We start from the raw sequence: 68769 nt of genomic DNA on the forward strand, positions 1-68769 counted from the left end.
TGACATCCCTGTCAACCGACTACTAAAGAACCTGGCGATGTGGGTGGCGGCGGAGTCCAAATCTTCGACGCGTTCCCAGCTGGTTACCTCCGTAGGGAGATTCTTCCGTTTGACAAGGAATTCATGAATCGTCTGTACGGGTCTTCCTATCTTCCTAACCCTGTCTGCTAAGATCTCCTCTATTTCTTTGTTGTCTCTTTGTTTTAGATCGATGCTCGGTCTTGTGATTACATTTCGCTGGTCGTCGTCTGGGTCAGGGTGATAAGGCTTCAAGTTGCTCACATGAATTACTGGGTGGATTTTCATCCATGTGGGTAGTGCAACTCTATAGGAGGTAGCCCCGATATTTTTTAGGACTTCAACCGGGTCTTCATATTTTCGAACTAGTCGCTGGTCCTTTCGGTTCAAAAATCTGATCTGTTCTGGTCTCAACTTGATGAGAACTTGATCTCCGGCTCGGAATTGAAGGGGGCGACGCTTCTTGTCCGCCCACTTCTTCATATGCTTGGAAGCTTTCTCTAAATATGTCTGGGCTATATCTGTTGTCTGATTCCATTCGCTTGTGAAGTTTTGAGCTTGAGGGTTTTTTCCTGCATAAGGATGATCAATAATATGTGGTAAGGCCAGTTGTCATCCACTTACAATTTCGAAGGGGCTCTTCCCCGTAGACGAGCTCGTTTGACAATTGAAACAGAATTGGGCCACATCTAACAGTTGTATCCAGTTCTTCTGGCGAGCGTCGATGAAGTGACGTAAGTATTCTTCGAGCAAGCAGTTAAACCGTTCTGTCTGTCCATCAGTTTGGGGATGGTAGCTCGAAGAGATGTTTAAAGTCGTTCCCAGAAGGCGAATAGTTCGGTCCAAAATGTGCCAATGAACCTACAATCCCTATCGCTGATGATGCTCGATGGAATGCCCCATAACTTGACAACGTGTTTGAAAAATAATTGGGCTGTTAGTTCAGCCGAGCATAATTTGGGAGTGGGAACAAATGTCGCATATTTCGAGAACCGATCTACGATAACGAAGATGGCGTCATATTCTCCAACTTTTGGGAGGTGTGTTATGAAGTCCAGAGACACACTTTCCCAAGGTATTGTTGGCACAGGTAGAGGTTCCAAGAGTCCCGATACTTTGGCTTTCTCAACTTTGTCCTGTTGGTAGAGAGGCACGTCTTGGTGTATTGCATGATATCGTCCCGCATATTCGGCAAGAAGTACCCCTTTTTTATTAGGGCATATGTTCTTTGCCACCCAGGGTGTCCTGCCTATAAGGTATCATGACATTCCTGAATGAGCTTTTTCCTCAGTTCTCCAGTTCTTGGGACGTATAATCTGTTTCCTTTAGTCATTAGAAGGTCTCTCTCGACCCAAAACTGTCGTGTCTTCCCAGCTTTAGCTAGTTCGACGACGGCTTTGGCCGATGGGTCTTTGTGTAAATGTTCTTTGATGATGTCCCGCATCGATCCATCGATCTTACTTGAATGGATATGGGCTAACATGCACAGGGCCGCATGTTCGCCCTTCCGACTCAGTGCATCGGCTGCTTGATTACTCTTCCCTGCCTTGTGTTCGAATTTGAAGTCGAATTCTGCCAATGACTCTTGCCACCGGGCTTGTTTTGCCGTCAATTTTGGTTGATCAAAGAAGTGGCAGATGGCATTGTTATCCGTCTTCACTATGAACTGTGATCCCAAGCGATACTGTCTTCAGACTTGTAGGCAATGGACTACAGCCAACATTTCTTTTTGGAGACAGTGTATCTCCGCTCGGCATCATTGAGCTTTTGACTTTCATAAGCGATGGGGTGGTCTTCTTGAATAAGAACATCGCCTAGGGCAAAGTCAGAAGCATCTATTTCTATTTCAAATGGCTTTGTAACATCTACTAACCCGAGGACAGGACCCCTCGTCATGATTGCCTTCAGATCTTCAAAGGCCATTTGACATTTATTTGACCACGACCAAGGGTGGTCTTTCATCAAGAGCTCCGTTAAGGGGGCGGCTCGTCGTGAAAATCCTTCGACGAACCGCCTATAGTAGTTTGCTAATCCTAAGAAAGATCGCACATCGGATACGGAAGTAGGGACTTTCCACTCTTGGATAGCTTTTATCTTATCGCTATCCATCCAAATCTGTCCACAACTGATGACATGTCCGAGGAAGTTGATGCATGTCTGTGCGAAGGCACATTTTTCTTTCTTAACGTACAACTGATTCTGCCGCAGCTTGTCAAATACTAGCTTCAAGTGTACCTTGTTTTCCTCCAGGGTTGTGTTGTATACGACTATGTCATCGAAATATACTATGACGAACTGATCCAAGTATTCGTAGAAAACCTGGTTCATTAACGTGCAAACATAGCTGGGGCGTTTGTCAAGCCAAAGGGCATCACCAGGAACTCGAAGGCCCCATATCTTGTCTCGCACATCATCTTGGACTCGTCCCCCTTGGTAATACGTACTTGGTAGTACCCCGATCGTAAGTCCAACTTCGTGAAGTATTTGGCCCCATGAAATTGGTCGAACAAGTCGGATATTATCGGCAGTGGGTACTTGTTGCGTATCGTCACCTTGTTTAAGGCTCTATAATCTATGCACAGGCCCAACGTCCCATCCTTCTTTTTCTAAAATAGTACGGGGGCTTCGTAAGGTGCTTTTGTCGGGCGGATGAATCCTGCCGTCAACAACTCATCTAGTTATTTCCTCAATTCGGCTAGCTCAGGGGGAGCCATCCGGTATGCGTTCTTCACTGGGGGTTTAACCCCGGGAAGGAGTTCAATTTCATGATTAATGTCTCGACGGGGTGGTAATGTTTGGGATAGGCTCTCTGGCATTATGTCAGCATAACTGTTTAGTACCTCCTTGATTTCGTTTGGGATAGTTTCCTCGGTAGTCACTTTTTCCATCAGTGGTATAGCCATAAATGTAGGTTCCTCTCGTGCGAGCCCTCTTTTCAATTGTATGGCCGAGATCATTCTGAGATTACCTGGCTGCTTGATGCTTGCAGGTATTACTGTGGGATTGCTGTCGGTGATCACCAAGCATTTCGCAAGTGGCATTGGAATAACTTTGTGTTCTAGGAGGAACTCCATCCCAAGTACCACGTCAAAGTCATCCATTCAAACTACGACAAGGTCCAGCTCTCCTATCCAAGTCCCTAATTTGAAGGGGACTCTTTTGGAAATCCCTACAATAGGCAAGGCCTCGGAGTTGATAGCTTTCATTTTTCCAGGGTTCTTTCCTATGGTGAGTCCCAACCTTCGGGCTTCTTGATCGGCGATGAAGTTGTGAGTCACTCCTGAGTCTATCAAAGTGCTCTTGCTCGGTCGAGAGTTTATTTTCGCATCTACAAACATGAGCCCTTTCTCTATTATCTCTTTCGGTTCGACCTTCCGTTGAAGGGCTGACAGGAATTTGAGCGAGCCCATTCGGGGGTTGTCTTGATCTTCCTTCTTATCTAGCATAGTCTTGACTCTTGTGTCGTTGCTCTCTAGGATGGACACTTGGAGTGTAGTGAGAGAGGCCCGATGAGGACAGTAGGACACTTTGTGGGGGCCTTTACACAATATGCATTGTATAGGTATGGTCGGGTGGTTCCTTTGAGGGTAAGGTCCTTGAGATGTCCCCGCTTGGTTGTTTTGAGGAGGTCTATCTGTCCACCCGCTTGGTCTATCGTTACCTCCGTTTGGCCTGTTGGGGCTTCCATTTCGGTGACATAGCGGTTTATATGTTTTGCCCCCAGTGTTTAAGGCCTGTGTTGTTTTTCTTTGGTAACTCGCCTCGTTCCCATAGTCTAGGAGTCTCTCGGTGCTAGCAATTGCGGTAGCTAGGTCTTGGACCTTTTTCTCGTGTATTTTTGTTTTGGCCCACGGTTGTAACCCATTTATAAAGAAGAACACCTTGTTCTTCTCTGATGTGCCCCTAATATCTAGCATCTGGGTCAAAAATTGTCTGACATAGTTCTTTATGCTTCCAGTTTGCTTTAGGGGGCTATTAGTTTTTCCATTCCTAGATGGTCTACGTTTTCAGGGAGGAATTGGTCCCTCAACTCTCTCTTGAGGTCTTCCCACAAGTCTATGGTGTACAATCCATTCTCGATGTCTTGTACCTTCAAACGCCACCAAAGTTTGGCGTCGTCTATGAGATACATCGAAGCTACTGTCACCTTCATGTCGTCGGTACAAGCCGGTGTGGCTTTGAAGTACTGTTCGACATCAAAGATGAAGTTCTCCAACTCTTTGGCATCCCGGTTCCCTTTGAAAGGTCTAGGTTCGAGAAACTTCAGTTTGTTGGATCCTGTATTAGTTTGCCCAGCCGAGACGTTCTTCACGGCTTTCATGGTAACCTCGATTCGGGTGCTCATGGCGAACAATTTTCTTGCATGTCATGGATCGTTGTTCTGAATTCGTCAGCTAATCCATTGAACAAACTCATCATTGTATTTTATAGCAGGTCGAACTCTTCGCAACGTCCCTCCTTGTGTGCGACAGAGCTATCGGGGCTACCAGACGATCTTGGGCTACTCGTAGGAGCAACATTTTCTTCGAGTGAGGTCACTCGAAACATCAGTTCTGCGATTGGCAACCCATTTAGGCGGTTACCCATTGCGTCGATCTCTATGACTTTTTCACTCAATTCTTTCACTCGTGCTTCCAAGAAGCGGATGGTGTCAGGGACTTCTTTGAGGAACAACATTTCCTCCTCTATTAAGGTAAGTCGGTCGGCTTGTGCTTTAGGTGTCAACTTTGTCATTGACATGTTCTCGGTCTTTGCTATTTCACGGAGCTTACAAAGCTCTGGTACCACTTGTCACAATCGCACTTTTAATGGCAGCAGACTTGCGATTGTGCGACACTCACTTTCTAATGACAAGTAAGATAAGCCAATTCGTTCTTGCGTCGCCTATGGCCAAGCGACATATGCTCGAGCCTCTGGCCTCAGTTTTAAGAGAAGGTTTTAGAAAGCGAGGGTAGAGAGAGATTTTCAAAAGAGAGATTTTTGAAAGAGACGTTATATAAGCAAGCAAGAGAGAAATAACAACGGCTTACAGTATATAACCTTGGGTAGGGAGAAGTTGACAACTAGTCGTATCCCCCTATAGTACATTCTGAGGCATTTCATGTTTGATAGGCCTAGACATGATATTTCTGAAACGTCATACTTCCTAGAAATATAAAAGTAAAACACTAGAATATGAAAAGACATAAGGGGTTGGACTTGTCATGGGCAACACGCCTTGGACACGCGGTACCATCCTGTTCATCAGCAAGGGAGGCGAAGCACCGCAAGCTGACCGACGTCTACTTCATCCTGAGGCTCAAGGCTAACCTTGTGAGCCTGGGTCAACTCGATCAGGCCGGCTACTCACGCAAGTTCGGCGCAAGTCAAACCGTCTTTACATCCTGAAATAGAAGATAGAGCAACCTGTCAGCCTCTTAGCCAAGACCGAAGAGGTATCTTGGAGGTGGAGGTAGAGGTAATCAATGATGGCGTAACTGCTCCTCTAGTGAGCGTCTAACCCGAGGAAGAGCTCCAGCTGGGCGGAGCAAAGGCACCAGCTGGGGAGCCAATTCAACTGAAGGAGGAGCGAGTGTTCGCTTAGATCGGCGAGAGGTACGAGCAACATGAGCACCGACGATGGGTCCAAGACATAGGGCAACAAACCATATGACTAGAGAGCTAGATCTGCGTTCTCTGAGCTCGACTCGGGAATTTACGGGACGGTGAAATTCAGTGCAGCTCTGTCGTTGAGATCGAAGGGCACGACACCATCTTGTTCATCAGCAAGGGAGGCGAGCACCGCAAGCTGACCGACGTCTACTTCATCCCGAGAATCAAGGCTAACCTTGTGAGCCTAGGTCAACTCGATGAGACCCGCTGCTTCATTTCCATCGACGACGTCTGCTCACGCAAGTTCGGCGCATATCAAACCATCTTTACATCTTGGAATTGGAGATAGAGCAACCTGTCAGTCTCTCGGCCAAGACCGAAGAGGTATCTTGGAGGTGGCACGCAAGGTATGGGCACTTAAACTTTCCTGGTACGGGCACTTAAACTTTCTTAGTACGGGCACTTAAACTTTTCTGCTCTAGAAAAACTACAGAAGAAGGAGATGGTGCACGGTTTGCTGGCAATCAAAGGCATGAACAAGCCGTGCGACGAGTGCCTCATCGGCAAATAGAGGTGCACCTCCTTTCTATCTCGGACATCCTACCGTGCCGATGAGCCGTTGGAGCTTGTACACAGCGATATTTGTGGGCCCATCAAGCTGGCGACCCTAGGCGGTAAGACCCTCATCCTCCTGTTGGTCGATGACAAAAGCCGCTTCATGTGGCTGATCCTGCTACAAGCGAAAAGTGAGGCAGCAGAGGCGGTTAAGCGCATTCAAGCGCAAGCGGAGGCCGAATGCGGGAAGAAGATGCGAGTGTTGCGCATAGATTGAGGCGGAGAATTCGCCTCAACAAGTTTCGGTAAGTACTGTGATGAGTTTGGTATACAACGGCAACTAACGGCGTCCTACTCCCCCCAGCAGAACGGAGTGGTGGAACGCCAAAATCAGACCATCGTCGGGACAGCAAGGTCTTTGATGATGACGGCCGGGATGCCTTGGAGATTTTAGGGAGAGGCGGTAATGATGGTCGTCTATCTCCTCAATCGGTCACCAACCTGACGCCTCGACGGGAAGACGTCATATGAGGCCTAGTACAACAAAAAGCTAGCGGTACATCATTTTCGAGTGTTTGACTGTGTCGCATACATGAAGGTAGCGCGTCCCCACCTCGCCAAGCTCGATCCTAGGGGCCTGAAGGTCATCTTCATCGGCTATGAATCCAGGAGCAAGACATACAGACTCTATGATCCTGCAGGGGGGCGAGCTCACGTGTCTCGCGACGTCATCTTCGACGAAAGCAACTTCTGGCAATAGAATGATGTGATCGAGGTAGACCAGAACCCAAATCAATTTACGGTAGAGTATCTCATCACCAAGCCAGGAGAAGAAGGAGCGCAGCATCGAGAACTGTCACCAACATCAGCAGCTGCAACTCCTGAACAAGTGGAGTTTGCAACACCACGGACTGCGGATTCAACGCTGGATGTCGATCACGATGATGATCTGGTGGCCAGGTATCGGAGGATGGACGACCTAGTGGGAGGAGGTGAACCACCTGGACTGGCGACGCGCGAGCTCGAAGAAGTGACCGAACTGCATGCTATTAGTGCAGATGAACCGAACACCTTCGCCAAAGCAGAAAGGAACCCATGCTGTTTGAAGGCAATGCAGGAGGAGATGACATCTATCACCGAGAACCAAACGTAGAGTTTGGAGGATATGCCGCCGGGACACCGAGCCATAGGGCTCAAATGGGTCTTCAAACTGAAGCGCATCGAAAAGGAAGAAGTTGTGAAGCACAAGGCCCGTCTGGTGGCGAAGGGCTACATCCAGAAGCAAGGAGTGGACTTTGAAGAGGTATTTGCGCCGGTGACAAGGTTAGAATTTGTCCGCCTTCTGCTGGTAATCGCGGCACATTGCTCTTGGGAGGTCCACCACATGGACGTGAAGTCCGCTTTCCTTAACGGAGAGCTGAAGGAGACCATCGACGTCCAACAACCACCTGGCTTCCTAGACAACGACAACCCGGGTAAGATATTGCGCCTGCACAAGACACTCTACGGGCTTCGGCAAGCACCACGAGCTTGGAACGCGAAGCTCGATAGTATCCTACTGTCACTGAAGTTCAAGTGTTGTGCCTCTGAGCATGGCATGTACACGCATGACCACGGCGAGCAGCGACTGATTTTGGGAGTGTACGTCGACGACCTCATAATAACTGGAGGCGACATGGAAGTCCTCGGAAGGTTCAAGAGGGAGATGTCAAAGAACTTCAAGATGAGCGATCTCGGCATACTCAGCTACTACCTTGGCATCGAAGTGCAACAGAGTACTACCGGCATCACCATCTGCCAAAATGCGTACGCGAAGAAGCTGCTGGACACAATTGAGCTTGCGGACAGTAACCCTACAAGGATGCCGATGGAGGCTCGGCTCCAACTAAAGAAGGCTGGCACTACGACTACAGTCGACGCCACCAATTACCACAGCATTGTCGGGAGCCTGCACTATCTGGTAAACACACGCCCTGACCTTACTTACTCAGTTGGATATGTGAGTAGATTTATGGAAGCACCTCGAGAGAAGCATCTTGTGGCTGCCAAGCGCATCCTGCGTTATGTGGCATGGGTGTGAGATACAGCGCAGCGCAGCGCAGGAAAAGGAAAGACGAAGCTTGAGCTGGTCGGCTACAGTGATAGTGACATAGCCGGTGACGTTGATGATCGTAAGAGCACCAGCGGGATGATCTACTTCCTCTCAGGCGGCGCGATCTGCTGGCAATCAACAAAACAAAAGGTAGTTGCTTTGTCTTCCTGCGAAGCAGAATACATCGCCGCTTCGACGGCGGCAACACAGGGGGTTTGGCTTGCGCGATTAATGGAAGAACTCATCGAAAGAGAAAGTGATCCACCAATGCTATACGTGGACAACAAAGCTACGATTTCCTTGATCAAAAATCTAGTTCTGCACAACCGGAGCAAACACATAGAAATCAGATTCCACTACATGTGAGAATGTGCAGATCGAGGGCTCATCAAGATTGCCGAACAGAGGAACAGCTTGAAGACATTTTCACCAAGTCCCTGGTGCGGATAAAATTTGAGGATATACCACAGCTTAATTGTGTCCAGCAAAGATCGGAGTTCAAATAATAAGGTAGATATACCACAGCTTTTAGGAGGAGATTGTTAAATAAAAACTATGGTTTCCTTAGATTTCGTTAGTTGTTTTTACTTTTTCAAAAATCTGAATTAACGCTCTCGTTGAATGGAAGAGCGTAATTTTTGCTGGCCATTTTGGCCAACTTTGTGCGCAAGTTTTTGCCCACTACTCTCCATTTTTAGGATTAGAGTTTGTTATTTAAAGTATTCAAGGGAAGGAAATCAACTCATCATCGAGTTTTCAACAAATCTCTCTCCTTTTACTTTCAGTTATTTTTCCTTCGAAGAAATTTTCGAAGGCCAGTTTTTTCGTCGACGCTTTCCTCCGAATTGTTAGAGTCAACAAATTCCATAACCAACAAAGAAAAGGGAGAACCAACAAATAAAAGGGATGGTAATTCCATTCGAGAACCAACCAAGAAAAGGGATGATAATTCCATTTGAAAACCAACAAAGATGGAACCAACAAAGAAAATGGATGGGCTAATTCGAGGACCAACAGAGAAAGGGGAGAACCAACAAAGAAAAGAGATGGTAATTCCATAACCAACAAAGATCGAACCAACAAAGATGGAACCAACAAAGAAAAGGGATGGTAATTCCATTCCAAAACCAACCAAGAAAAAGGAGGGTAATTTCATATACTTAAAAAGAAATTTAAAATATATTTAAAAAAAATTAAATAAAAAAACTATAAAAAAAAATTATATTATAAAAGAAACTAAAGAAAATAATGTATTGGGATATTATTTATTTTTTTTTTTTTTAATATACTCAAAAAGAAATTTAAAATTTATTTAAAAAATATAATAAAAAAAAACTAAAAATAATAAAATATTATAAAAAAAAAATTAAACAAAATAATAGTAATAATAATAATAAAAGTATAAGAAATACCATAGAGGTATGAATGAAATAGAAAATTTAAATTAAAAAGTTATAAATAAATTTAATATAGTTTACTTATCCAACTTTCAATGTCACCTATCTATCTATATTAATTATTATAATAGAAACATACAAAAATTTCATTTAAAATCTTTCTTGGATGATAATAAATATTGAAACTAATTAATCAAAGTTATAAATACTATATATATAGAGGTATGATTGAAATAGAAAATTTAAATTAAAAAGTTATAAATAAATTTAATATAGTTTACTTATCCAACTTTCAATGTCACCTACCTATCTATCTATATTAATTATTATAATAAAAACATACAAAAATTTTATTTAAAATCTTTCTTACTTGAATGATAATAAATATTAAAACTAATTCATCGTAAATTTATATCAATTTATATTAATTCATCAAAATTTTAAAAAAAAATTTAAAAAAAAAAACAAAAGAACTTAAACCTCCCTTAAGAATTATAAACTTTCTCTTATATAATTTATTTCTTTTTAAATTTGTCTAACTTACAAAGTATTATATCATATAAATTTATCGACGACATTTGTATTTACTAAGAGTGACTAACTAAATTAAAAAAAAAAAAACTATTTTAGTCTTTTATATGGTGTATATAAATTTTATAGTTTATAAAAAAAATAATGTCAACTCCTCAATTTTTATAGATGACTATTTGTAAATAAATAGTTTAATTGCACTATACCATTTTTTTTAAAACGGAAGTAATAATTAAATATAAGAACTTTCTTTGAATGTAAGTCTATTCCTTATGATGTTGATTCCTCAGTCAAGATTACTAAAATCTTCGAATCTTCCATTAAGATCTCATGGAGTAGGATTTCCTGGAGTTGAACAAGGACATTTTTGAAGCTTCCCTAACATTCGATTGAAAGCACCAAGCTTCAAATTGGTGAGCAATTTTGTTGTATAAAGCTTTGGCCAAAGTCGTCTTACCAATGCCTCCAATCCCATATATCCCCACCATGTAGACACCATTACATGGCTCATCTTGTTTCGAATAATCGGAGTTTGACCTTAAATTTTCTAGTTGAGAATCAATTCCAACCATATAAAGGCGTGCAAGTAAGATTTAATATCGACAATACTTCTTTTACAAGGTCAAAAATTTGCAATCCCATATAAGATTTGATATTTTGCAATTTTCAAGCTCAAAAATTGTGAACTCAACAAAGTGTCAATGATTTCGGGAAGAGCATACTGGATCGTTGGTTGGGTCCCATTTATTGGGTAACATTTCAATTCCGGAACACCCATTAAGACGAAGATGACGAAGATTCAGTAGCAAATAAATGGTACTAGGGAGGGAGATGAGGTTTGTGCAACCTTCAAGGTCTAACACAGCGAGATCACTAAGGTATCCAATTGTTGAAGGTATCTCCTTTGTGGCCGTAAAATCCAAATCCAAAATCCTTAAAGATTTCATGTTTTTGACAATTTTTAGAAACTTTTCGAGCTTAGAACACCTAGATAGTTTTAAATATACAAGGGACTTTAACTCGAGGTAGCTTGAAAGCTTTTCAAGGTTAGTGCATTTTGTAAGCTCTAAGATACGAAGACTATCTAAAGCTAATAGACTCAGAATCACTCTTTTTATGCAATTATTGAGATATAATTTTTTAAGGTTTGACGATGGTGAGAAGTTTGTAAGTTCCTCAAGATTTTTTTTTCTTTCTTTCTTTGAGTATCTAAGCTTCAAAATTTTAAGAGATTTCGACCTGAGATAGCTTGAAAACTTTTTAAGATTCGAACAATGATTAAGGTATAAGGTAACAAGCTTACCAAGAGAAACAATTGACGTAGGAATGGTTCTCAATTTTGTGCAATTGTTAAGATACAATTCTTCAAAGTTTGACGATATTGGAGAGAAGTTACGAATTTTCTCTAATGAATTAGAGTAACTAAGATCAACAAACTTCAACCATCGTCAATCCTAGAAAAGAAAAATCTAATTTAGATAAAATATTATTATAAGAAAATCAATGAAAATTTTTGAATCATAAAAGTAGCAATATAATTATCTTCGATTGTTTCCCCAAATTTTTGATGAGGCTATGTTGCAAATCTAATCCAACAAGATCTTTTGTAATAAAGAAAGATGGAAAAGATTTTTAAGCAAATCCAGGCCATTTAATCCACTTTAAGTTATTCTGTTGATATTCAATATTAGTGAAAAATCTTGCATTTTGAACCATTAGCAATCTTAGGTTTTTCATGTTTCTAAAAGCTAGAGGATCAACATCCAACCTTGTGGGTTTAGGTAACTCCAACTTTATAGCTTTAATTGCATCGGTTCCCTACAAACTCATAGTTTAGTAATTCAACATTACTATCGACTTACTTTGACAAACATACTTGTCCATTCTCCTTGGTCGTATCTAGTACAAAGGAAAGAATCCAAAACAACAAGAGCCAATGAATGACCTTTTACAATAATTTGTAGCACGTTTTGAAACGTCTAGGTATGTACTTGGTGGATGACTTTTCTTAAAAGCGTGTGAACTAAAAAGTTTACGGGCATCATTGTGATTCATTCTTTGAGTCTTTCGTTGAGTCATTGAGTCTTTCGTTACGTGATTTTCGAGGCTTCAAATCTCGAACCGTGACGAAAATAAAACTAAAAGTAAAATTAAATTAAACATTTAGATAATGCAATTTAAAATCAAACAACACCTCGACTAGAACAAATTGAAAGGCAACACAAACAAGTGTTGTTAAAATTTGTTACAAACGGAGAAAGAGTTCGGGATACTGTTTCTAACGAAATATAAAAGACCCGAAGTACACAAACCGGGTCGACACTCATAAACGACCCTCAAGTGACAATGCAGCTCTCGAACGCTCCCCCACCTCGAGCGACAGTTAGCGAAGACCTGAAAAAGAAATCTAAAATGCGGTGAGTAAAAAAGTACTCGGTAAGCAGCCTACTTGTAGGCTGTCATCGCATCCAGTTCCTGGTAGGTTTCCACGGGCTTTTCTTTAGGCTCTAGGAAGTTTGGGCTTAACTCTATAGTTTGGCTGACCTTCTGGTGAGGCTTCCAACGGTGTCGTGGTGTAGTTGGTTATCACGTCAGTCTAACACACTGAAGGTCTCCAGTTCAAGTCTGGGCGACGCCATCTTTGCAATTTTTATTTTTATAATAATAATCTGGATTCATTTTGGACCTCTACGAGAAAGTTTAAGAGCCTTCGAGCTTGGTAAGCCCGGGAACCGTGCCCTCGAACACGCATTGATTCATTTTAGACCTCTACGTGAAAGTTTAAGAGCCTTGGAGCTTATAGGCCCGAGAACCGTGCCCTCGAACACACATTGAGCATGTAATTAATTGTTTGGACTTTTATTCAAGAAATACGTGTACGAATCAACAAGGACTAGGGTGGAATGATTGTGAGCACGTCATATGCTGGATTTAGCCAAGAAATTTATGAACTCAACTTAGTATCAGAGGTCTAGGTTGATTGGTCCAACAGACGGTTTTTGCTAGACGAAGAGTCATTGAGTCTTTCGTTACGTGATTTTCGAGGCTTCAAATCTCGAACCGTGACGAAAATAAAACTAAAAGTAAAATTAAATTAAACATTTAGATAATGCAATTTAAAATCAAACAACACCTCGACTAGAACAAATTGAAAGGCAACACAAACAAGTGTTGTTAAAATTTGTTACAAACGGAGAAAGAGTTCGGGATACTGTTTCTAACGAAATATAAAAGACCCGAAGTACACAAACCGGGTCGACACTCATAAACGACCCTCAAGTGACAATGCAGCTCTCGAACGCTCCCCCACCTCGAGCGACAGTTAGCGAAGACCTGAAAAAGAAATCTAAAATGCGGTGAGTAAAAAAGTACTCGGTAAGCAGCCTACTTGTAGGCTGTCATCGCATCCAGTTCCTGGTAGGTTTCCACGGGCTTTTCTTTAGGCTCTAGGAAGTTTGGGCTTAACTCTATAGTTTGGCTGACCTTCTGGTGAGGCTTCCAACGGTGTCGTGGTGTAGTTGGTTATCACGTCAGTCTAACACACTGAAGGTCTCCAGTTCAAGTCTGGGCGACGCCATCTTTGCAATTTTTATTTTTATAATAATAATCTGGATTCATTTTGGACCTCTACGAGAAAGTTTAAGAGCCTTCGAGCTTGGTAAGCCCGGGAACCGTGCCCTCGAACACGCATTGATTCATTTTAGACCTCTACGTGAAAGTTTAAGAGCCTTGGAGCTTATAGGCCCGAGAACCGTGCCCTCGAACACACATTGAGCATGTAATTAATTGTTTGGACTTTTATTCAAGAAATACGTGTACGAATCAACAAGGACTAGGGTGGAATGATTGTGAGCACGTCATATGCTGGATTTAGCCAAGAAATTTATGAACTCAACTTAGTATCAGAGGTCTAGGTTGATTGGTCCAACAGACGGTTTTTGCTAGACGAAGAGTCATTGAGTCTTTCGTTACGTGATTTTCGAGGCTTCAAATCTCGAACCGTGACGAAAATAAAACTAAAAGTAAAATTAAATTAAACATTTAGATAATGCAATTTAAAATCAAACAACACCTCGACTAGAACAAATTGAAAGGCAACACAAACAAGTGTTGTTAAAATTTGTTACAAACGGAGAAAGAGTTCGGGATACTGTTTCTAACGAAATATAAAAGACCCGAAGTACACAAACCGGGTCGACACTCATAAACGACCCTCAAGTGACAATGCAGCTCTCGAACGCTCCCCCACCTCGAGCGACAGTTAGCGAAGACCTGAAAAAGAAATCTAAAATGCGGTGAGTAAAAAAGTACTCGGTAAGCAGCCTACTTGTAGGCTGTCATCGCATCCAGTTCCTGGTAGGTTTCCACGGGCTTTTCTTTAGGCTCTAGGAAGTTTGGGCTTAACTCTATAGTTTGGCTGACCTTCTGGTGAGGCTTCCAACGGTGTCGTGGTGTAGTTGGTTATCACGTCAGTCTAACACACTGAAGGTCTCCAGTTCAAGTCTGGGCGACGCCATCTTTGCAATTTTTATTTTTATAATAATAATCTGGATTCATTTTGGACCTCTACGAGAAAGTTTAAGAGCCTTCGAGCTTGGTAAGCCCGGGAACCGTGCCCTCGAACACGCATTGATTCATTTTAGACCTCTACGTGAAAGTTTAAGAGCCTTGGAGCTTATAGGCCCGAGAACCGTGCCCTCGAACACACATTGAGCATGTAATTAATTGTTTGGACTTTTATTCAAGAAATACGTGTACGAATCAACAAGGACTAGGGTGGAATGATTGTGAGCACGTCATATGCTGGATTTAGCCAAGAAATTTATGAACTCAACTTAGTATCAGAGGTCTAGGTTGATTGGTCCAACAGACGGTTTTTGCTAGACGAAGAGTCATTGAGTCTTTCGTTACGTGATTTTCGAGGCTTCAAATCTCGAACCGTGACGAAAATAAAACTAAAAGTAAAATTAAATTAAACATTTAGATAATGCAATTTAAAATCAAACAACACCTCGACTAGAACAAATTGAAAGGCAACACAAACAAGTGTTGTTAAAATTTGTTACAAACGGAGAAAGAGTTCGGGATACTGTTTCTAACGAAATATAAAAGACCCGAAGTACACAAACCGGGTCGACACTCATAAACGACCCTCAAGTGACAATGCAGCTCTCGAACGCTCCCCCACCTCGAGCGACAGTTAGCGAAGACCTGAAAAAGAAATCTAAAATGCGGTGAGTAAAAAAGTACTCGGTAAGCAGCCTACTTGTAGGCTGTCATCGCATCCAGTTCCTGGTAGGTTTCCACGGGCTTTTCTTTAGGCTCTAGGAAGTTTGGGCTTAACTCTATAGTTTGGCTGACCTTCTGGTGAGGCTCCAACGGTGTCGTGGTGTAGTTGGTTATCACGTCAGTCTAACACACTGAAGGTCTCCAGTTCAAGTCTGGGCGACGCCATCTTTGCAATTTTTATTTTTATAATAATAATCTGGATTCATTTTGGACCTCTACGAGAAAGTTTAAGAGCCTTCGAGCTTGGTAAGCCCGGGAACCGTGCCCTCGAACACGCATTGATTCATTTTAGACCTCTACGTGAAAGTTTAAGAGCCTTGGAGCTTATAGGCCCGAGAACCGTGCCCTCGAACACACATTGAGCATGTAATTAATTGTTTGGACTTTTATTCAAGAAATACGTGTACGAATCAACAAGGACTAGGGTGGAATGATTGTGAGCACGTCATATGCTGGATTTAGCCAAGAAATTTATGAACTCAACTTAGTATCAGAGGTCTAGGTTGATTGGTCCAACAGACGGTTTTTGCTAGACGAAGAGTCATTGAGTCTTTCGTTACGTGATTTTCGAGGCTTCAAATCTCGAACCGTGACGAAAATAAAACTAAAAGTAAAATTAAATTAAACATTTAGATAATGCAATTTAAAATCAAACAACACCTCGACTAGAACAAATTGAAAGGCAACACAAACAAGTGTTGTTAAAATTTGTTACAAACGGAGAAAGAGTTCGGGATACTGTTTCTAACGAAATATAAAAGACCCGAAGTACACAAACCGGGTCGACACTCATAAACGACCCTCAAGTGACAATGCAGCTCTCGAACGCTCCCCCACCTCGAGCGACAGTTAGCGAAGACCTGAAAAAGAAATCTAAAATGCGGTGAGTAAAAAAGTACTCGGTAAGCAGCCTACTTGTAGGCTGTCATCGCATCCAGTTCCTGGTAGGTTTCCACGGGCTTTTCTTTAGGCTCTAGGAAGTTTGGGCTTAACTCTATAGTTTGGCTGACCTTCTGGTGAGGCTTCCAACGGTGTCGTGGTGTAGTTGGTTATCACGTCAGTCTAACACACTGAAGGTCTCCAGTTCAAGTCTGGGCGACGCCATCTTTGCAATTTTTATTTTTATAATAATAATCTGGATTCATTTTGGACCTCTACGAGAAAGTTTAAGAGCCTTCGAGCTTGGTAAGCCCGGGAACCGTGCCCTCGAACACGCATTGATTCATTTTAGACCTCTACGTGAAAGTTTAAGAGCCTTGGAGCTTATAGGCCCGAGAACCGTGCCCTCGAACACACATTGAGCATGTAATTAATTGTTTGGACTTTTATTCAAGAAATACGTGTACGAATCAACAAGGACTAGGGTGGAATGATTGTGAGCACGTCATATGCTGGATTTAGCCAAGAAATTTATGAACTCAACTTAGTATCAGAGGTCTAGGTTGATTGGTCCAACAGACGGTTTTTGCTAGACGAAGAGTCATTGAGTCTTTCGTTACGTGATTTTCGAGGCTTCAAATCTCGAACCGTGACGAAAATAAAACTAAAAGTAAAATTAAATTAAACGTTTAGATAATGCAATTTAAAATCAAACAACACCTCGACTAGAACAAATTGAAAGGCAACACAAACAAGTGTTGTTAAAATTTGTTACAAACGGAGAAAGAGTTCGGGATACTGTTTCTAACGAAATATAAAAGACCCGAAGTACACAAACCGGGTCGACACTCATAAACGACCCTCAAGTGACAATGCAGCTCTCGAACGCTCCCCCACCTCGAGCGACAGTTAGCGAAGTCCTGAAAAAGAAATCTAAAATGCGGTGAGTAAAAAAGTACTCGGTAAGCAGCCTACTTGTAGAGTGTCATCGCATCCAGTTCCTGGTAGGTTTCCACGGGCTTTTCTTTAGGCTCTAGGAAGTTTGGGCTTAACTCTATAGTTTGGCTGACCTTCTGGTGAGGCTTCCAACGGTGTCGTGGTGTAGTTGGTTATCACGTCAGTCTAACACACTGAAGGTCTCCAGTTCAAGTCTGGGCGACGCCATCTTTGCAATTTTTATTTTTATAATAATAATCTGGATTCATTTTGGACCTCTACGAGAAAGTTTAAGAGCCTTCGAGCTTGGTAAGCCCGGGAACCGTGCCCTCGAACACGCATTGATTCGTTTTAGACCTCTACGTGAAAGTTTAAGAGCCTTGGAGCTTATAGGCCCGAGAACCGTGCCCTCGAACACACATTGAGCATGTAATTAATTGTTTGGACTTTTATTCAAGAAATACGTGTACGAATCAACAAGGACTAGGGTGGAATGATTGTGAGCACGTCATATGCTGGATTTAGCCAAGAAATTTATGAACTCAACTTAGTATCAGAGGTCTAGGTTGATTGGTCCAACAGACGGTTTTTGCTAGACGAAGAGTCATTGAGTCTTTCGTTACGTGATTTTCGAGGCTTCAAATCTCGAACCGTGACGAAAATAAAACTAAAAGTAAAATTAAATTAAACGTTTAGATAATGCAATTTAAAATCAAACAACACCTCGACTAGAACAAATTGAAAGGCAACACAAACAAGTGTTGTTAAAATTTGTTACAAACGGAGAAAGAGTTCGGGATACTGTTTCTAACGAAATATAAAAGACCCGAAGTACACAAACCGGGTCGACACTCATAAACGACCCTCAAGTGACAATGCAGCTCTCGAACGCTCCCCCACCTCGAGCGATAGTTAGCGAAGTCCTGAAAAAGAAATCTAAAATGCGGTGAGTAAAAAAGTACTCGGTAAGCAGCCTACTTGTAGGCTGTCATCGCATCCAGTTCCTGGTAGGTTTCCACGGGCTTTTCTTTAGGCTCTAGGAAGTTTGGGCTTAACTCTATAGTTTGGCTGACCTTCTGGTGAGGCTTCCAACGGTGTCGTGGTGTAGTTGGTTATCACGTCAGTCTAACACACTGAAGGTCTCCAGTTCAAGTCTGGGCGACGCCATCTTTGCAATTTTTATTTTTATAATAATAATCTGGATTCATTTTGGACCTCTACGAGAAAGTTTAAGAGCCTTCGAGCTTGGTAAGCCCGGGAACCGTGCCCTCGAACACGCATTGATTCATTTTAGACCTCTACGTGAAAGTTTAAGAGCCTTGGAGCTTATAGGCCCGAGAACCGTGCCCTCGAACACACATTGAGCATGTAATTAATTGTTTGGACTTTTATTCAAGAAATACGTGTACGAATCAACAAGGACTAGGGTGGAATGATTGTGAGCACGTCATATGCTGGATTTAGCCAAGAAATTTATGAACTCAACTTAGTATCAGAGGTCTAGGTTGATTGGTCCAACAGACGGTTTTTGCTAGACGAAGAGTCATTGAGTCTTTCGTTACGTGATTTTCGAGGCTTCAAATCTCGAACCGTGACGAAAATAAAACTAAAAGTAAAATTAAATTAAACGTTTAGATAATGCAATTTAAAATCAAACAACACCTCGACTAGAACAAATTGAAAGGCAACACAAACAAGTGTTGTTAAAATTTGTTACAAACGGAGAAAGAGTTCGGGATACTGTTTCTAACGAAATATAAAAGACCCGAAGTACACAAACCGGGTCGACACTCATAAACGACCCTCAAGTGACAATGCAGCTCTCGAACGCTCCCCCACCTCGAGCGACAGTTAGCGAAGTCCTGAAAAAGAAATCTAAAATGCGGTGAGTAAAAAAGTACTCGGTAAGCAGCCTACTTGTAGGCTGTCATCGCATCCAGTTCCTGGTAGGTTTCCACGGGCTTTTCTTTAGGCTCTAGGAAGTTTGGGCTTAACTCTATAGTTTGGCTGACCTTCTGGTGAGGCTTCCAACGGTGTCGTGGTGTAGTTGGTTATCACGTCAGTCTAACACACTGAAGGTCTCCAGTTCAAGTCTGGGCGACGCCATCTTTGCAATTTTTATTTTTATAATAATAATCTGGATTCATTTTGGACCTCTACGAGAAAGTTTAAGAGCCTTCGAGCTTGGTAAGCCCGGGAACCGTGCCCTCGAACACGCATTGATTCGTTTTAGACCTCTACGTGAAAGTTTAAGAGCCTTGGAGCTTATAGGCCCGAGAACCGTGCCCTCGAACACACATTGAGCATGTAATTAATTGTTTGGACTTTTATTCAAGAAATACGTGTACGAATCAACAAGGACTAGGGTGGAATGATTGTGAGCACGTCATATGCTGGATTTAGCCAAGAAATTTATGAACTCAACTTAGTATCAGAGGTCTAGGTTGATTGGTCCAACAGACGGTTTTTGCTAGACGAAGAGTCATTGAGTCTTTCGTTACGTGATTTTCGAGGCTTCAAATCTCGAACCGTGACGAAAATAAAACTAAAAGTAAAATTAAATTAAACGTTTAGATAATGCAATTTAAAATCAAACAACACCTCGACTAGAACAAATTGAAAGGCAACACAAACAAGTGTTGTTAAAATTTGTTACAAACGGAGAAAGAGTTCGGGATACTGTTTCTAACGAAATATAAAAGACCCGAAGTACACAAACCGGGTCGACACTCATAAACGACCCTCAAGTGACAATGCAGCTCTCGAACGCTCCCCCACCTCGAGCGATAGTTAGCGAAGTCCTGAAAAAGAAATCTAAAATGCGGTGAGTAAAAAAGTACTCGGTAAGCAGCCTACTTGTAGGCTGTCATCGCATCCAGTTCCTGGTAGGTTTCCACGGGCTTTTCTTTAGGCTCTAGGAAGTTTGGGCTTAACTCTATAGTTTGGCTGACCTTCTGGTGAGGCTCCAACGGTGTCGTGGTGTAGTTGGTTATCACGTCAGTCTAACACACTGAAGGTCTCCAGTTCAAGTCTGGGCGACGCCATCTTTGCAATTTTTATTTTTATAATAATAATCTGGATTCATTTTGGACCTCTACGAGAAAGTTTAAGAGCCTTCGAGCTTGGTAAGCCCGGGAACCGTGCCCTCGAACACGCATTGATTCATTTTAGACCTCTACGTGAAAGTTTAAGAGCCTTGGAGCTTATAGGCCCGAGAACCGTGCCCTCGAACACACATTGAGCATGTAATTAATTGTTTGGACTTTTATTCAAGAAATACGTGTACGAATCAACAAGGACTAGGGTGGAATGATTGTGAGCACGTCATATGCTGGATTTAGCCAAGAAATTTATGAACTCAACTTAGTATCAGAGGTCTAGGTTGATTGGTCCAACAGACGGTTTTTGCTAGACGAAGAGTCATTGAGTCTTTCGTTACGTGATTTTCGAGGCTTCAAATCTCGAACCGTGACGAAAATAAAACTAAAAGTAAAATTAAATTAAACGTTTAGATAATGCAATTTAAAATCAAACAACACCTCGACTAGAACAAATTGAAAGGCAACACAAACAAGTGTTGTTAAAATTTGTTACAAACGGAGAAAGAGTTCGGGATACTGTTTCTAACGAAATATAAAAGACCCGAAGTACACAAACCGGGTCGACACTCATAAACGACCCTCAAGTGACAATGCAGCTCTCGAACGCTCCCCCACCTCGAGCGACAGTTAGCGAAGTCCTGAAAAAGAAATCTAAAATGCGGTGAGTAAAAAAGTACTCGGTAAGCAGCCTACTTGTAGGCTGTCATCGCATCCAGTTCCTGGTAGGTTTCCACGGGCTTTTCTTTAGGCTCTAGGAAGTTTGGGCTTAACTCTATAGTTTGGCTGACCTTCTGGTGAGGCTTCCAACGGTGTCGTGGTGTAGTTGGTTATCACGTCAGTCTAACACACTGAAGGTCTCCAGTTCAAGTCTGGGCGACGCCATCTTTGCAATTTTTATTTTTATAATAATAATCTGGATTCATTTTGGACCTCTACGAGAAAGTTTAAGAGCCTTCGAGCTTGGTAAGCCCGGGAACCGTGCCCTCGAACACGCATTGATTCGTTTTAGACCTCTACTTGAAAGTTTAAGAGCCTTGGAGCTTATAGGCCCGAGAACCGTGCCCTCGAACACACATTGAGCATGTAATTAATTGTTTGGACTTTTATTCAAGAAATACGTGTACGAATCAACAAGGACTAGGGTGGAATGATTGTGAGCACGTCATATGCTGGATTTAGCCAAGAAATTTATGAACTCAACTTAGTATCAGAGGTCTAGGTTGATTGGTCCAACAGACGGTTTTTGCTAGACGAAGAGTCATTGAGTCTTTCGTTACGTGATTTTCGAGGCTTCAAATCTCGAACCGTGACGAAAATAAAACTAAAAGTAAAATTAAATTAAACGTTTAGATAATGCAATTTAAAATCAAACAACACCTCGACTAGAACAAATTGAAAGGCAACACAAACAAGTGTTGTTAAAATTTGTTACAAACGGAGAAAGAGTTCGGGATACTGTTTCTAACGAAATATAAAAGACCCGAAGTACACAAACCGGGTCGACACTCATAAACGACCCTCAAGTGACAATGCAGCTCTCGAACGCTCCCCCACCTCGAGCGACAGTTAGCGAAGTCCTGAAAAAGAAATCTAAAATGCGGTGAGTAAAAAAGTACTCGGTAAGCAGCCTACTTGTAGGCTGTCATCGCATCCAGTTCCTGGTAGGTTTCCACGGGCTTTTCTTTAGGCTCTAGGAAGTTTGGGCTTAACTCTATAGTTTGGCTGACCTTCTGGTGAGGCTTCCAACGGTGTCGTGGTGTAGTTGGTTATCACGTCAGTCTAACACACTGAAGGTCTCCAGTTCAAGTCTGGGCGACGCCATCTTTGCAATTTTTATTTTTATAATAATAATCTGGATTCATTTTGGACCTCTACGAGAAAGTTTAAGAGCCTTCGAGCTTGGTAAGCCCGGGAACCGTGCCCTCGAACACGCATTGATTCGTTTTAGACCTCTACGTGAAAGTTTAAGAGCCTTGGAGCTTATAGGCCCGAGAACCGTGCCCTCGAACACACATTGAGCATGTAATTAATTGTTTGGACTTTTATTCAAGAAATACGTGTACGAATCAACAAGGACTAGGGTGGAATGATTGTGAGCACGTCATATGCTGGATTTAGCCAAGAAATTTATGAACTCAACTTAGTATCAGAGGTCTAGGTTGATTGGTCCAACAGACGGTTTTTGCTAGACGAAGAGTCATTGAGTCTTTCGTTACGTGATTTTCGAGGCTTCAAATCTCGAACCGTGACGAAAATAAAACTAAAAGTAAAATTAAATTAAACGTTTAGATAATGCAATTTAAAATCAAACAACACCTCGACTAGAACAAATTGAAAGGCAACACAAACAAGTGTTGTTAAAATTTGTTACAAACGGAGAAAGAGTTCGGGATACTGTTTCTAACGAAATATAAAAGACCCGAAGTACACAAACCGGGTCGACACTCATAAACGACCCTCAAGTGACAATGCAGCTCTCGAACGCTCCCCCACCTCGAGCGACAGTTAGCGAAGACCTGAAAAAGAAATCTAAAATGCGGTGAGTAAAAAAGTACTCGGTAAGCAGCCTACTTGTAGGCTGTCATCGCATCCAGTTCCTGGTAGGTTTCCACGGGCTTTTCTTTAGGCTCTAGGAAGTTTGGGCTTAACTCTATAGTTTGGCTGACCTTCTGGTGAGGCTTCCAACGGTGTCGTGGTGTAGTTGGTTATCACGTCAGTCTAACACACTGAAGGTCTCCAGTTCAAGTCTGGGCGACGCCATCTTTGCAATTTTTATTTTTATAATAATAATCTGGATTCATTTTGGACCTCTACGAGAAAGTTTAAGAGCCTTCGAGCTTGGTAAGCCCGGGAACCGTGCCCTCGAACACGCATTGATTCATTTTAGACCTCTACGTGGAAGTTTAAGAGCCTTGGAGCTTATAGGCCCGAGAACCGTGCCCTCGAACACACATTGAGCATGTAATTAATTGTTTGGACTTTTATTCAAGAAATACGTGTACGAATCAACAAGGACTAGGGTGGAATGATTGTGAGCACGTCATATGCTGGATTTAGCCAAGAAATTTATGAACTCAACTTAGTATCAGAGGTCTAGGTTGATTGGTCCAACAGACGGTTTTTGCTAGACGAAGAGTCATTGAGTCTTTCGTTACGTGATTTTCGAGGCTTCAAATCTCGAACCGTGACGAAAATAAAACTAAAAGTAAAATTAAATTAAACATTTAGATAATGCAATTTAAAATCAAACAACACCTCGACTAGAACAAATTGAAAGGCAACACAAACAAGTGTTGTTAAAATTTGTTACAAACGGAGAAAGAGTTCGGGATACTGTTTCTAACGAAATATAAAAGACCCGAAGTACACAAACCGGGTCGACACTCATAAACGACCCTCAAGTGACAATGCAGCTCTCGAACGCTCCCCCACCTCGAGCGACAGTTAGCGAAGACCTGAAAAAGAAATCTAAAATGCGGTGAGTAAAAAAGTACTCGGTAAGCAGCCTACTTGTAGGCTGTCATCGCATCCAGTTCCTGGTAGGTTTCCACGGGCTTTTCTTTAGGCTCTAGGAAGTTTGGGCTTAACTCTATAGTTTGGCTGACCTTCTGGTGAGGCTTCCAACGGTGTCGTGGTGTAGTTGGTTATCACGTCAGTCTAACACACTGAAGGTCTCCAGTTCAAGTCTGGGCGACGCCATCTTTGCAATTTTTATTTTTATAATAATAATCTGGATTCATTTTGGACCTCTACGAGAAAGTTTAAGAGCCTTCGAGCTTGGTAAGCCCGGGAACCGTGCCCTCGAACACGCATTGATTCATTTTAGACCTCTACGTGGAAGTTTAAGAGCCTTGGAGCTTATAGGCCCGAGAACCGTGCCCTCGAACACACATTGAGCATGTAATTAATTGTTTGGACTTTTATTCAAGAAATACGTGTACGAATCAACAAGGACTAGGGTGGAATGATTGTGAGCACGTCATATGCTGGATTTAGCCAAGAAATTTATGAACTCAACTTAGTATCAGAGGTCTAGGTTGATTGGTCCAACAGACGGTTTTTGCTAGACGAAGAGTCATTGAGTCTTTCGTTACGTGATTTTCGAGGCTTCAAATCTCGAACCGTGACGAAAATAAAACTAAAAGTAAAATTAAATTAAACATTTAGATAATGCAATTTAAAATCAAACAACACCTCGACTAGAACAAATTGAAAGGCAACACAAACAAGTGTTGTTAAAATTTGTTACAAACGGAGAAAGAGTTCGGGATACTGTTTCTAACGAAATATAAAAGACCCGAAGTACACAAACCGGGTCGACACTCATAAACGACCCTCAAGTGACAATGCAGCTCTCGAACGCTCCCCCACCTCGAGCGACAGTTAGCGAAGACCTGAAAAAGAAATCTAAAATGCGGTGAGTAAAAAAGTACTCGGTAAGCAGCCTACTTGTAGGCTGTCATCGCATCCAGTTCCTGGTAGGTTTCCACGGGCTTTTCTTTAGGCTCTAGGAAGTTTGGGCTTAACTCTATAGTTTGGCTGACCTTCTGGTGAGGCTTCCAACGGTGTCGTGGTGTAGTTGGTTATCACGTCAGTCTAACACACTGAAGGTCTCCAGTTCAAGTCTGGGCGACGCCATCTTTGCAATTTTTATTTTTATAATAATAATCTGGATTCATTTTGGACCTCTACGAGAAAGTTTAAGAGCCTTCGAGCTTGGTAAGCCCGGGAACCGTGCCCTCGAACACGCATTGATTCATTTTAGACCTCTACGTGGAAGTTTAAGAGCCTTGGAGCTTATAGGCCCGAGAACCGTGCCCTCGAACACACATTGAGCATGTAATTAATTGTTTGGACTTTTATTCAAGAAATACGTGTACGAATCAACAAGGACTAGGGTGGAATGATTGTGAGCACGTCATATGCTGGATTTAGCCAAGAAATTTATGAACTCAACTTAGTATCAGAGGTCTAGGTTGATTGGTCCAACAGACGGTTTTTGCTAGACGAAGAGTCATTGAGTCTTTCGTTACGTGATTTTCGAGGCTTCAAATCTCGAACCGTGACGAAAATAAAACTAAAAGTAAAATTAAATTAAACATTTAGATAATGCAATTTAAAATCAAACAACACCTCGACTAGAACAAATTGAAAGGCAACACAAACAAGTGTTGTTAAAATTTGTTACAAACGGAGAAAGAGTTCGGGATACTGTTTCTAACGAAATATAAAAGACCCGAAGTACACAAACCGGGTCGACACTCATAAACGACCCTCAAGTGACAATGCAGCTCTCGAACGCTCCCCCACCTCGAGCGACAGTTAGCGAAGACCTGAAAAAGAAATCTAAAATGCGGTGAGTAAAAAAGTACTCGGTAAGCAGCCTACTTGTAGGCTGTCATCGCATCCAGTTCCTGGTAGGTTTCCACGGGCTTTTCTTTAGGCTCTAGGAAGTTTGGGCTTAACTCTATAGTTTGGCTGACCTTCTGGTGAGGCTTCCAACGGTGTCGTGGTGTAGTTGGTTATCACGTCAGTCTAACACACTGAAGGTCTCCAGTTCAAGTCTGGGCGACGCCATCTTTGCAATTTTTATTTTTATAATAATAATCTGGATTCATTTTGGACCTCTACGAGAAAGTTTAAGAGCCTTCGAGCTTGGTAAGCCCGGGAACCGTGCCCTCGAACACGCATTGATTCATTTTAGACCTCTACGTGGAAGTTTAAGAGCCTTGGAGCTTATAGGCCCGAGAACCGTGCCCTCGAACACACATTGAGCATGTAATTAATTGTTTGGACTTTTATTCAAGAAATACGTGTACGAATCAACAAGGACTAGGGTGGAATGATTGTGAGCACGTCATATGCTGGATTTAGCCAAGAAATTTATGAACTCAACTTAGTATCAGAGGTCTAGGTTGATTGGTCCAACAGACGGTTTTTGCTAGACGAAGAGTCATTGAGTCTTTCGTTACGTGATTTTCGAGGCTTCAAATCTCGAACCGTGACGAAAATAAAACTAAAAGTAAAATTAAATTAAACATTTAGATAATGCAATTTAAAATCAAACAACACCTCGACTAGAACAAATTGAAAGGCAACACAAACAAGTGTTGTTAAAATTTGTTACAAACGGAGAAAGAGTTCGGGATACTGTTTCTAACGAAATATAAAAGACCCGAAGTACACAAACCGGGTCGACACTCATAAACGACCCTCAAGTGACAATGCAGCTCTCGAACGCTCCCCCACCTCGAGCGACAGTTAGCGAAGACCTGAAAAAGAAATCTAAAATGCGGTGAGTAAAAAAGTACTCGGTAAGCAGCCTACTTGTAGGCTGTCATCGCATCCAGTTCCTGGTAGGTTTCCACGGGCTTTTCTTTAGGCTCTAGGAAGTTTGGGCTTAACTCTATAGTTTGGCTGACCTTCTGGTGAGGCTTCCAACGGTGTCGTGGTGTAGTTGGTTATCACGTCAGTCTAACACACTGAAGGTCTCCAGTTCAAGTCTGGGCGACGCCATCTTTGCAATTTTTATTTTTATAATAATAATCTGGATTCATTTTGGACCTCTACGAGAAAGTTTAAGAGCCTTCGAGCTTGGTAAGCCCGGGAACCGTGCCCTCGAACACGCATTGATTCATTTTAGACCTCTACGTGGAAGTTTAAGAGCCTTGGAGCTTATAGGCCCGAGAACCGTGCCCTCGAACACACATTGAGCATGTAATTAATTGTTTGGACTTTTATTCAAGAAATACGTGTACGAATCAACAAGGACTAGGGTGGAATGATTGTGAGCACGTCATATGCTGGATTTAGCCAAGAAATTTATGAACTCAACTTAGTATCAGAGGTCTAGGTTGATTGGTCCAACAGACGGTTTTTGCTAGACGAAGAGTCATTGAGTCTTTCGTTACGTGATTTTTGAGGCTTCAAATCTCGAACCGTGACGAAAATAAAACTAAAAGTAAAATTAAATTAAACATTTAGATAATGCAATTTAAAATCAAACAACACCTCGACTAGAACAAATTGAAAGGCAACACAAACAAGTGTTGTTAAAATTTGTTACAAACGGAGAAAGAGTTCGGGATACTGTTTCTAACGAAATATAAAAGACCCGAAGTACACAAACCGGGTCGACACTCATAAACGACCCTCAAGTGACAATGCAGCTCTCGAACGCTCCCCCACCTCGAGCGACAGTTAGCGAAGACCTGAAAAAGAAATCTAAAATGCGGTGAGTAAAAAAGTACTCGGTAAGCAGCCTACTTGTAGGCTGTCATCGCATCCAGTTCCTGGTAGGTTTCCACGGGCTTTTCTTTAGGCTCTAGGAAGTTTGGGCTTAACTCTATAGTTTGGCTGACCTTCTGGTGAGGCTTCCAACGGTGTCGTGGTGTAGTTGGTTATCACGTCAGTCTAACACACTGAAGGTCTCCAGTTCAAGTCTGGGCGACGCCATCTTTGCAATTTTTATTTTTATAATAATAATCTGGATTCATTTTGGACCTCTACGAGAAAGTTTAAGAGCCTTCGAGCTTGGTAAGCCCGGGAACCGTGCCCTCGAACACGCATTGATTCATTTTAGACCTCTACGTGAAAGTTTAAGAGCCTTGGAGCTTATAGGCCCGAGAACCGTGCCCTCGAACACACATTGAGCATGTAATTAATTGTTTGGACTTTTATTCAAGAAATACGTGTACGAATCAACAAGGACTAGGGTGGAATGATTGTGAGCACGTCATATGCTGGATTTAGCCAAGAAATTTATGAACTCAACTTAGTATCAGAGGTCTAGGTTGATTGGTCCAACAGACGGTTTTTGCTAGACGAAGAGTCATTGAGTCTTTCGTTACGTGATTTTCGAGGCTTCAAATCTCGAACCGTGACGAAAATAAAACTAAAAGTAAAATTAAATTAAACATTTAGATAATGCAATTTAAAATCAAACAACACCTCGACTAGAACAAATTGAAAGGCAACACAAACAAGTGTTGTTAAAATTTGTTACAAACGGAGAAAGAGTTCGGGATACTGTTTCTAACGAAATATAAAAGACCCGAAGTACACAAACCGGGTCGACACTCATAAACGACCCTCAAGTGACAATGCAGCTCTCGAACGCTCCCCCACCTCGAGCGACAGTTAGCGAAGACCTGAAAAAGAAATCTAAAATGCGGTGAGTAAAAAAGTACTCGGTAAGCAGCCTACTTGTAGGCTGTCATCGCATCCAGTTCCTGGTAGGTTTCCACGGGCTTTTCTTTAGGCTCTAGGAAGTTTGGGCTTAACTCTATAGTTTGGCTGACCTTCTGGTGAGGCTTCCAACGGTGTCGTGGTGTAGTTGGTTATCACGTCAGTCTAACACACTGAAGGTCTCCAGTTCAAGTCTGGGCGACGCCATCTTTGCAATTTTTATTTTTATAATAATAATCTGGATTCATTTTGGACCTCTACGAGAAAGTTTAAGAGCCTTCGAGCTTGGTAAGCCCGGGAACCGTGCCCTCGAACACGCATTGATTCATTTTAGACCTCTACGTGAAAGTTTAAGAGCCTTGGAGCTTATAGGCCCGAGAACCGTGCCCTCGAACACACATTGAGCATGTAATTAATTGTTTGGACTTTTATTCAAGAAATACGTGTACGAATCAACAAGGACTAGGGTGGAATGATTGTGAGCACGTCATATGCTGGATTTAGCCAAGAAATTTATGAACTCAACTTAGTATCAGAGGTCTAGGTTGATTGGTCCAACAGACGGTTTTTGCTAGACGAAGAGTCATTGAGTCTTTCGTTACGTGATTTTCGAGGCTTCAAATCTCGAACCGTGACGAAAATAAAACTAAAAGTAAAATTAAATTAAACATTTAGATAATGCAATTTAAAATCAAACAACACCTCGACTAGAACAAATTGAAAGGCAACACAAACAAGTGTTGTTAAAATTTGTTACAAACGGAGAAAAAGAGTTCGGGATACTGTTTCTAACGAAATATAAAAGACCCGAAGTACACAAACCGGGTCGACACTCATAAACGACCCTCAAGTGACAATGCAGCTCTCGAACGCTCCCCCACCTCGAGCGACAGTTAGCGAAGACCTGAAAAAGAAATCTAAAATGCGGTGAGTAAAAAAGTACTCGGTAAGCAGCCTACTTGTAGGCTGTCATCGCATCCAGTTCCTGGTAGGTTTCCACGGGCTTTTCTTTAGGCTCTAGGAAGTTTGGGCTTAACTCTATAGTTTGGCTGACCTTCTGGTGAGGCTTCCAACGGTGTCGTGGTGTAGTTGGTTATCACGTCAGTCTAACACACTGAAGGTCTCCAGTTCAAGTCTGGGCGACGCCATCTTTGCAATTTTTATTTTTATAATAATAATCTGGATTCATTTTGGACCTCTACGAGAAAGTTTAAGAGCCTTCGAGCTTGGTAAGCCCGGGAACCGTGCCCTCGAACACGCATTGATTCATTTTAGACCTCTACGTGAAAGTTTAAGAGCCTTGGAGCTTATAGGCCCGAGAACCGTGCCCTCGAACACACATTGAGCATGTAATTAATTGTTTGGACTTTTATTCAAGAAATACGTGTACGAATCAACAAGGACTAGGGTGGAATGATTGTGAGCACGTCATATGCTGGATTTAGCCAAGAAATTTATGAACTCAACTTAGTATCAGAGGTCTAGGTTGATTGGTCCAACAGACGGTTTTTGCTAGACGAAGAGTCATTGAGTCTTTCGTTACGTGATTTTCGAGGCTTCAAATCTCGAACCGTGACGAAAATAAAACTAAAAGTAAAATTAAATTAAACATTTAGATAATGCAATTTAAAATCAAACAACACCTCGACTAGAACAAATTGAAAGGCAACACAAACAAGTGTTGTTAAAATTTGTTACAAACGGAGAAAAAGAGTTCGGGATACTGTTTCTAACGAAATATAAAAGACCCGAAGTACACAAACCGGGTCGACACTCATAAACGACCCTCAAGTGACAATGCAGCTCTCGAACGCTCCCCCACCTCGAGCGACAGTTAGCGAAGACCTGAAAAAGAAATCTAAAATGCGGTGAGTAAAAAAGTACTCGGTAAGCAGCCTACTTGTAGGCTGTCATCGCATCCAGTTCCTGGTAGGTTTCCACGGGCTTTTCTTTAGGCTCTAGGAAGTTTGGGCTTAACTCTATAGTTTGGCTGACCTTCTGGTGAGGCTTCCAACGGTGTCGTGGTGTAGTTGGTTATCACGTCAGTCTAACACACTGAAGGTCTCCAGTTCAAGTCTGGGCGACGCCATCTTTGCAATTTTTATTTTTATAATAATAATCTGGATTCATTTTGGACCTCTACGAGAAAGTTTAAGAGCCTTCGAGCTTGGTAAGCCCGGGAACCGTGCCCTCGAACACGCATTGATTCATTTTAGACCTCTACGTGAAAGTTTAAGAGCCTTGGAGCTTATAGGCCCGAGAACCGTGCCCTCGAACACACATTGAGCATGTAATTAATTGTTTGGACTTTTATTCAAGAAATACGTGTACGAATCAACAAGGACTAGGGTGGAATGATTGTGAGCAAGTCATATGCTGGATTTAGCCAAGAAATTTATGAACTCAACTTAGTATCAGAGGTCTAGGTTGATTGGTCCAACATACGGTTTTTGCTAGACGAAGAGTCATTGAGTCTTTCGTTACGTGATTTTCGAGGCTTCAAATCTCGAACCGTGACGAAAATAAAACTAAAAGTAAAATTAAATTAAACATTTAGATAATGCAATTTAAAATCAAACAACACCTCGACTAGAACAAATTGAAAGGCAACACAAACAAGTGTTGTTAAAATTTGTTACAAACGGAGAAAAAGAGTTCGGGATACTGTTTCTAACGAAATATAAAAGACCCGAAGTACACAAACCGGGTCGACACTCATAAACGACCCTCAAGTGACAATGCAGCTCTCGAACGCTCCCCCACCTCGAGCGACAGTTAGCGAAGACCTGAAAAAGAAATCTAAAATGCGGTGAGTAAAAAAGTACTCGGTAAGCAGCCTACTTGTAGGCTGTCATCGCATCCAGTTCCTGGTAGGTTTCCACGGGCTTTTCTTTAGGCTCTAGGAAGTTTGGGCTTAACTCTATAGTTTGGCTGACCTTCTGGTGAGGCTTCCAACGGTGTCGTGGTGTAGTTGGTTATCACGTCAGTCTAACACACTGAAGGTCTCCAGTTCAAGTCTGGGCGACGCCATCTTTGCAATTTTTATTTTTATAATAATAATCTGGATTCATTTTGGACCTCTACGAGAAAGTTTAAGAGCCTTCGAGCTTGGTAAGCCCGGGAACCGTGCCCTCGAACACGCATTGATTCATTTTAGACCTCTACGTGAAAGTTTAAGAGCCTTGGAGCTTATAGGCCCGAGAACCGTGCCCTCGAACACACATTGAGCATGTAATTAATTGTTTGGACTTTTATTCAAGAAATACGTGTACGAATCAACAAGGACTAGGGTGGAATGATTGTGAGCAAGTCATATGCTGGATTTAGCCAAGAAATTTATGAACTCAACTTAGTATCAGAGGTCTAGGTTGATTGGTCCAACATACGGTTTTTGCTAGACGAAGAGTCATTGAGTCTTTCGTTACGTGATTTTCGAGGCTTCAAATCTCGAACCGTGACGAAAATAAAACTAAAAGTAAAATTAAATTAAACATTTAGATAATGCAATTTAAAATCAAACAACACCTCGACTAGAACAAATTGAAAGGCAACACAAACAAGTGTTGTTAAAATTTGTTACAAACGGAGAAAGAGTTCGGGATACTGTTTCTAACGAAATATAAAAGACCCGAAGTACACAAACCGGGTCGACACTCATAAACGACCCTCAAGTGACAATGCAGCTCTCGAACGCTCCCCCACCTCGAGCGACAGTTAGCGAAGACCTGAAAAAGAAATCTAAAATGCGGTGAGTAAAAAAGTACTCGGTAAGCAGCCTACTTGTAGGCTGTCATCGCATCCAGTTCCTGGTAGGTTTCCACGGGCTTTTCTTTAGGCTCTAGGAAGTTTGGGCTTAACTCTATAGTTTGGCTGACCTTCTGGTGAGGCTTCCAACGGTGTCGTGGTGTAGTTGGTTATCACGTCAGTCTAACACACTGAAGGTCTCCAGTTCAAGTCTGGGCGACGCCATCTTTGCAATTTTTATTTTTATAATAATAATCTGGATTCATTTTGGACCTCTACGAGAAAGTTTAAGAGCCTTCGAGCTTGGTAAGCCCGGGAACCGTGCCCTCGAACACGCATTGATTCATTTTAGACCTCTACGTGAAAGTTTAAGAGCCTTGGAGCTTATAGGCCCGAGAACCGTGCCCTCGAACACACATTGAGCATGTAATTAATTGTTTGGACTTTTATTCAAGAAATACGTGTACGAATCAACAAGGACTAGGGTGGAATGATTGTGAGCACGTCATATGCTGGATTTAGCCAAGAAATTTATGAACTCAACTTAGTATCAGAGGTCTAGGTTGATTGGTCCAACAGACGGTTTTTGCTAGACGAAGAGTCATTGAGTCTTTCGTTACGTGATTTTCGAGGCTTCAAATCTCGAACCGTGACGAAAATAAAACTAAAAGTAAAATTAAATTAAACATTTAGATAATGCAATTTAAAATCAAACAACACCTCGACTAGAACAAATTGAAAGGCAACACAAACAAGTGTTGTTAAAATTTGTTACAAACGGAGAAAGAGTTCGGGATACTGTTTCTAACGAAATATAAAAGACCCGAAGTACACAAACCGGGTCGACACTCATAAACGACCCTCAAGTGACAATGCAGCTCTCGAACGCTCCCCCACCTCGAGCGACAGTTAGCGAAGACCTGAAAAAGAAATCTAAAATGCGGTGAGTAAAAAAGTACTCGGTAAGCAGCCTACTTGTAGGCTGTCATCGCATCCAGTTCCTGGTAGGTTTCCACGGGCTTTTCTTTAGGCTCTAGGAAGTTTGGGCTTAACTCTATAGTTTGGCTGACCTTCTGGTGAGGCTTCCAACGGTGTCGTGGTGTAGTTGGTTATCACGTCAGTCTAACACACTGAAGGTCTCCAGTTCAAGTCTGGGCGACGCCATCTTTGCAATTTTTATTTTTATAATAATAATCTGGATTCATTTTGGACCTCTACGAGAAAGTTTAAGAGCCTTCGAGCTTGGTAAGCCCGGGAACCGTGCCCTCGAACACGCATTGATTCATTTTAGACCTCTACGTGAAAGTTTAAGAGCCTTGGAGCTTATAGGCCCGAGAACCGTGCCCTCGAACACACATTGAGCATGTAATTAATTGTTTGGACTTTTATTCAAGAAATACGTGTACGAATCAACAAGGACTAGGGTGGAATGATTGTGAGCACGTCATATGCTGGATTTAGCCAAGAAATTTATGAACTCAACTTAGTATCAGAGGTCTAGGTTGATTGGTCCAACAGACGGTTTTTGCTAGACGAAGAGTCATTGAGTCTTTCGTTACGTGATTTTCGAGGCTTCAAATCTCGAACCGTGACGAAAATAAAACTAAAAGTAAAATTAAATTAAACATTTAGATAATGCAATTTAAAATCAAACAACACCTCGACTAGAACAAATTGAAAGGCAACACAAACAAGTGTTGTTAAAATTTGTTACAAACGGAGAAAGAGTTCGGGATACTGTTTCTAACGAAATATAAAAGACCCGAAGTACACAAACCGGGTCGACACTCATAAACGACCCTCAAGTGACAATGCAGCTCTCGAACGCTCCCCCACCTCGAGCGACAGTTAGCGAAGACCTGAAAAAGAAATCTAAAATGCGGTGAGTAAAAAAGTACTCGGTAAGCAGCCTACTTGTAGGCTGTCATCGCATCCAGTTCCTGGTAGGTTTCCACGGGCTTTTCTTTAGGCTCTAGGAAGTTTGGGCTTAACTCTATAGTTTGGCTGACCTTCTGGTGAGGCTTCCAACGGTGTCGTGGTGTAGTTGGTTATCACGTCAGTCTAACACACTGAAGGTCTCCAGTTCAAGTCTGGGCGACGCCATCTTTGCAATTTTTATTTTTATAATAATAATCTGGATTCATTTTGGACCTCTACGAGAAAGTTTAAGAGCCTTCGAGCTTGGTAAGCCCGGGAACCGTGCCCTCGAACACGCATTGATTCATTTTAGACCTCTACGTGAAAGTTTAAGAGCCTTGGAGCTTATAGGCCCGAGAACCGTGCCCTCGAACACACATTGAGCATGTAATTAATTGTTTGGACTTTTATTCAAGAAATACGTGTACGAATCAACAAGGACTAGGGTGGAATGATTGTGAGCACGTCATATGCTGGATTTAGCCAAGAAATTTATGAACTCAACTTAGTATCAGAGGTCTAGGTTGATTGGTCCAACAGACGGTTTTTGCTAGACGAAGAGTCATTGAGTCTTTCGTTACGTGATTTTCGAGGCTTCAAATCTCGAACCGTGACGAAAATAAAACTAAAAGTAAAATTAAATTAAACATTTAGATAATGCAATTTAAAATCAAACAACACCTCGACTAGAACAAATTGAAAGGCAACACAAACAAGTGTTGTTAAAATTTGTTACAAACGGAGAAAAAGAGTTCGGGATACTGTTTCTAACGAAATATAAAAGACCCGAAGTACACAAACCGGGTCGACACTCATAAACGACCCTCAAGTGACAATGCAGCTCTCGAACGCTCCCCCACCTCGAGCGACAGTTAGCGAAGACCTGAAAAAGAAATCTAAAATGCGGTGAGTAAAAAAGTACTCGGTAAGCAGCCTACTTGTAGGCTGTCATCGCATCCAGTTCCTGGTAGGTTTCCACGGGCTTTTCTTTAGGCTCTAGGAAGTTTGGGCTTAACTCTATAGTTTGGCTGACCTTCTGGTGAGGCTTCCAACGGTGTCGTGGTGTAGTTGGTTATCACGTCAGTCTAACACACTGAAGGTCTCCAGTTCAAGTCTGGGCGACGCCATCTTTGCAATTTTTATTTTTATAATAATAATCTGGATTCATTTTGGACCTCTACGAGAAAGTTTAAGAGCCTTCGAGCTTGGTAAGCCCGGGAACCGTGCCCTCGAACACGCATTGATTCATTTTAGACCTCTACGTGAAAGTTTAAGAGCCTTGGAGCTTATAGGCCCGAGAACCGTGCCCTCGAACACACATTGAGCATGTAATTAATTGTTTGGACTTTTATTCAAGAAATACGTGTACGAATCAACAAGGACTAGGGTGGAATGATTGTGAGCACGTCATATGCTGGATTTAGCCAAGAAATTTATGAACTCAACTTAGTATCAGAGGTCTAGGTTGATTGGTCCAACAGACGGTTTTTGCTAGACGAAGAGTCATTGAGTCTTTCGTTACGTGATTTTCGAGGCTTCAAATCTCGAACCGTGACGAAAATAAAACTAAAAGTAAAATTAAATTAAACATTTAGATAATGCAATTTAAAATCAAACAACACCTCGACTAGAACAAATTGAAAGGCAACACAAACAAGTGTTGTTAAAATTTGTTACAAACGGAGAAAAAGAGTTCGGGATACTGTTTCTAACGAAATATAAAAGACCCGAAGTACACAAACCGGGTCGACACTCATAAACGACCCTCAAGTGACAATGCAGCTCTCGAACGCTCCCCCACCTCGAGCGACAGTTAGCGAAGACCTGAAAAAGAAATCTAAAATGCGGTGAGTAAAAAAGTACTCGGTAAGCAGCCTACTTGTAGGCTGTCATCGCATCCAGTTCCTGGTAGGTTTCCACGGGCTTTTCTTTAGGCTCTAGGAAGTTTGGGCTTAACTCTATAGTTTGGCTGACCTTCTGGTGAGGCTTCCAACGGTGTCGTGGTGTAGTTGGTTATCACGTCAGTCTAACACACTGAAGGTCTCCAGTTCAAGTCTGGGCGACGCCATCTTTGCAATTTTTATTTTTATAATAATAATCTGGATTCATTTTGGACCTCTACGAGAAAGTTTAAGAGCCTTCGAGCTTGGTAAGCCCGGGAACCGTGCCCTCGAACACGCATTGATTCATTTTAGACCTCTACGTGAAAGTTTAAGAGCCTTGGAGCTTATAGGCCCGAGAACCGTGCCCTCGAACACACATTGAGCATGTAATTAATTGTTTGGACTTTTATTCAAGAAATACGTGTACGAATCAACAAGGACTAGGGTGGAATGATTGTGAGCACGTCATATGCTGGATTTAGCCAAGAAATTTATGAACTCAACTTAGTATCAGAGGTCTAGGTTGATTGGTCCAACAGACGGTTTTTGCTAGACGAAGAGTCATTGAGTCTTTCGTTACGTGATTTCCGAGGCTTCAAATCTCGAACCGTGACGAAAATAAAACTAAAAGTAAAATTAAATTAAACATTTAGATAATGCAATTTAAAATCAAACAACACCTCGTCTAGAACAAATTGAAAGGCAACACAAACAAGTGTTGTTAAAATTTGTTACAAACGGAGAAAGAGTTCGGGATACTGTTTCTAACGAAATATAAAAGACCCGAAGTACACAAACCGGGTCGACACTCATAAACGACCCTCAAGTGACAATGCAGCTCTCGAACGCTCCCCCACCTCGAGCGACAGTTAGCGAAGACCTGAAAAAGAAATCTAAAATGCGGTGAGTAAAAAAGTACTCGGTAAGCAGCCTACTTGTAGGCTGTCATCGCATCCAGTTCCTGGTAGGTTTCCACGGGCTTTTCTTTAGGCTCTAGGAAGTTTGGGCTTAACTCTATAGTTTGGCTGACCTTCTGGTGAGGCTTCCAACGGTGTCGTGGTGTAGTTGGTTATCACGTCAGTCTAACACACTGAAGGTCTCCAGTTCAAGTCTGGGCGACGCCATCTTTGCAATTTTTATTTTTATAATAATAATCTGGATTCATTTTGGACCTCTACGAGAAAGTTTAAGAGCCTTCGAGCTTGGTAAGCCCGGGAACCGTGCCCTCGAACACGCATTGATTCATTTTAGACCTCTACGTGAAAGTTTAAGAGCCTTGGAGCTTATAGGCCCGAGAACCGTGCCCTCGAACACACATTGAGCATGTAATTAATTGTTTGGACTTTTATTCAAGAAATACGTGTACGAATCAACAAGGACTAGGGTGGAATGATTGTGAGCACGTCATATGCTGGATTTAGCCAAGAAATTTATGAACTCAACTTAGTATCAGAGGTCTAGGTTGATTGGTCCAACAGACGGTTTTTGCTAGACGAAGAGTCATTGAGTCTTTCGTTACGTGATTTCCGAGGCTTCAAATCTCGAACCGTGACGAAAATAAAACTAAAAGTAAAATTAAATTAAACATTTAGATAATGCAATTTAAAATCAAACAACACCTCGACTAGAACAAATTGAAAGGCAACACAAACAAGTGTTGTTAAAATTTGTTACAAACGGAGAAAGAGTTCGGGATACTGTTTCTAACGAAATATAAAAGACCCGAAGTACACAAACCGGGTCGACACTCATAAACGACCCTCAAGTGACAATGCAGCTCTCGAACGCTCCCCCACCTCGAGCGACAGTTAGCGAAGACCTGAAAAAGAAATCTAAAATGCGGTGAGTAAAAAAGTACTCGGTAAGCAGCCTACTTGTAGGCTGTCATCGCATCCAGTTCCTGGTAGGTTTCCACGGGCTTTTCTTTAGGCTCTAGGAAGTTTGGGCTTAACTCTATAGTTTGGCTGACCTTCTGGTGAGGCTTCCAACGGTGTCGTGGTGTAGTTGGTTATCACGTCAGTCTAACACACTGAAGGTCTCCAGTTCAAGTCTGGGCGACGCCATCTTTGCAATTTTTATTTTTATAATAATAATCTGGATTCATTTTGGACCTCTACGAGAAAGTTTAAGAGCCTTCGAGCTTGGTAAGCCCGGGAACCGTGCCCTCGAACACGCATTGATTCATTTTAGACCTCTACGTGAAAGTTTAAGAGCCTTGGAGCTTATAGGCCCGAGAACCGTGCCCTCGAACACACATTGAGCATGTAATTAATTGTTTGGACTTTTATTCAAGAAATACGTGTACGAATCAACAAGGACTAGGGTGGAATGATTGTGAGCACGTCATATGCTGGATTTAGCCAAGAAATTTATGAACTCAACTTAGTATCAGAGGTCTAGGTTGATTGGTCCAACAGACGGTTTTTGCTAGACGAAGAGTCATTGAGTCTTTCGTTACGTGATTTTCGAGGCTTCAAATCTCGAACCGTGACGAAAATAAAACTAAAAGTAAAATTAAATTAAACATTTAGATAATGCAATTTAAAATCAAACAACACCTCGACTAGAACAAATTGAAAGGCAACACAAACAAGTGTTGTTAAAATTTGTTACAAACGGAGAAAAAGAGTTCGGGATACTGTTTCTAACGAAATATAAAAGACCCGAAGTACACAAACCGGGTCGACACTCATAAACGACCCTCAAGTGACAATGCAGCTCTCGAACGCTCCCCCACCTCGAGCGACAGTTAGCGAAGACCTGAAAAAGAAATCTAAAATGCGGTGAGTAAAAAAGTACTCGGTAAGCAGCCTACTTGTAGGCTGTCATCGCATCCAGTTCCTGGTAGGTTTCCACGGGCTTTTCTTTAGGCTCTAGGAAGTTTGGGCTTAACTCTATAGTTTGGCTGACCTTCTGGTGAGGCTTCCAACGGTGTCGTGGTGTAGTTGGTTATCACGTCAGTCTAACACACTGAAGGTCTCCAGTTCAAGTCTGGGCGACGCCATCTTTGCAATTTTTATTTTTATAATAATAATCTGGATTCATTTTGGACCTCTACGAGAAAGTTTAAGAGCCTTCGAGCTTGGTAAGCCCGGGAACCGTGCCCTCGAACACGCATTGATTCATTTTAGACCTCTACGTGAAAGTTTAAGAGCCTTGGAGCTTATAGGCCCGAGAACCGTGCCCTCGAACACACATTGAGCATGTAATTAATTGTTTGGACTTTTATTCAAGAAATACGTGTACGAATCAACAAGGACTAGGGTGGAATGATTGTGAGCACGTCATATGCTGGATTTAGCCAAGAAATTTATGAACTCAACTTAGTATCAGAGGTCTAGGTTGATTGGTCCAACATACGGTTTTTGCTAGACGAAGAGTCATTGAGTCTTTCGTTACGTGATTTTCGAGGCTTCAAATCTCGAACCGTGACGAAAATAAAACTAAAAGTAAAATTAAATTAAACATTTAGATAATGCAATTTAAAATCAAACAACACCTCGACTAGAACAAATTGAAAGGCAACACAAACAAGTGTTGTTAAAATTTGTTACAAACGGAGAAAGAGTTCGGGATACTGTTTCTAACGAAATATAAAAGACCCGAAGTACACAAACCGGGTCGACACTCATAAACGACCCTCAAGTGACAATGCAGCTCTCGAACGCTCCCCCACCTCGAGCGACAGTTAGCGAAGACCTGAAAAAGAAATCTAAAATGCGGTGAGTAAAAAAGTACTCGGTAAGCAGCCTACTTGTAGGCTGTCATCGCATCCAGTTCCTGGTAGGTTTCCACGGGCTTTTCTTTAGGCTCTAGGAAGTTTGGGCTTAACTCTATAGTTTGGCTGACCTTCTGGTGAGGCTTCCAACGGTGTCGTGGTGTAGTTGGTTATCACGTCAGTCTAACACACTGAAGGTCTCCAGTTCAAGTCTGGGCGACGCCATCTTTGCAATTTTTATTTTTATAATAATAATCTGGATTCATTTTGGACCTCTACGAGAAAGTTTAAGAGCCTTCGAGCTTGGTAAGCCCGGGAACCGTGCCCTCGAACACGCATTGATTCATTTTAGACCTCTACGTGAAAGTTTAAGAGCCTTGGAGCTTATAGGCCCGAGAACCGTGCCCTCGAACACACATTGAGCATGTAATTAATTGTTTGGACTTTTATTCAAGAAATACGTGTACGAATCAACAAGGACTAGGGTGGAATGATTGTGAGCACGTCATATGCTGGATTTAGCCAAGAAATTTATGAACTCAACTTAGTATCAGAGGTCTAGGTTGATTGGTCCAACAGACGGTTTTTGCTAGACGAAGAGTCATTGAGTCTTTCGTTACGTGATTTTCGAGGCTTCAAATCTCGAACCGTGACGAAAATAAAACTAAAAGTAAAATTAAATTAAACATTTAGATAATGCAATTTAAAATCAAACAACACCTCGACTAGAACAAATTGAAAGGCAACACAAACAAGTGTTGTTAAAATTTGTTACAAACGGAGAAAAAGAGTTCGGGATACTGTTTCTAACGAAATATAAAAGACCCGAAGTACACAAACCGGGTCGACACTCATAAACGACCCTCAAGTGACAATGCAGCTCTCGAACGCTCCCCCACCTCGAGCGACAGTTAGCGAAGACCTGAAAAAGAAATCTAAAATGCGGTGAGTAAAAAAGTACTCGGTAAGCAGCCTACTTGTAGGCTGTCATCGCATCCAGTTCCTGGTAGGTTTCCACGGGCTTTTCTTTAGGCTCTAGGAAGTTTGGGCTTAACTCTATAGTTTGGCTGACCTTCTGGTGAGGCTTCCAACGGTGTCGTGGTGTAGTTGGTTATCACGTCAGTCTAACACACTGAAGGTCTCCAGTTCAAGTCTGGGCGACGCCATCTTTGCAATTTTTATTTTTATAATAATAATCTGGATTCATTTCGGACCTCTACGAGAAAGTTTAAGAGCCTTCGAGCTTGGTAAGCCCGGGAACCGTGCCCTCGAACACGCATTGATTCATTTTAGACCTCTACGTGAAAGTTTAAGAGCCTTGGAGCTTATAGGCCCGAGAACCGTGCCCTCGAACACACATTGAGCATGTAATTAATTGTTTGGACTTTTATTCAAGAAATACGTGTACGAATCAACAAGGACTAGGGTGGAATGATTGTGAGCACGTCATATGCTGGATTTAGCCAAGAAATTTATGAACTCAACTTAGTATCAGAGGTCTAGGTTGATTGGTCCAACAGACGGTTTTTGCTAGACGAAAAGTCATTGAGTCTTTCGTTACGTGATTTTCGAGGCTTCAAATCTCGAACCGTGACGAAAATAAAACTAAAAGTAAAATTAAATTAAACATTTAGATAATGCAATTTAAAATCAAACAACACCTCGACTAGAACAAATTGAAAGGCAACACAAACAAGTGTTGTTAAAATTTGTTACAAACGGAGAAAGAGTTCGGGATACTGTTTCTAACGAAATATAAAAGACCCGAAGTACACAAACCGGGTCGACACTCATAAACGACCCTCAAGTGACAATGCAGCTCTCGAACGCTCCCCCACCTCGAGCGACAGTTAGCGAAGACCTGAAAAAGAAATCTAAAATGCGGTGAGTAAAAAAGTACTCGGTAAGCAGCCTACTTGTAGGCTGTCATCGCATCCAGTTCCTGGTAGGTTTCCACGGGCTTTTCTTTAGGCTCTAGGAAGTTTGGGCTTAACTCTATAGTTTGGCTGACCTTCTGGTGAGGCTTCCAACGGTGTCGTGGTGTAGTTGGTTATCACGTCAGTCTAACACACTGAAGGTCTCCAGTTCAAGTCTGGGCGACGCCATCTTTGCAATTTTTATTTTTATAATAATAATCTGGATTCATTTTGGACCTCTACGAGAAAGTTTAAGAGCCTTCGAGCTTGGTAAGCCCGGGAACCGTGCCCTCGAACACGCATTGATTCATTTTAGACCTCTACGTGAAAGTTTAAGAGCCTTGGAGCTTATAGGCCCGAGAACCGTGCCCTCGAACACACATTGAGCATGTAATTAATTGTTTGGACTTTTATTCAAGAAATACGTGTACGAATCAACAAGGACTAGGGTGGAATGATTGTGAGCACGTCATATGCTGGATTTAGCCAAGAAATTTATGAACTCAACTTAGTATCAGAGGTCTAGGTTGATTGGTCCAACATACGGTTTTTGCTAGACGAAGAGTCATTGAGTCTTTCGTTACGTGATTTTCGAGGCTTCAAATCTCGAACCGTGACGAAAATAAAACTAAAAGTAAAATTAAATTAAACATTTAGATAATGCAATTTAAAATCAAACAACACCTCGACTAGAACAAATTGAAAGGCAACACAAACAAGTGTTGTTAAAATTTGTTACAAACGGAGAAAGAGTTCGGGATACTGTTTCTAACGAAATATAAAAGACCCGAAGTACACAAACCGGGTCGACACTCATAAACGACCCTCAAGTGACAATGCAGCTCTCGAACGCTCCCCCACCTCGAGCGACAGTTAGCGAAGACCTGAAAAAGAAATCTAAAATGCGGTGAGTAAAAAAGTACTCGGTAAGCAGCCTACTTGTAGGCTGTCATCGCATCCAGTTCCTGGTAGGTTTCCACGGGCTTTTCTTTAGGCTCTAGGAAGTTTGGGCTTAACTCTATAGTTTGGCTGACCTTCTGGTGAGGCTTCCAACGGTGTCGTGGTGTAGTTGGTTATCACGTCAGTCTAACACATTGAAGGTCTCCAGTTCAAGTCTGGGCGACGCCATCTTTGCAATTTTTATTTTTATAATAATAATCTGGATTCATTTTGGACCTCTACGAGAAAGTTTAAGAGCCTTCGAGCTTGGTAAGCCCGGGAACCGTGCCCTCGAACACGCATTGATTCATTTTAGACCTCTACGTGAAAGTTTAAGAGCCTTGGAGCTTATAGGCCCGAGAACCGTGCCCTCGAACACACATTGAGCATGTAATTAATTGTTTGGACTTTTATTCAAGAAATACGTGTACGAATCAACAAGGACTAGGGTGGAATGATTGTGAGCACGTCATATGCTGGATTTAGCCAAGAAATTTATGAACTCAACTTAGTATCAGAGGTCTAGGTTGATTGGTCCAACAGACGGTTTTTGCTAGACGAAGAGTCATTGAGTCTTTCGTTACGTGATTTTCGAGGCTTCAAATCTCGAACCGTGACGAAAATAAAACTAAAAGTAAAATTAAATTAAGCATGTAGATAATGCAATTTAAAATATAGAAATATGTAAGATACGTAAATTGAATATGAGAATGACATGTAAGCATGGAACATGACAAGGGGGGTTATGTTCATTAATGTTAAATGTAGAAGTAATGGGAACCTCATGCATTATGTGTGTTCATGCATATATGTGGATACCCCTATCCCATCACGAGGGTACGGACGCGTACATCCAAGGGTAGGACAACGACTGTTATGCATTGCTTAGCGTTGCAGCGATGGTTACTAGTTCTAACAGGTTCTAGCATAAGGAGCTCCCAGAGTATGCCCACTAGATAAGGAAAGTGGCCCAGCGGTGTGCGTACTAGCTGGTGAGCCCATACTCGCACGTACTGGCTGTGTGTAGAGTATATACACGTACAAAGTTTACCCGTTAGGACAGCACTGTAGGAAAAACGAAACAAAAAGATAAGTTCCATCATATCATTGCATGTGTTTGTTGCATAACCCCGATAGGGGACCACTTACTGAGTATTACTCAAGCCTCGTGCTACTTTACTTTTTTAGATAAGGGCAAGGCACCCATGTGACATCGACGGCGACATCGAACACCCCGGGACCGTAGCACATGCATAGGGTAGTTGTTTTTCCATTGTGTAGTCTAGGTTGCATTCAGTTTGCATCATTAGTATAGGTTATCATAGGTTGAATTGTATTTGCATAATAAACCTTAGGGTAGAGTAAGACATTCATTTCAGTTTTGTTTCTTTTTCTTTATTTCAATATTGTTGTTTTTCCTTTATTTCTCTTGTATTCGTTTTCTCTTTCACGAGGTAATAAAAGGCGAGTGTAAGTCGCATTTATGATCCGGGCCCATTTAATGCAAATTCCGCATTTAAGGTATAGTAATGACCTTAGATTAAATAGGAAAATTTTAGGGTCGTTACATTTATAATCAAGACAATGGGTAGGAGGAGGGATAAATTTATTCACTGGTTTGTGCCGTCAGAATGGAACAAACTTGGTAACTAACTGCTGGGTCACCTCCTTTGTCTATAGATAGATAAAACTCAAACATTCATTTATTTCAGTTCAGTTGATTAGATGTGCAAATGACAATGGTAGGAGGGATAAATTTATTCACTGGTTTGTGCCGTCAGAATGGAACAAACTTGGTAACTAAGTGCTGGGTCACCTCCTTTGTCTATAGATACATAAAACTCAAACATTCATTTATTTCAGTTCAGTTGATTAGATGTGCAAATTATAATTAGTTCATTATGTTTGGATTATAATAGTTAAGGGAAAAAATAATAATTTTCTTATTTCATGTTGTCTTCAAATTGTAGCTTGTACAAGTGAACAAGTAGACCAATGAAGAGTGATGTTAATTCCAGAACTCAATATTTTTTCGACTACAAGCATTTCCATTTTTAGCAGGTCTGTTTAATGTTATTTTCATCTTCAAATTGTAGCTTGTTCAAGTGAAATACTTATATCAAAGATTTCACAATAAATAGAGGTGCATAGTAACGCCATAATTAAAAACAGCTCCCACACGAGTCTTCCCCTGTGTCATTTTGCTTCCAATAGCTACATAACAGCTTTTTAACAACTTTTAGTTTGTCGAGCAGTGGCCTTATAATTTTTGTGCTTTACAATTAGGACAATGTGTAGGAGGAGGGATAAATTCCTTTACAATCCATGGCTTGTGGCCTCAGAAGGGGAGAAACTCGATAACTAACTGTCGGAGCACCTCTTTTGTTTATAAACAGGTAAAACTCAAACATTCATTTATTTTAGTTCAGTTTATTAGAGGTACAAATTATAATTAGTTCATTATGTTTGAATTATAATAGTTAAGGGTGAAAAAAATAATAATTTTTTTGTTTCATGTTGTCTTCAAATTGTAGCTTGTACAAGTTTACAAGTAAACAAAAGAAGGGGATGTTAATTCCATAACTGAATATTATTCAGACGCCAACCATTTCCATCTTTAGCAGGTCTGTTTCATATTAGTTTCATCTCCAAATTGTAGCTTGTACAAGTGAAACACTTATATCAAAGATTTCACAATAAATAGAGGTGCATAGTAACGCCATAATCAAAAACAGCTTCCACAACACTTTTCACCATATCAATCCCAAACACATGAGTCTTTCCCTGTGTCATTTTGCTTCCAATAGCTAAATCACAGCTTTTTGACCACTCTTAGTGTAACGACCCGAAATTTTCTACTGAATTTAAGGTCGCTAGTACGTATGTACCATAAACATTGAATGCGGAAGACTTCATTTCAATTCCTTAAAACATAACCTTTATCTTAAAACACAATCATGGACTTACGTGTTTCGAAAACATCTTTAAAACGACACAACAAACGACTAAATCAAATAAATAAGAGTTTAAGTTAAAAACATCTTATTCTATCGTAAGTCTAAGAAAATAAATACCACTATCATAAGCATGTGTCATGGTCTTGAGTTGCGATGCCGTCGTCAACCGTACAGGAATGCCTTGCCTTAACCTTAAAAATGTAGTAGCACATGACATGAGTATTTAAAGAATACTCACTAAGTGACCCCATTATTGGAGTTAAATGCAACAATCACATGCAAATGAGATGATGGGACCTATCTTTCAATCTGTCTTCCTACGGTGCTGTTCTAATGGGTAATTTGGACGTGTACCATATACTCTACACACAGCCCATACATGCGAGTATGGGCTCACAAGTCAATTCGCACACCGCTTGGCCACTTTCCTTGTTCGGCGAGCATACTTTGGAAGCTCCTTAGGCTGGACACTCGTTAGAACTAGTCACCGTCATGACAGCGCTATGCAAACATAACGATCGTTGTCCTGCCATTGGATGTACGTGTCCGTACCCTCGTGATGGAATATGGGTATCCCCCAAATGCATGAGAACACATAATGCATGGGGTCCCCAATATTTCTACTTTTATCATTAATGAATATAACCCCACTATCATCTTTCATGCTTAACATGTCATTTCTCATTTTCAGTCTACGTATCATACATAATCCTAACGGGGTTACATTTCATTTCATTTCATTTGTTGTGATATCATGTCATTCATAACATGCTGTATACATACAATTTAGAAAACATAACATAACACTCCATGCTTTTAACATGTCATTTCATAATGTGCAATTCATACAACAATTACCTCAATGGTCACACAAAACAATCTAAACATGACACATCACATCACAATATATCGTATCATAAACATTGAGTATCGTAAACACTTCGTGGTCATATCGTTCCCTAACTTATCATAGCCTTAACGTTCTTATACCTATCACAGTCATATCGTTATGTGAACGTACCTTAGTCATATCATCACAGGAACGTATCCTAACGCTATCGTTCTATCAATCTATCACAAACCTATCCCTTTCTACCCATATCCTAACAATATTCTTTCATCAATCTCTCCTATCCATGGCACTCCGGTATGTAACCTAACCTTAACATTTCATGAACGTATCTTACTCTTATCGTTACATTTCGTTTTGCATCCTTCTCGTATCCTATCTCAAACATATCCTTGAACACATCGTACCACACTTATTATCATACAATTCACATATTATAACATAACACAAACATAATATAAGCCTACCGATTCACAGATAATTCACACATATCAGTATATATGACACGTGCAGAACCACAGGCACGTGTCAACATCAAATATAACTATTCCGATAGTAAGGCCACTTACCTGGTTACTTAAGTCGTTGTCACGAATATATCCTTAATGAAAGTTCGATTCCGTCCTTTGAAATTCAAGTCAACCTATGTGAGCTCATGACATCAGTTTCAAGTTGGAACTCTATAAAATTATTTCTCTAATTTACATTGGCCATCCTAAAATTCTGATATTTACTCTTAGACAAAATTTGATGGGGTTCCATGCCCATATTTCCTGTTTTATTTTTAGATTCTGTTCCCCAAATCTTTCCTCAATCTTCCCTCCTACGTCTTTGTAATTATTTTCATTTTGTAAACCTTTCCACTGTAAACAAGATATTACTCTAACCCTATATTTATTTTCATTATGTAAACCGATATTATTGGCCAATTTTAATCGATTGTTTGGCTACCATCTTATAGATTTATAAATCTGCCAACTAAAATTTTATTGATTCTAACATTATGTCCTATCACTCCAAATGCTAACAAAAAATCTAATTAATTGAATATGGGATACGATTATCTAGTAAAATATGAAAAAAGATTTTATCCTAAATTAATTTCTTTTAACCATAACTATATACAAAGGAAAAAAAAATGAGATAGGATTTTACCGTAATAACATACCAAAATCTCTCTAGGTAAATCTGCATCATATCTACTTTGGTTGAAACACATTTTACTTTTTCTTAAATATGCCATTTTGTGATATTGTGGGGTGGAGGAAAGAGGATGTGATTGGGATGAGAGGTTAGTGGAGAGAGGTTGGTAAATTTTATGTTTATTTTTATTTTTAAGTAATCATTTTTAGTTATTTATTTATGGTTTTGTGGGGAAGGGGTGGGTAAAATTTATTTTTATTTTTATTTTTAAGTAATCATTTCTAGTTATTTATTTATGAATTATTATTATTATTATTATTATTTTGACATATATATTTTTTTTATATAATTATTTTTATTTGTTTATTTTTTTATTTTATTATTATTATTATTATTATTTGGCTATTACACTTAATTTAACCATGGCTTATAATTTTTGTGCTTTAGAATCAGGATAATGTGGAGGAAGAGAGATTTTCTCAAGGTTTTTCATGCAAACTTTGCATGCAACTTGATTACTCTATTTTGACACTCAAAATTCTACTCAAATTGGTGGGATTAAGTTAACCAAATTTTGACACTCAAAATTTCATTCAAATTTATGGGGTTTATTTGGCAAACATGCATGTTTGGTTAAACCAAATTTTGACGCTCAATATTCCACTAACTCAAGCATGTACTTTTCATTAGGTAAAGTCAACCTTTTGACTTTCTTTATTTTAATTCAACAATTAATTTCAAATCAAAATAATATTAAATGATTAAATAAACAATTTAATTAATATTTTACATTAAATAAAATGTCAATCCTAATGAATTCCGGCACATATTAATTATGAATCCCTATTCATAATTAAAATATTTAAATCTTATTTAAATATCTCCAATTCTCTCTTTTTGTTTAATTCATAATTAAAACAAAATGCGGTTAAATATATTGTATATATTTAGCTGTATACCCTAATTTGGATTCGAACACTTCAAACTCACTCGTCACACTGTTCTAAGGTTTAGTCCGATACGAGCTAGCAGGGGGACCTAATGGACCTATAGATCATGGGCTCCAACAATCCTAGATTAACCGGCTAAACTCATTAACCTTGTTAACCAACATTCGTTAACTACGAGGACACTCAACTATAGTCTAGTAGTTGCACTCCCCTCACTATAGATATATTTCTGTCCATTTGTTATAACCATGATTAGTAAGTCGATCCTTCACAGGTTGTTTGTAACTAGAGCTGGGTTAATTTACCATTTTACCCCTAAAGTTACTTCTTGGTCCTTAAGTCCCACTGATCCTCTAATGAACAATTGGTTTGTGGTCCAATCACTAAACCGAATCCCTCTCGAGCCAGTGAGAGGGTGGGGTCCCTTATTCAAGACTTGGAGTTAGTACTTAAGGGAACAACCTCTCTACTATCCCTAAAAGCGGGTAGGAGTGAGTCCCCAACTATTCACCCAATCTTACCCCCTGAAATGGGAGGCTTATTGAGTCGGCGAACTCAGGCCACTCTCACCCATGCAAATCTAAAAATAATTCCAAATAAACAGGAGTTCATAGTTAGCTCACGATTAAGATTGAGTTACCTAGGTCATCGAATGAAAAAAATTAGTCTCAATAGTAAATGACATTATAAAGTGAGAGTGGTTTTCTTCATGGTCCGATCTTATGCAATACTCATTGCATAGGATGCCCCCACTCACATGTCTCCACAGGTACAATTTAGTGATCACATTGTTTATATTATATACAAAACTGGGCCGCATCCATAGTGTCTCCAGAATAAGGTACTCAGTCTTATCCCTGTACTATAGATAATTTTGACTTTATACTTGAACTTGATCCGCTCTTATGTCTCTACATATATTTCAAGTAATCATACTATAGCCATAGTGTTCTTAGTTTATTGAATTTATATTAATGAGGGTAACATTCACTTTATTCAATAACAATCTTTACTGAATAAACATCAATAATAATTTTATTGAAAATAGAATATGTTTTTGTTTACAAACTATGAGTTTTAGAACATAAAACCCAACAAACTCCCACTTGGACTAAACAAACTCCCACTTGGACTAAAACTCTAGTGGGGTTTTATAATGTTGAGTAGACAGAAAGACATAAGTACAATGAACTAGGGCATCACATACCCATGCATTTTCTCCCACTTGCTCTAGATTACATAACTCATAGTCCTAGACTCACTAGGTGCCCTTCAAACACTTTAGCCGTGGGGGGCTTTGTAAATGGATCAACAATATTGTGCTCAGAAGCTATCTGTGTGACGATCACATTCCTCGTTGCATAATCTCCCTTATGAGATGATATTTGCGCTCAATATGTTTTCCTCGCTTATGGCTTCTTGGTTCTTTAGAATTTGCAATTGCTCCACTATTATCACAATAAAGAGTTATAGGCAAATGCATATTTGGAACGACTTCCAAATCAGTTAAGAACTTCCTAAGCCATACTGGTTCTTTCGCTGCTTCACAAGCAGCAACATACTCAGCTTCCATGGTGGAATCAGCAATGCAACCTTGCTTTATGCTTCTCCATATTATTGCTTCTCTATTAAGAGTGAAAATAGATCCCGATGTCGATTTCCTCGAATCGATATCGGTCTGAAAATTTGAGTCAGTGTATCCTGTAAGGATCAGATTCTTAGCGCCGTACATTAGCATATAGTCCCTCGTTCTGCTGAGATACTTGAGGATATTTTTAACGACAGTCCAATGAACATGTTCCGGATTGGACTGATATCTGCTGACAATTCCCACAGCATAGCATATGTCAGGTCAAGTACACAACATGGCATACATCATTCTACCGACTGCTGATACATAGAGAATATGTCTCATATCCTCAATTTCTTGAGGTGTCTTAGTGTTGCTTCTTGACCCTTAATCTCAAATTAATTAATTTTAATTAATTAATTAATGTTTTGATGATAACAAACCTACCTTCAATTATTAACCATTCTCAGTATTTTGTCCACAGTGTAAGGTTTGGAATAACGATTTCAACGTCTTTTTTGGTTCACTCAAATTAGAGATAAAACGAAGAAGTTTCAGTCAAAACAAGATACCCGACGTGATGATATGGCGACAAAATTGACATCATGGACCAATCAAATTCAAAACAAGATACCTGATGTGATGATGTGGTGACAAAATTGATATTATGGACGAGCGGCAAAATTGACATCATAGACCAATCGAATTATGACATTTATAAATTTGGTAGAGTAACAAATGATGGAGTTTTCAATTACATTTATAAAAGTTTTCGATTACTTTTAAATGGAAAGAAATTATAATGAAAACTAGTTGTTACTTTTAAATGAAAAAAAAATTATAATGATTTCATTTACATTTATAAAAACTAGTTATTACTTTTAAATGGAAAGAAATTATAATTATAATGATTTGATTTACTTGAGAAAAAAAACTAATTTTGAGAAAGAAAATTATTTAAATTACAAAATCATTTCAATTACATTTATAATTGAATTTATAAAACTTTTCAATTACCTACCTGGTTTTCATTAACATTTTTTTATTATATTATTACATGGTATATATATAAATGAAACATATGGTCTATAATTTTTTACGATAAATTTAAAAATAAATAAATATTATTTTTCGTGGTCCACGTTTGTTCATGTTTTAGTGGTTCGTATCAATTCCCTTCCTATTTTTCAGAACACAACTCACAGAACATTTCACAATACACAAATTCGATAATTTCCTCTATCTAAACTTTTTTTTAAAAGCCTCTATGACTGCTCTCTCCAAGTTTTCAATTTTATTTCTAGTTTATCTAGAGAGATGTCTACAATATTGTAGGGTGAGAAAATTGTAAACTAATGTCTATGGTAGGGTGAGAAAATTGTAAATCTATAGTTTATCTTATTTTGAGACAGAGGTCTATTGTAGCGTGAGAAAATTGTAAATCTACTCGCGAGTAAATGAAATTATTATTATTTTTTTTTTCATTTAAAAGTAACAACTAGTTTTCATAAATGTAAATGAAATCATTATAATTTCTTTCCATTTAAAAGTAACCGAAAACTTTTATAAATGTAATTGAAAACTTCACCATTTGTTACTCTACCAAATTTATAAATGTCATACTTCGATTGGTCTATGATGTCAATTTTGCCGCTGGTCCATGATATCAATTTTGTCACCACATCATCACGTCAGGTATCTTGTTTTGAATTTGATTGGTCCATAATGTCAATTTTGCCACCACATCATCACGTCGAGTATCTTGCTTTGACTGAAACTTCTTCGTTTTATCTCGAATTTGAGTGAACCAAAAAAGATGTTGAAATCGTTATTCCAAACCTTGTGGACAAAATACTGAGAATAGTTAATATTTAGAATTTTATTATGTCAAAGTTCATAAAAAAATTTATCGGATCTAATTAAAACTCTATTTGAAATATAACAGGTGATATTAACGGCTTCCTAAAAAAAAATATTTAGGTAAATCATATTCATTTAACATTAGTCTAGCAAATTTTGGTAAAGTTATTTTTTTTTTTCAACCACACCTTTTTATTGAGGAGTCCTTGAGAGAAGTCATGATAATTGTTGAGGAGTCCTGGAGAGAAGTCAGGATAAAAATCATTCTCTTCACACAAATTTTCAAGGCTCATACTATCTCATTCTCCTCTATGGTCACTCCTAATTTTAGTAATTAAAAAAACCTTTTTCATTTTGAACTATTTTAAAAAACTAGCAAATCTTTTTAACAAAACATCATTTTTATGTTTTATCATCAAAACCCAAGTAAATTTCGAAACATCATCAACTAAAAAAACTACATTTTCAATGAAAGTACGAGAGTCATTACCTATAGTACCCTTACCAATTATTTTACCCTTTTTGTTGTCGCCAAAAGTTACTAAGCTACCATCCTTCTTGTAAATACTCAAAAACTTGGATTGGTTTCCCATCATGTATCTTGATCAACCACTGTCTAAATACCATTTATTTTTTCTTGGAGGCTTTCAAATGAACCTATAAACAAAGATATTCGGACCTTTTGGTACCCATACTAGTTTGGGTTCTAACAAGTTAGTTTTCACAAATTTAGGAATCATGTTTGCATTCATATTAAAAAAACTTACCACACTAGAAACAAACAACATCATGCACGGATTTATTTCTTGGACTAAGTTTATGTATTCTATTTTGAAAGGAAAAATTATTTCTTAAAACATTGTTAAATTTTATATTTTGAGAAAATTTTCCTCCCGAATGAATGTTTTAAGAATTTTTCAATTTAAAGCAATTAGGTCTAATATGACCTTCAACACCACAATAATGACATATAGGCACAAATCTAGATTTATCATACTGAGATACAAATTTGCATGTGTTAGGCTTAGACATAATGAGAGATGCTTTAGCAAATATTGTTTTAGAACTTGAAGAAGTAGAACATTCATCAATATAGTGTAATCCTCTTTTATCACCATAAGACTTACATGAAGGAGTAGAACATTCATCAATATAACCTAATCCTCTTTTATCACCCTAAGGCGGCTTACATGAAGGAGTAGAACATTCATCAATATAGCCTAATTCTCTTTTATCACCCTAAGGCGGCTTACATGAAGGAGTAGAACATTCATCAATATAGCCTAATCCTCTTTTATCACCCTAAGGCTTACATGAAGGAGTAAAACATTCATCAATATAGCCGAATCCTCTTTTATCACCCTAAGGCTTACATGAAGGAGTAGAACATTCATCAATATAGCCTAATCCTCTTTTATTACCCTAAGGCTTACCTGCTTCAATTATTTTATTGAATTTTTGAGCACCTATAGTGAACTTTTTAATAGACTCTTTATGTAATGACCCTAAATTTCCACATACTCAGAGTTGCTACTAACGTCTCATGCTCATCTATAATGCAGAAATATAACTCTTACATAAACATAATTGATAATGTAAACTTAAAAAAAAACGTTTAAAACAACTTCTTCTCTGGAAAACACAGCCATGGTCTTACGTGTTTAAATATGAAATACTGAAATTTAGAGAAAATAAAAACAAATACAAAATAATTTAAAACAATAAAATACAAAACAACCTATTCTAACTTAAGACTAGAAATTTAAATATGAGTCTACCCTATTGCACGTGCCACAGTCTCTGCTCGCGATGCCGCCGTCCTCCGTACAAGTGCGCCTTGCCTTTACCTGAAAAATGATGTGGCACACGGCCTGAGTATTTCAAAGAATACTCAGTAAGTGGCCCCACTGTAGGGGGCCATGCAAATGCAAACACATGCAATCATGATTTAGGAACCTATCTCTAATCATCTTAGGGGTGGCCTCCAGTCTCGGACAAATTGGATGTGTTGTACTTCCCTACACACGACTCACACGTGCGAGTGTGAATTCCCAGGGCGCTCGCACACCCCCTGGACCCTCTGGTCAAGCTAATCTGTAGCGACGTCCGGAGGTTAGCGGAACCCCATAGTGTCATGCACCTCATGAACACCCTCATCTGTGTGCTTTCGCACCTGTGCGCATACGCGCTCATCATACGGTGCGCGTCCGCACTCATCATCTCTAGGGGAAGTAGCCCTATGCTTATGAACATACAATATGCATGAGGTCCCTCTAAATCCATCATAATGTCTCTTCTGACACAACCCTCTAGTCTCATCTCTTTGTTACTCTAGGTAACACATACTCGTGGATATTTATATTAATATCATTTTCATGCTCTTAGGGTTGTGTCCTATGTCGATCTAAGAACATGATGCAATATGGCACTCATCATCATATAGCATGCTCAATATGAAAAACGTCATCATATTAAGGTAAACGTCACGCAATCATCATACTCATCATATTGCCACAAAGTGCATCAAACATATCAAGTACGACATTCATCAATATATATATATATACTGAGCACATCATCAGGTATCATAACCCACACATCATCATAAGTCATACATCATCATAACTCATATACCGCATCGTACGACATAGTTCATACAACATCATAACTCATACAACTTTTAGCCTATCCTATAGTAAGGCCACTTACCTGGTTGGCCTTAGCCGAAGTATTCCCTAATTTAATTAACGTAAGCTCCCGTTCCTCGTGAGCTGCTCCAAAGGTTGCTAGAGTTCGCTTCATATCGAACCGTTCGTCACCTTTCGTTAGCATTTCACATTTTAATTAATAATCCAACTAACAATGTGAAATACAGCTCTAAAACGGTCTCAGTAAAAATTGAATTCCACGTTTTCATTGTTTCTAAATTTTGGTTGGATAGTAAAACTTAAATTGAAAATATGTCAATATTATTTCATGGTGCTTCAATCATTCAATCCAACTATGGTTTGTTATAATATTATAATCTCTTGTTACAAATAATAATAATTTCTCACCTCTTCCATTTTCCTTCCCTGATATACCACTTTTGTTTCTCGTCTCTCGGTCTTCTTTTTCTTTCATATGAATGACTATGCAATTATAAAATAATATTCAATCAATTTTGTCTTCTCCTCCCTAATATGACTATCAATTAACAGAAGCCATTTTCAATTTTTTTTTCTCTTTTCTTTCCTAAAAACTACTCTCATTAACAGAAGCCATTTTCTATTCTATTTTCTTTTATCTTTCTTCTCTTCCCTAAAAACTAAACTACTCTCATTAACGGAAGCCATTTTCTATTCTATTTTCTTTTATCTTTCTTCTCTTCCCTAAAAACTAAACTGAAGCTATTTTTAATCTATTCTGTTTTCTCCTCTCTCTCAAATGATTGTCCTCCAGAAGTCATTTTCAATCCATTTTAATTTTCCTCAGTAAAAATGCTTATGCATCCATCAATTATGATTTTCTTCTCTGTCCTAACAATGATGATTCAGATGCAATTGACAAAGTCATTTTCAATCAATTTTGATTTTCTATCCGATATCAAAAAATCTAAATAATTGAAAAGAAGATCTAACGTAATTTTTCTATCTCTGGCAAAAGATAAAAGAAAAGGAGATCTAACTTACCGATTACTTTTCATCTCTTTCCATTTCTATTAAATCTGCTTGAAGTGAAGGCCATCTCCAATTCTTCTCTCCCAAAATATGTGATCTTTGGTGTCTGTTTCTTTCTCTAATTTTTTCCTTCTCAAAATCTACCATTTTTTGTTTGTGTATCGTTTTTTTTTTTTTTCCAGATCATTTTGCAGTTGTAGGAGGTGTCGGGGAGATATTTGGGGAAGGTGGAGAGGGAGAGTGATAATTTACTTTTTTTTTTTTTTTTTTTTTAATTATTATTTACTTATTCTTATTGTTATCTCTTTTTTTTTCTTTTCTTTTTTTTTCGGGTCGTTACATTATCTACCCCTAAAAAGAACTTTCGTCATCGAAAGTCTCAAACTCTTGTACTAGCTCGGGGTATTTTTCTCTTATTTCGTCGTCACTCTCCCACATGGCTTCCTCGCTGTGGTGATTCCGCCCCAGTACCTCAACGAACGCAATATTCCTGTTGCGTATGGTTTTTACTTCTCTAGCTAAGATTTTTACTAGTTTTTCCTCGTAGCTCAGATCTTCATTGAGTTGGAGTGGTTCGTAGTCTATTTCGTGGATAGGGTCCATAATGTACTTCCTCAGCCTCAACATGTGAAATACATCGTGTACTCCTAAGTGGGCTAGAGGTAGGGCTAACTTATACGCTACTAGACCAACTCGCTCTAGGATCTCGAATGGTCCAATGAATTTAGGACTTAACTTGTCCTTACGTCTGAACCTCAAGACACCTTTCATAGGTGTCACCTTGAGGAATACTGGGTCTTCTATCTCAAACTCCAGGCTTCTATGCCTTACATTGGCGTAGCTTTTCTGTCTACTTTGAACGGTACGCATCCTCGCTCGAATTTTCTAGACAGCCTCATTGGTGAGTCAAACCATCTCGGGTCCTACTAACTCTCTCTCGCCTACTTCGTCCCAACATAGTGGGGACCTACACCGTTTTCCATACAGAGCCTCAAACGGTGCCATTCCAATAGTTGCTTGGAAGCTATTATTATACGAGAATTTCATCAGGTGGAGTTTGGAATCCCAACTTCCCTTAAAATCTAGTACTCAAGCGCATAACATGTCATTTAGAATTTTGTTTAAACACTCCGTTTGTCCATCTGTTTAGGGGTGAAAGGTGGTACTAAAGTTGAGGTGGGTACCCAGCGCTTTTTGAAGTTCGAGCTAGAACACTGATGTAAAGCGTGGGTCCCGATCTGACACTATAGATACTGGGACTCCATGTAGTCTTACTACTTCTTTCACATACAGCTTTGCCCAATTGTCAATTGTATATGTAGCTTTCCCAGGTAGAAAGTGTACCGACTTGGTCAACCTATCGACAACTACCCGATCATTGTATAGCCTTTAAGCGTTTTGGGTAATACTACTATGAAGTCCATTGCTATGCTTTCGCACTTCCACTCTAGTATGCTTAGGGGCTACAACAACCCCGCTGCCTTTTATCTAGGAGCTTTCACTTGTTGATAAACTAAGCACTTGCTCACAAACTCGGCCACATCCCTCTTCATGCTCTTCCATCGAAAGTGTTGTTTTAAATTCATCTTTGTATCTCCTTGGTGCATGACAAATGGCGAGTTGTGACCTTCGTTAGTATTTCTTTCCTTAGCTCCTCTATTGTCGAGACATATAGGCGTCCCTGATACAATAGCCCTTCATCTGAGGTCTTTGAGAATCCATTACTAGACTCTCAGCTAGCTGGCTTAAGACTTTCTGTAGGTTTGGATCCTCTCATTGGGAGGTAACCATTTTTTGCCTAAGTGTAGGTTGCACTGTAAGTCGGGCCAGTTGTGTCATGAATCTCTCGGTCGCTACAACTATGTTGGCTCCCTCAAAATTTCTTTGTACCCTTACTTCCCTCGTAATGAGGGCCGAAGAGTGGGCCACCTTTCTACTCAAAGCGTCTGCGACCACATTTGCTTTTCCAGGGTGGTACTGGATATCTACATCGTAGTCCTTCACCAATTCTAACCACCTTCTCTGTCTCATATTTAACTCTTTCTGGGTGAAGAAATATTTAAAATCTTGTGGTCGGTTAAACTTTGAATTTTCTCTCCATACAGGTAGTGTCACCAAATTTTCAGCGCGAACACTACAGTGGCCAACTCCAGATCGTGGGTAGGGTAATTATCTTCGTATTCTTTTAGTTGACGGGACGCGTATGCAACAACTTTAACGTGTTGCATTAACACACATCCTAGTCCATTCTTTGAAGGCATCACTATAGATTACGTACTGTTCTGAGATCTTGGGAACCGTGAATACTGGGACGGTTACCAATCTCTATTTTAGGTTTTGGAAGCTTGCCTCACATGCATCATTTCATATAAATGGTACCCTTTTTCTCGTTAGCTGTGTCAAAGGCGAGGCTATTCTAGCGAAGTCCTACATGAATCTTCGATAGTATCTCGCTAGTCCAAAGAAACTCTGTACTGATGTTACCGAAGTTGGGCGTTCCTACTTCGTGACCGCTTTGACCTTAGTAGGACCTACAGATACTCCACCCTTTGTCGCCACGTATCCTAAGAAAGAGACTTATCGTAACCAAAATTCACACTTTGAGAACTTGGCATACAACTTATTCTCTCTTAGGTGGCTAGGACTTTTTTAGAGGTGTTCCTGGTGTTCCAAGTCTGTTTTTGAGTACACTAGGATGTCATCAATGAGCATGATCACAAAAGTGTCTAGACAATTCTTGAACACTCGGTTCATTAACTCCATTAACACAGCTAAAGCATTGGTGAGGCTAAATGACATACCACAAACTTATAGCGATCATACCTGGTCCTAAATGTTGTCTTTGGTGCGTCTTTTTCTTTACTCTTTATTTAATGATAACCTGACCGTAGGTCTATCTTAGAAAATATTGTTGCTTCTCTTAGTTGATAGAATAAGTCTTCTATTCTAGGCAGAGGGTATTTGTTCTTTATGGTTCTCTTATTTAACTCTCTGTAATCGATGCACAAACGCATCGATCCATCTTTCTTCTGAACAAACAACACTGGCGCACCCTAGGGGAATATGCTAGGTCGAATGAACCTTTTATCCCGTAAGTCTTGTAATTGCACCTTGAGTTTTTTCAAGTCTGCTAGCGCCATGCGATAGGGTGCTTTAGAAATAGGCCCAGTTTCCCGCTCGAGTTCGATGATGAAGTCGACTGCTTGGGAAGGGGGTATTCCCGGTAGGTCATCCGGATACACATTTTTGGGAACTCATTTACGATGGACATGTTTTCTAGAGTCTTTTCTTTTCCTCTTACATCTACGGCACATGTTAATATAGTTCAACCGCCTTGTTGGATTAATCTCTTTGCTTTCATCATCGAGACTACCTTTGGGATAGCCCCGACATTTGTGCCTTTAAATTTAAAGCTAGGTCCCACCGATGGTGAGAATATCACTTTTTTTTTTTTTTTTTTTTTTGCGACATTCTATAATAGCATGGGTTGCAGCTAGTCAATCCATGCCTAGTACTACGTCGAAGTGGGTCATCTTTACTACTATTAGGACTACGCTTAGAGTTTGGTCGGCTACTATTGCTTGGTCATTCTTTACTCTATCCTTAGTTACTACGTCTACCCTCTCAGGGGCTGCTTTCCGACCATACATACAATAAGGGTTCTAATTCAAACCCTGTCTCTGATCCCTCTCGAGGTGGGCTCTCTTCAGCCTCACCTCGTCCTCTATCTCTAATAGGAGGTCGTTCCCTTCCTCGTCTTACTCTTTCGCATGGTCTAAGCAGCATGATTCTAGAAACCAAGATAGCATCTCTTAAGTCTAAGGCTCATTACCTATGAAATTATGCTATGCATCACATCTACTAAGTTCACATCATATTGCAAACAAAATCACTCAGCACACATCACATCACATCATTAACAGAAGCCATTTTCTATTCTATTTTCTTCTATCATTAACATCACATCACATCACATCATTAACTAAACGAAAGTTATTTTCAATTTATTCTGTTTTCTCCTCTCTCCCAAATGACTGTCCAATTCGAGAAGTCATTTTCAATCTATTTTAATTTTCCTCAGTAAAAATGCTTATGCATCCATCAATTATGATTTTCTTCTCCCTCCTGCAAATGAGGATTGAGATGCAATTCACAAAGCCATTTTCAATCAATTTTGATTTTATATCCGATATCAAAAAATCTAAATAATTGAAAAGAAGATCTAACGTAACTTTTCTATCTCTTGCAAAAGATAGAAGAAAAGGAGATCTAACTTACCGATTACTTTTCCCTCTTTCCATTCCTATTAAATTTGATTAAAGTGATTACTTTTCCATCTCTTTGCATTCCTAATAAATATGTTAAAGTGATTACTTTTCCATCTCTTTCCCTTCCTAATAAATATGCTTAAAGTGATTACTTTTCCATCTCTTTCCCTTCCTAATAAATATGCTTAAAGTGATTACTTTTCCATCTCTTTCCATTCCTATTAAATCTGCTTAAATTGATTACTTTTCCATCTCTTTCCATTCCTATTAAATCTGCTTAAAGTGATTACTTTTCATCTCTTTCCATTCCTATTAAATCTGCTTAAAGTGAACGCCATCTCCAATTTTCTCTCCCAAAATCTGTGATTTTTCCTCTCTGATTTTTCCTCAAAATGTGCCATTTTTTCTTTCCATTCCTATTAAATCTGCTTAAAGTGAAGGCCATCTCCAATTCTTCTCTCCCAAAATCTGTGATCTTTCCTCTCTGATTTTTCCTCAAAATCTGCCATTTTTTTGTTTCTGTTTCTGTTTCGTTTCTTTTTTTTTTTTCTAGATCATTTTGCAGTTGTAGGAGGTGTCAGTGAGATAGGAAGGGGGAGAGAGAGCGATAATTTACTCCTTTTTTTTTAATTATTATTTACTTATTCTTATTATTATCTCTCTTTTTTTTTTCTTTTTTTTACTTTTTTTTTTTTCGGGTCGTTACACTTTAAGTTCTTGCATAGTATTTGATTCCTTCTTGCATAGTATTTAATTCCTTCTTGCATAGTATTTGATTCCTTCTTGCATAGTATTTGATTCCTTCTTGCATAGTATTTGATTCCTTCTCTTTGCGTAATTTAATTAACTCATTTTTTCACAACAATCACGCTCAAGAAATTTAATTTTATCAATTAATGCAGTTTTCTCATCACAATCAAATACATGTTTTTTTACCGGGTATTTCAAATTTTGCAACATTATGATTATTCTCTTTTAATGTTTTTTACCGGGTATATCAAATTTTACAACATTATGATTATTCTCTTTTAAGCAACAAATTTCATTTAATAAATACTTATTTTTAATAATTGAAGCCTTATATTTATTTTGAAGCATAAGATACTTTGAAGTTTTTCTAAATCAAGTTGCATCTCCTCAACAACTTTAAATAATTCATCATAAGATGAGATTCAAGAATTACCTGTCTTCTTCATCCTCTTTGTTACCGTGAGCCATGACTTCATCCTCTTTGTCACCGTGAGCCATGAAGCAAAAATTTGAGTTAGTTCAAGAGTTTTCCAAATTTCATATACTAAACAAGACATAGATACTCTGTTAAATTGATCACTACTTAGGGCACAACAAAGACAATGTAGAGCACTAGCATTAAATACATTTATTTTATATCATGCTCATCAAATTCATTCTCTCATTTAAGCTCCTCAATATTATAAACAATTTTTATTGGAATATAAGGGCCTTTACTAACATTTAAGCAAATAAATTTTCATTCTAGCTCTCCTCGAATATAAGGGCCTTTACTAAGATTTAAGTAAATAAATTTTCATTCTAGCTCTCCAATACGTATAATTTGTTCCATCAAAATAAGGAGGTCTAGAAGTTGAAACCGTTTTCAACACAGATTTGCCATAAGCTCTTAAAAATAAAGTTTATATAAAAAAAAAATCAATAAGAGCAACTGCTCTGATAATTGTTGGATCCTATAACAACTTAGAGGGGTGAATAAGGTTTCAACAATATAATTATTAATTTTTTTTAATAACAATAAAACTTGATACCATGCAATACCATAGAATAAAACTTAACAATACTTTAAATAGGAGAAGAGTTAGAAAATATAACACAGTAGTTTTACAACTTAACAATAATTTAAATAGGAAAAGGGTTAGAAAATATAACACCCTAGTTTTACAACTTAACAATAATTTAAATAGGAAAAAGGGTTAGAAAATATAACACCGTAGTTTTACCGTGGTTCCGTCAAACTCGACCAACTCCACTCCCCCAAGTGCCTCTTGAAAATTTGAATGACTCTTTACTCGGATCAAAGCCCAACCGCTACACCGCTCCTTTTACAAGTTCAAGAGCAAACTCAATTCTTTACACGGCTCAGGATCAAACCGGTACACCGCTCTTTTTACGAGTTCAAGAGCAAATTCAATCCTTTCCACGGCTCAGGATCAAATCGGTACAATTGTCTGAAACTTTATAAAAACACACCACACACCACAACTCTCTGAAGGAGTGGATTTACAATTTTCTCAAGAAATCAAGAAATAAAATTGGAAGCTTGGGAGAGAGCAACAATGGAGGCTTTTAAAAAAAAGTTTTAGATCGAGGAAACTATGAAACTATGGGAGTTGTGTATTGTGTTCTATGATCTGTGTGTTGTGTTCTGAAGAAAAATATGAAGAATATACAGCTCTCTCAGAATAGAATAAACAAGAAATAAAATTGGAAGCTTAGGAGATAGTAAAAGCTTTTAAAAAAATGTTTAAGATCGAGGAAACTATGAAACTATTGGAGTTGTGTATTGTGTTCTATGCTCTGTCTGTTGTGTTCTGAAAAATATGAAGAGATAATAGTTTAAATAGTGATCAAGTCCTAAAAATAAGAATTGATACGGACCACTAGAACATGAACGAAACTTGAACCACTAACACTAATATTTATTTATTTTTAAATTTATCATAAAAAATTATAGACCACATGTTTCATTTAAATATATATATATTATTTTAAATAAATATTAAAAAAAAATTAAATTTATTTTTATTATATATATTATACATATTTAAATGTAATAATATAATAAAAAAATGTTAATGAAAATAATGGAATAGTTTTATAAATCTAATTGAAACCATTAAAATGTAATTGAAATAATTTTATAATTCAAATATTTTTCTGTCTGAAAACTAGTTTTCGTAATTAAAATCATTATAAATGTAATTGAAATAATTTTCTTTCTTAACTTAAAACTTTGATTGTTACTCTACCAAAATTATAAATGTCATACTTTTATTGGTCTATGATGTCAATTTTGCCGCTGGTTCATAATGTCAATTTTGTCACCACATTATCACGTTAGGTATCTTGTTTTGACTAAAACTTCTTCGTTTTATCTCTAATTTGAGTGAACTAAAAAAGACGTTAAAATCGTTATTTCTAACCTTACACTGTGGACAAAATACTTAAAATTGTTAATAATTGAAGATAGGTCTGTTATCATCAAAACATCAATTAATTAATTTGAGATTAAGGGCCAAAAAGCCAATATAATGTGTGTTCGAGGGCACGGTTAGGTCTGTTATCATCAAAACATCAATTAATTAATTTGAGATTAAGGGCCAAAAAGCCAATACAATGTGTGTTCAAAACATCAATTAATTAATTTGAGATTAAGGGCCAAAAAGCCAATACAATGTGTGTTCGAGGGCATGGTTCTTGGGCTAATCAAGCTCTAAGGCTCTTAAACTTTCTCGTAGAGGTCTAAAAATTTCAAAAATGGCGTCGCCTAAACTTGAACTAGAGACCTTCAGTGTGTTAGATTGATGTGATAACCAAATACACCATGACACCGTTGGAAGTTTCCCCATAAGGTCAGCCAAACTATAGAGTTAAGCCCATGTTGGGTTTTGTGTCCTAAAACTCATAGTTTGTAAACAAAAACATATTCTATTTTCAATAAAGTTATTATTGATGTTTATTCAGTAACGATTGTTATCGAATAAAGTGAATTTTACGACCATTAATCTAAATCCAATAAACTAAGAACACTCTAGCTATAGTATGATTACTTGAACTATATGTAGAGACATAAAGAGTGAATCAAGTTCAAGTATATAGTCAAAATCATTACTTGTTTTTTTTCTCCCTTGTTCTTTTTTCTCTAGCACATTTCCAAAAGATACATGTTTCTCCGATGTTCTTTTTTCTCGGGCACATTTCCAAAAGTTACATGGAGTCTTTTTTTTTTTTTTTTTTTCCTTACGCTAAATTTAGCCCTAACTTCCATCACTTTTCTCTCTCTCCCATCAACCCTTTTCCTTATCAAATTTCGTGACCTCACTTTCTCCCTCCACAACCCTTTTCCTGTCTCAAATTTAGGGTGGTATTTTTGACCAAATAAAAAACAAAAAATTTTGTACCCTCACTTTCTCCCTCCAAGCCCTTTTCCGTCTCAAATTTTAGGGTGGTATTTTTGACCAAATAAAAAACAAAAAATCATAATAAAATGATGTAATTCCAAAAAAAAAAAAAAAAGTGTTATGGGGTTGCTAATTCCATTGGAGTACCAACACGGATGGTAATTCCAGAACCAACAAAGAAAAGAATGGTAATTCCATTCCAGAACCAACAAAGAGAAGGGGTTGGGGTAATTCAAAAGGGGGAACCAACAAAAAAAAAATGGTAATTCTGTTAAATAAAGCTATGTTTCCTTAGATTTCGTGGGTTGTTTTTACTTCTTCAAAAATCTGAATTAAGAGCATGGCATTTTGGCAACTTTGGGCCAAAGTTTTTGCCCACTATTTTTCATTTTAAGGATTAGGGTTTGTTATTTAAACTATTCAACCAAGGAAATCAAATCATGAGTCTTCAGCAAATCTCAAATCTCTCCCCTTTTACTTTCAGTTATTTTTCCTTCGGCCAGTTTTTGCGTCGACACTTTCCTCCCAATTGCGAGAGTCAACAAGTGGTATCAGAGCCCGGTTGAAGCCATTGGTGGTATATTATTATGGAGGAGCCAACTTAATCAACAGTCAAATTGAATAGCTCAAGTGGTTAGAGCGTCGACCTAACAACACACAGGTCTCAGGTTTGAGTAAAAGAAAATGCAAAGCATGAAAATACACACATCGTGTGGGGTCCATCCCGGGCAGGCTCACTCACTCTTCCACGCCACCATTGTGTGATGACGGGTTGGGTTGTCGTTGAGCGAGTGATTAGGGAGACGACGACTACCACCACCGTTCTGAAATTTGGCGACGGCTCTCTCGTTGAGATCGAAGAGCACGGTGTCACAATCGCACTTCTAATGGCAGCGGACTTGTATTGCCTACGGCCGAGCGACGTATGCTGGATTAGGGAGACGACGACTACCACCGTTCTGAAATTCGGCGACGACTCTCTCGTTGAGATCGAAGGGCACGGTGTCACAATCGCACTTCTAATGGCAGCGAACTTGCGTCGCCTACGGCCAAGCGATAGGGAGACGACGACTACCACCGTTCTGAAATTCGGCGACGACTCTCTCGTTGAGATCGAAGGGCACGGTGTCACAATCGCACTTCTAATGGCAGCGAACTTGCGTCGCCTACGGCCAAGCGACGTATGCTCGAGCCTCTGGCCTCTCTTTTAAGAGAAGGTTTTAGAAAGCGAGGGCAGAGAGAGATTTTTGAAAGAGAGATTTTTTAAAGAGACGTTATATAAGCAAGCAAGAGAGAAATAACAACGGCTTACAGTATATAACCTTGGTAGGGACAAGTTGACAACTAGTCGTATCCCCTAGGTATCCCCCATAAGGGACAAGTTGACAACTAGTCGTATCCCCTAGGTATCCCCCATAAGGGACAAGTTGACAACTAGTCGTATCCCCTAGGTATCCCCCTATGGCTTACAGTATATAACCTTGGTAGGAGAAGTTGACAACTAGTCGTATCCCCCTATAGTACATTCTGAGGCATAAGGGGTTGGGCTTGTCATGGGCATGCGGCCATGGGAAACACGCCTTGGACGAGCATGATCGTGACATCCTCCCCCACCTAATTGATTGACGTCCCTGTCAACCGACTACTAAAGAACCTGGCGATGTGGGTGGCGGCGGAGTCCAAATCTTCGACGCGTTCCCAACTGGTTTCCTCCGTAGGGAGATTATTCCATTTGACAAGGAATTCATGAATCGTCTGTACGGGTCTTCCTATCTTCCTAACCCTGTATGCTAGGATCTCCTTTATTTCTTTGTTGTCTCTTTGTTTTAGATCGATGCTCGGTCTTGTGATTACATTTCGCTGGTCGTCGTCTGGGTCAGGGTGATAAGGCTTCAAGTTGCTCACATGAATTACTGGGTGGATTTTCATCCATGTGGGTAGTGCAACTCTGTAGGAGGTAGCCCCGATATTTTTTAGGACTTCAACCGGGCCTTCATATTTTCGAACTAGTCGCTGGTCCTTTCGGTTCAAAAATCTGATCTGTTCTGGTCTCAACTTGATGAGAACTTGATATCCTGCTCGGAATTGAAGGGGGCGACGCTTCTTGTCTGCCCACTTCTTCATATGCTTGGAAGCTTTCTCTAAATATGTCTGGGCTATATCTGTTGTCTGCTTCCATTCGCTTGTGAAGTTTTGAGCTTGAGGGTTTTTTCCTGCATAAGGATGATCAATAATATGTGGTAAGGCCGGTTGTCGTCCACTTACAATTTCGAAGGGGCTCTTCCCCGTAGACGAGCTCGTTTGACAATTGAAACAGAATTGGGCCACATCTAGTAGTTGTATCTAGTTCTTCTGGCGAGTGTCGATGAAGTGACGTAAGTATTCTTCGAGCAAGCAGTTAAACCGTTCCGTCTGTCCATCGATTTGAGGATGGTAGCTCGAAGAGATGTTTAAAGTCGTTCCCAAGAAGGCGAATAGTTCGGTCCAAAATGTGCCAATGAACCTACCATCCCTATCACTAATGATGCTCGACGGAATGCCCCATAACTTGACAACGTGTTTGAAACATAATTGGGTTGTTAGTTCAGCCGAGCATAATTTGGGAGTGGGAACAAACGTCTTGTTGGTAGAGAGGCACGTCTTGGTGTATTGCATGATATCGTCCCGCATATTCGGCAAGAAGTACCCCTTTTTTATTAGGGCATATGTTCTTTGCCACCCAGGGTGTCCTGCCCATAAGGTATCATGACATTCCTGAATGAGCTTCTTTCTCAGTTCTCCAGTTCTTGGGACGTATAACCTGTTTCCTTTAGTCATTAGAAGGTCTCCCTCGGCCCAAAACTGTCGTGTCTTCCCAGCTTTAGCTAGTTCGACGACGGCTTTGGCCGATGGGTCTTTGTGTAAATGTTCTTTGATGATGTCCCGCATCGATCCATCGATCTTACTTGAATGGATATGGGCAAACATGCGCAGGGCCGCATGTTCGCCCTTCCGACTCAGTGCATCGGCTACTTGATTACTCTTCCCTGCCTTGTGTTCGAATTTGAAGTTGAATTCTGCCAACAACTCTTGCCACCGGGCTTGTTTTGCCGTCAATTTTGGTTGATCAAAGAAGTGGCAGATGGCGTTGTTATCCGTCTTCACTATGAACTGTGATCCCAAGCGATACTGTCTTCAGACTCGTAGGCAATGGACTACAGCCAACATTTCTTTTTTGGAGGCAGTGTATCTCCGCTCGGCATCATTGAGCTTTTGACTTTCATAAGCGATGGGGTGGTCTTCTTGAATAAGAACATCACCTAGGGCAAAGTCAGAAGCATCTGTTTCTATTTCAAATGGCTTTGTAACATCTACTAACCCGAGGACAGGACCCCTCGTCATGATTGCCTTCAGATCTTCAAAGGCCATTTGACATTTCTTTGACCACGACCAAGGGTGGTCTTTCATCAAGAGCTCCGTTAAGGGGGCGGCTCGTCGTGAAAACCCTTCGATGAACCGCCAATAGTAGTTTGCTAATCCTAAGAAAGATCGCACATCGGATACGGAAGTAGGGACTTTCCACTCTTGGATAGCTTTTATCTTATCACTATCCATCCCAATCTGTCCACAACTGATGACATGTCCGAGGAAGTTGATGCATGTCTGTGCGAAGGCACATTTTTCTTTCTTAACGTACAACTGATTCTGCCGCAGCTTGTCAAATACCAGCTTCAAGTGTACCTTGTTTTCCTCCAGGGTTGTGTTGTATACGACTATGTCATCGAAATATACTATGACGAACTGATCCAAGTATTCGTAGAAAACCTGGTTCATTAACGTGCAAAACATAGCTGGGGCGTTTGTCAAGCCAAAGGGCATCACCAGGAACTCGAAGGCCCCATATCTTGTCACGCACATCATCTTGGACTCGTCCCCCTCGGCAATACGTACTTGGTAGTACCCCGATCGTAAGTCCAACTTCGTGAAGTATTTGGCCCCATGAAGTTGGTCGAACAAGTCGGATATTATCGGCAGTGGGTACTTGTTGCGTATCGTCACCTTGTTTAAGGCTCTATAATCTATGCACAGGCACAACGTCCCATCCTTCTTTTTCTAAAATAGTACGGGGGCTTCGTAAGTTGCTTTTGTCGGGTGGATGAATCCTGTCGTCAACAACTCATCTAGTTATTTCCTCAATTCGGCTAGCTCAGGGGGAGCCATCCGGTATGCGTTCTTCGCTGGGGGTTTAACCCCAGGAAGGAGTTCAATTTCGTGATCAATGCCTCGACGGGGTGGTAATGTTTGGGGTAGGCTCTCTGGCATTATGTCAGCATAACTGTTTAGTACCTCCTTGATTTCGTTTGGGATAGTTTCCTCGGTAGTCACTTCTTCCATCAGTGGTATAGCCATAAATGTAGGTTCCTCTCGTGCGAGCTCTCTTTTCAATTGTATGGCCGAGATCATTCTGAGATTACCTGGCTGCTTGATGCTTGCAGGTATTACTGTGGGATTGCTGTCGGTGATCACCAAGCATTTCGCTAGTGGCATTGGGATAACTTTGTGTTTTAGGAGGAACTTCATCCCAAGTACCACGTCAAAGTCATCCATTCAAACTACGACAAGGTCCAGCTCTCCTATCCAAGTCCCCAATTTGAAGGGGACTCTTTTGGAAACTCCTACAATAG

General features: G+C 39.9%; 33 non-coding genes across 33 annotated transcripts; all 33 read left to right on the top strand.

Moving 5' to 3' along the window:
* The first annotated feature begins 12749 nt into the window (after nt 1–12749).
* TRNAV-AAC (transfer RNA valine (anticodon AAC)) lies at nt 12750–12823 on the top strand. The gene has a single exon. It is a non-coding gene; the product is annotated as a tRNA-Val (tRNA).
* An 865-nt stretch (nt 12824–13688) lies between these two features.
* TRNAV-AAC (transfer RNA valine (anticodon AAC)) lies at nt 13689–13762 on the top strand. The gene has a single exon. It is a non-coding gene; the product is annotated as a tRNA-Val (tRNA).
* Nucleotides 13763–14627: 865 nt separating this feature from the next.
* TRNAV-AAC (transfer RNA valine (anticodon AAC)) lies at nt 14628–14701 on the top strand. The gene has a single exon. It is a non-coding gene; the product is annotated as a tRNA-Val (tRNA).
* Nucleotides 14702–15565: 864 nt separating this feature from the next.
* TRNAV-AAC (transfer RNA valine (anticodon AAC)) lies at nt 15566–15639 on the top strand. Its single transcript has one exon. It is a non-coding gene; the product is annotated as a tRNA-Val (tRNA).
* An 865-nt stretch (nt 15640–16504) lies between these two features.
* TRNAV-AAC (transfer RNA valine (anticodon AAC)) lies at nt 16505–16578 on the top strand. Its single transcript has one exon. It is a non-coding gene; the product is annotated as a tRNA-Val (tRNA).
* Nucleotides 16579–17443: 865 nt separating this feature from the next.
* TRNAV-AAC (transfer RNA valine (anticodon AAC)) lies at nt 17444–17517 on the top strand. The gene has a single exon. It is a non-coding gene; the product is annotated as a tRNA-Val (tRNA).
* Nucleotides 17518–18382: 865 nt separating this feature from the next.
* Nucleotides 18383–18456, top strand: TRNAV-AAC (transfer RNA valine (anticodon AAC)). Its single transcript has one exon. It is a non-coding gene; the product is annotated as a tRNA-Val (tRNA).
* Nucleotides 18457–19321: 865 nt separating this feature from the next.
* On the top strand, nt 19322–19395 carry TRNAV-AAC (transfer RNA valine (anticodon AAC)). The gene has a single exon. It is a non-coding gene; the product is annotated as a tRNA-Val (tRNA).
* An 864-nt stretch (nt 19396–20259) lies between these two features.
* On the top strand, nt 20260–20333 carry TRNAV-AAC (transfer RNA valine (anticodon AAC)). The gene has a single exon. It is a non-coding gene; the product is annotated as a tRNA-Val (tRNA).
* Nucleotides 20334–21198: 865 nt separating this feature from the next.
* On the top strand, nt 21199–21272 carry TRNAV-AAC (transfer RNA valine (anticodon AAC)). Its single transcript has one exon. It is a non-coding gene; the product is annotated as a tRNA-Val (tRNA).
* Nucleotides 21273–22137: 865 nt separating this feature from the next.
* Nucleotides 22138–22211, top strand: TRNAV-AAC (transfer RNA valine (anticodon AAC)). The gene has a single exon. It is a non-coding gene; the product is annotated as a tRNA-Val (tRNA).
* An 865-nt stretch (nt 22212–23076) lies between these two features.
* Nucleotides 23077–23150, top strand: TRNAV-AAC (transfer RNA valine (anticodon AAC)). The gene has a single exon. It is a non-coding gene; the product is annotated as a tRNA-Val (tRNA).
* An 865-nt stretch (nt 23151–24015) lies between these two features.
* Nucleotides 24016–24089, top strand: TRNAV-AAC (transfer RNA valine (anticodon AAC)). The gene has a single exon. It is a non-coding gene; the product is annotated as a tRNA-Val (tRNA).
* Nucleotides 24090–24954: 865 nt separating this feature from the next.
* TRNAV-AAC (transfer RNA valine (anticodon AAC)) lies at nt 24955–25028 on the top strand. The gene has a single exon. It is a non-coding gene; the product is annotated as a tRNA-Val (tRNA).
* Nucleotides 25029–25893: 865 nt separating this feature from the next.
* TRNAV-AAC (transfer RNA valine (anticodon AAC)) lies at nt 25894–25967 on the top strand. The gene has a single exon. It is a non-coding gene; the product is annotated as a tRNA-Val (tRNA).
* Nucleotides 25968–26832: 865 nt separating this feature from the next.
* TRNAV-AAC (transfer RNA valine (anticodon AAC)) lies at nt 26833–26906 on the top strand. Its single transcript has one exon. It is a non-coding gene; the product is annotated as a tRNA-Val (tRNA).
* Nucleotides 26907–27771: 865 nt separating this feature from the next.
* TRNAV-AAC (transfer RNA valine (anticodon AAC)) lies at nt 27772–27845 on the top strand. The gene has a single exon. It is a non-coding gene; the product is annotated as a tRNA-Val (tRNA).
* Nucleotides 27846–28710: 865 nt separating this feature from the next.
* On the top strand, nt 28711–28784 carry TRNAV-AAC (transfer RNA valine (anticodon AAC)). Its single transcript has one exon. It is a non-coding gene; the product is annotated as a tRNA-Val (tRNA).
* Nucleotides 28785–29651: 867 nt separating this feature from the next.
* TRNAV-AAC (transfer RNA valine (anticodon AAC)) lies at nt 29652–29725 on the top strand. Its single transcript has one exon. It is a non-coding gene; the product is annotated as a tRNA-Val (tRNA).
* An 867-nt stretch (nt 29726–30592) lies between these two features.
* TRNAV-AAC (transfer RNA valine (anticodon AAC)) lies at nt 30593–30666 on the top strand. Its single transcript has one exon. It is a non-coding gene; the product is annotated as a tRNA-Val (tRNA).
* An 867-nt stretch (nt 30667–31533) lies between these two features.
* On the top strand, nt 31534–31607 carry TRNAV-AAC (transfer RNA valine (anticodon AAC)). Its single transcript has one exon. It is a non-coding gene; the product is annotated as a tRNA-Val (tRNA).
* An 865-nt stretch (nt 31608–32472) lies between these two features.
* TRNAV-AAC (transfer RNA valine (anticodon AAC)) lies at nt 32473–32546 on the top strand. The gene has a single exon. It is a non-coding gene; the product is annotated as a tRNA-Val (tRNA).
* An 865-nt stretch (nt 32547–33411) lies between these two features.
* TRNAV-AAC (transfer RNA valine (anticodon AAC)) lies at nt 33412–33485 on the top strand. Its single transcript has one exon. It is a non-coding gene; the product is annotated as a tRNA-Val (tRNA).
* An 865-nt stretch (nt 33486–34350) lies between these two features.
* On the top strand, nt 34351–34424 carry TRNAV-AAC (transfer RNA valine (anticodon AAC)). The gene has a single exon. It is a non-coding gene; the product is annotated as a tRNA-Val (tRNA).
* An 867-nt stretch (nt 34425–35291) lies between these two features.
* On the top strand, nt 35292–35365 carry TRNAV-AAC (transfer RNA valine (anticodon AAC)). Its single transcript has one exon. It is a non-coding gene; the product is annotated as a tRNA-Val (tRNA).
* Nucleotides 35366–36232: 867 nt separating this feature from the next.
* TRNAV-AAC (transfer RNA valine (anticodon AAC)) lies at nt 36233–36306 on the top strand. Its single transcript has one exon. It is a non-coding gene; the product is annotated as a tRNA-Val (tRNA).
* Nucleotides 36307–37171: 865 nt separating this feature from the next.
* TRNAV-AAC (transfer RNA valine (anticodon AAC)) lies at nt 37172–37245 on the top strand. Its single transcript has one exon. It is a non-coding gene; the product is annotated as a tRNA-Val (tRNA).
* An 865-nt stretch (nt 37246–38110) lies between these two features.
* Nucleotides 38111–38184, top strand: TRNAV-AAC (transfer RNA valine (anticodon AAC)). The gene has a single exon. It is a non-coding gene; the product is annotated as a tRNA-Val (tRNA).
* Nucleotides 38185–39051: 867 nt separating this feature from the next.
* On the top strand, nt 39052–39125 carry TRNAV-AAC (transfer RNA valine (anticodon AAC)). The gene has a single exon. It is a non-coding gene; the product is annotated as a tRNA-Val (tRNA).
* Nucleotides 39126–39990: 865 nt separating this feature from the next.
* Nucleotides 39991–40064, top strand: TRNAV-AAC (transfer RNA valine (anticodon AAC)). The gene has a single exon. It is a non-coding gene; the product is annotated as a tRNA-Val (tRNA).
* An 867-nt stretch (nt 40065–40931) lies between these two features.
* On the top strand, nt 40932–41005 carry TRNAV-AAC (transfer RNA valine (anticodon AAC)). The gene has a single exon. It is a non-coding gene; the product is annotated as a tRNA-Val (tRNA).
* An 865-nt stretch (nt 41006–41870) lies between these two features.
* Nucleotides 41871–41944, top strand: TRNAV-AAC (transfer RNA valine (anticodon AAC)). Its single transcript has one exon. It is a non-coding gene; the product is annotated as a tRNA-Val (tRNA).
* Nucleotides 41945–42809: 865 nt separating this feature from the next.
* TRNAV-AAC (transfer RNA valine (anticodon AAC)) lies at nt 42810–42883 on the top strand. Its single transcript has one exon. It is a non-coding gene; the product is annotated as a tRNA-Val (tRNA).
* Nucleotides 42884–68769: the final 25886 nt, after the last annotated feature.

The sequence above is a fragment of the Cucurbita pepo genome, chromosome 11 (assembly GCF_057944985.1).
Source record: "Cucurbita pepo subsp. pepo isolate OVF chromosome 11, ASM5794498v1, whole genome shotgun sequence".
In the NCBI taxonomy this organism is placed as follows: Eukaryota; Viridiplantae; Streptophyta; class Magnoliopsida; order Cucurbitales; family Cucurbitaceae; genus Cucurbita; species Cucurbita pepo.